This window comes from Magnolia sinica, chromosome 11 (assembly GCF_029962835.1).
Source record: "Magnolia sinica isolate HGM2019 chromosome 11, MsV1, whole genome shotgun sequence".
NCBI lineage: Eukaryota > Viridiplantae > Streptophyta > Magnoliopsida > Magnoliales > Magnoliaceae > Magnolia > Magnolia sinica.
Window position 1 is genome coordinate 43,576,975 of NC_080583.1, and position 72,089 is coordinate 43,649,063.

The following is a 72,089-nucleotide window of genomic DNA, read 5'->3' on the forward strand; positions in this document are numbered from 1 at the left end:
ATCTTCGTATTCCAAGACCATTTGGGCATCCATAATTGGGATCGCAGTCGTCGGTCCTGAATGTTTAGACTATTTCTAACTCATTGGAATGCTAACTAGTCAAGATTCCAAATGGGACCAGAATTGATTAATTCAAAGACTGTTTGATATCGAAAAAGCACATTGGAACTCTTCAGTCGTCCTTTTTCAATATGGATTGTTAATCTTTCCAAATCACGCAATCCAACAGAGATGCCCATAACTCCATCATTTGATGTCTGATTGGATCGATTTTGGTCATCTGAAAGGTAATTTAATGCTCTTTCATTCCTGACAGGAATCGTCATATTCTGAGACCATTTAGGCATCCATAAGTGGGATCTCAGTCGTCGGTCCTGAACTTTTCCTTCATCTCCTTGTCCAATAGTAACCCTCATAACTCTCCCTTCAGATGTCGAATTTAGACTATTTTGAGCTCATTAGAATGGTAACTTGACCTACATCCAAATTGGACTAGAATTGTCTACTTCGGAGACCATTCGATATCCCACAAGTACGTTGGAACTCTTCGATCGTCATTTTTCAATATGGATTGTTAATCTTTCCAAATCATGCGATGCAACGAAGACGCCCATAACTCCATCATTTGATGTCGGATTGGGTCAATTTTTGGTCATCTGAAAGGTACTTTAGTGCTCTTTCATTCCTAACAGGAATTGTCATATTCTGAGACCATTTGGGCATCCGTAAGTGGGATCATAGTCGTCGGTCCTGAATTTTTCCTTCATCCCCTTGTCCAATAGTAACCCTCATAACTCTCTCTTCAGAGGTCAAATTTAGACTATTTTGAGCTCATTGGAATGGTAACTTGATACACTTCCAAATTGGACTAGAATTGACTAGTTCGGAGACCATTCGATATCCCAAAAGCACGTTGGAACTCTTCGATCATCATTTTTAAATATGGATTGTTAATCTTTCCAAATCACGCGATCCAATAGAGACGTCCATAACTCCATCGTTTAATGTCGGATTGGGTTGATTTTTGGTCATCTAAAAGGTACTTTAGTGCTCTTTCCTTCCTGAGAGTTATTGTCGTATTCCGAGACCATTTAGGCATCCATAAGTGGGATCATAGTCGTCAGTCCAGTATGGTTCCTTCATCTCCTTATCCAATAGTAACCCTCATAACCCTCTTCAGAGGTTGAATTTAGACTATTTCAGGTCATTGGAATGGTAACTTGTCAAGCTTCCAAATGGGATCAGAATTGCCTAATTCAAAGACCGTTCGATATCCCAAAAGCATGTTGGAACTCTATGATCGTCATTTTTCAATATGGATTGTTAATCTTTCCAAATCACATGATCCAATGGAGACGCCCATAACTCCATCGTTTAATGTCGGATTGGGTCAATTTTTGGTCATCTGAAAGGTACTTTAGTGCTCTTTCATTCCTGATAGTAATTGTCATTTACTGAGACCATTTGGGCATCCGTAAGTGGGATTGCAGTCGTCGGTTTTGAAATTTTCCTTCATCTCCTTGTCCAATAGTAACCCTCATAACTCTCTCTTAAGATGTCGAATTTAGACTATTTTGAGCTCATTGGAATTGTAACTTGACACACTTCCAAATTGGACTAGAATTGGCTAATTCAAAGACCATTCGATATCCCAAAAGCACATTGGAACTCTTCGATCGTCATTTTTCAGTATGGGTTGTTAGGAAGTCCATGGATCCATCAGTACAGCATTGTACCCTCTACTCTGCATCAATGTTTTAAATACTGTAAAGATGAAATACAATATAAAGTATTGACCGATGCAAAGCCATATGCAGAGGTCGAGTCCTTCTTTGCGGACACCAGTTACTATAAAGGGTTCGCCTAAGAAGAAGGAAAGAATGATGAAAGCAAAGTCCTAAAGGACATTCAAGTAAATATGATTAAAGAAGAAACTGAGAAGGCAGAATCATCAAGGACCACTGAAGCCAAGAAGAAATTCTATTTTGTCCCAAAGCATTTGAGACAACCAGGACAGCTACCACTAACCCTATTGTCACTCGAGCAGTTGAAAATTTTGTAGTCCAATTATACAGTGCCATTATCGTATGTTGAAAGAAACAAGCCATTTTCGGCCACCTCAGGAAAATTTTAGGTCAAGGATAGCGCAAAACACCTGGAACCAATAGAATCTTACGCCGTAGTAGAAGCCAAGGCAGGAGGAGAGACCGAGAATAATGTGTACCACGGTAGGCTGATGCCGCAAAATCTCAAGAAATATAGTCAGGCAAGCAAGAAGATCATGAAAACATAGATTTTGATTACAAAGAACCCACCGGCCTGAATCTTGGGCGAGGAATTCAAATTCCTATCAGGGTTGGTCAGGAAAAATGAATAAAATTTCAAGGACCGCGGGCAGAGTCATCGGTGAAGCACAGTCATCGGAAGAGGATCCCGAGACAATTGAGCTTCCTAAAATGGGTCCACAGCAGGCGTTTAATAAAATGATCATCAAGATACTGAAAAAGATAGTGACAGGAAACAAGCGTGATTGGGATGAAAGGTTACAAGAAACTTTATGGGCATACAGAACTACCCATTGGACAGCAACAAGAGCAACCCCATATTTGTTGGTCTATGGTGTAGAAGTAGTAATCCCGATTGAAATACAAGTAGCGTCACTCAGAATGGTTGTACATCAGTCTATTACAAATGATGAAAATGCAAAATAAGGCTGAAAGAGCTGGATTTTCTTGATGAGAAACGCCTGCAGCCCAACAGTGATTACAATCATATTAAACAAGGATATCGGCTGCCTTTGATAAACGAGTCAAATATTACTCTTTTAAAAAAGGGGATATGGTGCTAATGTTGAAAAGACCTATAGTGGTCACCTGTCGAACAGGGGACAAATTTGAGCCTAAATGAGATGAGCCGTACATAATAAAGGAAGTGTACTCTAATGGAGCATACAGAGTCGTGGATCAAGATAGACAAAGTATCAGTATACCAGTCATTACTCGCTTCATCAAAAGATACCCTCCCTGAAGATGCTACTGTTTTGATCCAAAATTTATCAAAATAATGATTCTATATCAAAAGGGGGCAAGACCACGGCTATGTATGATTAGATGAATGAATAAGGAAGAAATTTACAAGCATATAAAGGCTATGTACCAACAAGTATTGTGAAAAGAAAGTGAACATCGTCATCATCAAGCAAGCTCTACAAAATTCTGTTGAAATTGGTATCGTCACCAAGCTGATATATTATGAACAACATAGATGGATACCGTTGAAGATATTAGCAGAAGTAGTGATGTATTAATCTCAATCAGAGATATCTATCATTCTCACAGCAACAATGATCACACCTACTATTATTATCTAAGGCATTTTAAGGCGGTTTAGCTAAGCCCTAAAAGGGCCAGCTACGCATAAGGCCTATCATTTTCACCATTCGGGCAGCAATGAGGAGCCAGTAGCCCTAAAAGGTTAGTGAAGACCATCATATGCATACCCATGCGGGCAGCCGACGAAGCCAGTGACAAAAAGCCTAAAAGGCCAAAAAGTCCTCAATGGCCAGTCATGTATAAGACCAATGTCGTCTATATAGCTTTCCGGCAGCGTCACGAGGAATGGAGGAAAATTCCCTCCCATGAATGGGCTCGACCTTACAAACGAAGGAAAAGTGGGCTGCAATGTGAGCTCTTTGGCCATGTCCATAGATAGCCAACCATGCGTAAGACCCCCAGATCTTTAGCTTGATTTCAATACTAACTCATGAGCAAGGGGCTTAAACCTACTCATTGATGGACTGGCGGCCCTAGATTTAGTACCCCAAAGGTCACCTTGTGAGCCCCGTGAACTCTAGAGAGTTACTGCGGCCAACCTTGTGCGTAATTCCAACCGAGTTCACGACCCCGGTAGCTTCACTGGACCCCTCTGATGGATCGTGGTTTGTGAACTCACCAGGCTGTAAGAAGTCCAGTGAACTCCTAAGAGTTATAGAGACTATCACGTGAGACCCGACTCCACTACTCAAGAGTTTAAAAAACTGTGTGGGCTTCACTACTCAAGAGCTTAAACTGTGTGTAACTGACTAAATTGAAACTTCATGCCACCAATTAAAACAAAAAGGAATCATATAGGAAATCCCACACTAACAAGCATAAAATGCTAATATTTTATATTAATTCCTTATTAAATATTATGTCAAGATTATTGCATAGATAAATATGTTTGAAATGATTGGTGATATAGAAATGCATAGAAGAATAAAATATCTCAAAATATTATCATGTATTCATATGCTAAGAATCGAAAGAGATTACATGCTTAAAGTTCTTCTACAATTCCTACTATCCCCATATATTTTTACAAGTCCTCCTTTAATTGCATCTGTGCTGTGACATGTTTTGACTTTTCCTCGAGAATGATCTTTGCTTGATCAGGAATGCCAATCAGTTTATCTTCTAAAGATGCGATCATCTCTTCGTTCTTGAGTAGTTCAGACTTCTCATCATTAGCAAATTGAATATTGACTTGTATGTTTTCTTCAATCTCCTTTATGGACGATTCCTTCTCACAATCCTTCAACTCTAGTTGCGAAATCTCCTCTTTCAGAGCAGCAATGCAGTCTTGAATAACTACCCTATCACTGGTATAAGCCTTCAGCTGTTCTTTAAGAACTAATTGTTCCTGGTCAAATTCAGAAATAGTGGAAGCAATGAGAGAAGCCTTTTCCTTAGAAAAAGTCAGCTGCTTCCCATATTCCAAGATCTCAGGAGAAATTGTAACATTTTCTACTGAGGCTAAGGAAATTATTGAATCACAGAACTTGAAAAGAGAATCACGTAGAGTGGAGATGTTGATTTTTGCCATCCTTGCAAAACTTTCAAGAATTTTAATGGCAATATCCAAGTCTAACCATTGTTCAGGGTCTTTGAAGATGCGAACTACCACTGACAGAGAATTCTTCATTAAAAGCATCTTATGCACGGGAATCTTTGCGAATGATAGTAGCTCTGACGCAGTGGCAACAGACTCAGAGCTTGCTCCCCCACTACAAGGAGTTCCTGTTATATAAAGAAGGAAAGAATTTAAAATAATGCTAAAGATTTAGAAGATGTATAGCTCTTAATAAAGCAATCAATGTATATATATACCCGCCACAAAAGTATGACTGGTAGGATGTGGGATTTCCTGGCCTGTAGAAGAACTAGCCCCTAACATGTCAGCAAAAGAGGGTGCTCTGGCCTCTGTACTTGAGTCTCTAGTAGTTAGAGTGGGCAAATCAGTAGCTTCTACTGGAAAGATAATTTCACAGGCTACCACTTTTAATGCTTCCAATGAAACCAGAGAAGCCCTTGGCGAAATCATCAGTGCAATTACAGGAGGATTTATGGGAGGAGTGTCACCCGTCTCGACATTTACAACATGAACACCTTAAATAAAAATATGATGAGGATAATGAGATAACTATCACTAGCTATGCATATAAATAGATGTGAAATTAAACTTTCCTTATTGTACTCTCCATAATCTAAAGGTTCTTCTTCCTCCTCTATTTTTGCAGGAGACTTTGCAGGAATATAAGCACAAGGAAGAGTTTCAAAAGCCACAATAGGGTGTTCTATTTCAACATTTTTCGCAACTACATCTTCCTCTCCACCTACATCAACTTCTCCTTCCTCGAAATCATCATCTTTATTCTCACCACTTTCGTCATCCTCATCATCTTCATATTCCATAGAAGTAGTACCCTTTGATGAAGAAGCTGAACTTTCATCTCCTAAGCTTTCTTCATCTACTCCTTCAATCATAACTTGTTTTCCTTTAGAAGAATCAGTTCAGCTACTTTCTAGTGGAGGTTCCTTGCTAGTTAGGACTGAAGGGGATGTGGATGCCAGTCTACCTCCTTCCTGAGGAACAGATGGTGATGCTTGCAAGCGCACTTGAGATCTGGTCATAAGAGATGATGAACCGGGAGGAGTAGGCTATGAAGGAGGAACTGGTTCATTCTGAGTTGACTCATCTTGAGCTGTCGCAGTTTCTGACAGAATAGGAGAAGATGTTCCTTCAACATCCTCTATGACTCGACCACCGAAGTCACGAGGGACTTGCTCAAATTCTGTCAAGACTCCGTGAGCAATCCAGCCGTCCAAAGTATTATTGGGCTTCTTCTCACGGATCGGATCTTCTAGCGATATCTTTCTACAAATTTCACCGTGATGAGATGTGTGGCTCTTCTCTGAAATGAAGCCAATTCCATTTTCAAATTCTCTGCCCTCAGCCTAGGAGGATGAAGAAAAATGGGTGAATCCACTGGTAAGCAATTATTAACCAAGAATGACTAGTGATCCCACCACCGCATCCAACTATAAGAAGTGCGAACTGTGCAGTCGCAACTGGGAATTATGAAGAAAGAATCAATGCGACCGCCTAGCAATTGATTCCATATCATGGCCCAATTGATAGGACCAGTTCCATAGGAACGCATCCTCTTAGTGACCAATCCGCAATCTTTCGGCACAGCTTGGGCGTAGCCAAATTGGTGAGCAAAGCGACTGAGATAATAGGGCTCTCGCCAAAACTCCGTTCCTTCTCGAAGTGGTAGACTGCAGGAGTGAATAGAGAGAAAGAAAGCTCTTTCTGCTATGGTGAGTTTAGCCTGGTCCACTATGTATGTATCTTTGATATAGCGATGGAGATGAAATTGGAGAAAGTCCACTTGGTCAGTATCCTGAATTTTGTTGGCCACCCAGTCATATGACCTTTTAGCCATAGCCCTTTGTTGGAAGAACCAAAGTGGGAGATGCACAGGATGAACATACACCTTCTCTGGCGCTTCAAAAGTCCAAGGAAAGTAGACTCCCAACCAGCCTGTGATATAGTGCCGTGAAGTGTATGCTGATGAAGCTCCAATGGTAGGGTTCTTAACATGGGTGGCTATTTCTCCAAGGGCTCTGTAAATGGAACACAGCATTGGAGGTGTGATAGAATACTTGTGTCCTTCTGCCAAAGCATTGGCAACGACAAAGAGCATAGGGCGAATAACATCTGCCCATTTGGAGCTTGGAAGTACCACGATGCTCAGCCAATAAGCTAGGAAGGCCTCAAGTTCTCTGAATGAACTGTAATCTGTTCTCTCCTTCATATTGTCATGAAGCTCTGTTAGCTCCTTAGAATGATAATTGTGAAATCTGCAGAGAAAGGTAACGGATTGGTATAAAGAAATCTATAATAAAAGGAAAAAAAGAAAAAGAGGAAAGTTGATTCCTAGACTTGAAAATACTTGAGAGTCTTAGAGAATTGTGCTAGCCACTACAGAGGAGAAAGCTTATGGATGTTTGGAAATTTCCTCATCTCTCTAAAGAGTTCGACGGTGGTCTCAAAGATGGAAGGCTTGCGATCAGGAGAAGATATGAAGGCCAACTCTCTGTTAGATAGGACGAAATCGTCGTAGAACTTTCCTATTAATGGACGACCCACTCTTCGTTGTAGATCCCAAAGTATGATACTCATCTCACCAAATGGCAGGTGGAAAGAGTTGGTAGTGGGTGACCAATACTCAAGGAAACCCTTTAGCATAGTGGGCTCCTTATAGAAGTACTTAGATGTAACTTCTATAGCATCGTACAGTCTGATCTTGGCAAGCGTACTCACATGCCTCTGCAAGATAGCTTCTGTCTAGTTAGAATAATAGTGTCGAGAAGTTAACAAACCCCTGTTCGGAAATCTTTCGGTCCCAAAAGTTGTTCGCAATCTCTGAAGCGCTGCCTGATGGTTTCACAGAAATACGTGGGGAAGAGGTTGTGTAGACTGTGAAAAGGGGTAAGAAAGATCATGGGGTGGACTCCCCAATGCTTTGCTGTGGCTTGTGCACTTGTAATATCCCCTCAAGGATGCGCAGTTCTCTCGTCGCCCACAAGGCAGTGTACATTAGCTTTTCTCCATCTATGTAATCCTTTGGCTAGCAGTCAAGCATGGATTGGTGGCGATGAAGATTGATGGGAATCACAATCATACCCTCTGAGTGAGGATTGTCGAACTTCATGATGCTCTCAATAACTCAGACTAATTCCTACGAACTTTGGAGCTTCTTCTTATTGTGTTCCTTAATCTTCTCTTCGAACTCCTTTGCCTCGTTTTGGCGAGTCTTCTTCGAATAAGAAGCAGGCGGAGTGTCTTCTCGAAGAGGTGGTCTTTGACTGTCTGTATGGATGTGCGTGGTTGTTTTCAACCACTCATCCCAGTCATACTCACGACCATGCTTTGGAGGTAGCTCTAGGTCTCCCATCGCGATGGCCCGATGAATGGGAGATAGCAGTGTTTCAATGCGGTCAGTAAAGTTAAAGGTTAGAAGAACAGGTTCTTTAAAATACACAGGATTGCAGATGGTGGTCTTGGTACGTTTGGTTAGAGGTTGATCTGAAGAAGGAGAGGGGCGGAAAGAAGACGAGTCAGGCAAATCTGGGTGAGAACGTTGTTCAGTAGGAGAGTCTATAGGATGATAGGTTCGTTTAATACGAGTCATGATGGATAGGGAGTTAAGGGCTTGAAGGTAGTTGAAGAAAAGGTTCAAAGAAAAGTTGAGAATTTCCTAAGTTCTGGAAAAGGGGACTAAGTACTGGAAAAATTGTCAAAGTACTTGTTGTGCGGGACCTCGCAATCAAAGTCCTTTGTGCGGGATGGCACAAAGGGTAAAAGGCTTTGCGCGAATAGAGAGATGTTGCACGGATCCGTGCAAGCGAATCCGTTCACTACAGAGGGTAATGTGTAAAATGAAAGAAGGATTGGAGTATTTATACTCCAAGGGCTCGAGTATGGTACATGGGTCTCGGTTGCATGAACCCGCGCAAACCCTGTCATGGTGAAGAAATTGATCCTTTTTCTTTGATTTTGGGGAAACAAAGAAAGGATCAAGGGGGCATCTGTTGAGGCATTAAAAATGAGAAAGGAAGATTGGAAAGAAAGACAATGGAAAGGAAAAAAAGAAGGAAGAAAGAGAAGTGTCTGTAAGGTTGATTGCGCGAGGCCGCGCAAATGATATCTGTTGCGCGGGTCTGCACAAACCAAAGATCAGTTGTGTGGTCGTGCACAACTAGTTTCAGGAGATGATTTTCTTGAACAGTTAAGATTGATACAAGGTGGGTCCCATGGCACCAAGATCGAGGTGCCACACATGCGAGGGCCTATAAATACTCCCTCCCCTCCTTCATTTGGACCGATTGAAGATTTTAGAGAGGAAGCAGAGCAAGGAGGGAGACTGAAGGTGAGAAAGAGAAGGCTTTGGTGGTTTGCACGGACCCACCAAACCATATCAGTTGCGCGGGTCCACGCAACCAGACTGCCCTGCAGTCTGTGAAGCTAAGGAGCTGTTATGCTGCTAAAATGGCCAGGTCTCCAGCTTTCTTCTGTTTAGGCTTTAAGAGGAGGAATCAATAGGAGAGATCTGTGTCAATATGGGGTTATGATTGACCCATTGCCCAAGGACGTCTAATTCTATGTTAGCAAAAATTCGGGACGTTACAATGTTCCCCCCTGAAAAATAATTTCATCCCTGAAATTGGCTAAGGGTAATAAGTAAAGATTTTATTATTTCTTTTGCCTTAGGTCTATTGATTTCAAGTTTATATGCGTGGTAGGGTGTATACTATCTATGCTAGTCTGGCTCACTTTAGTCTACCCTCCCTAAAACTTTTTCACCCTTAAATTGGCTAAGGATCCTATTAAGTTCATATTTAACAAGCACATTTGGGGATACACTAACCTCCGCTCGTTCCCATTGTTAGGCCTATTATTCTTTAGTGATTCGATCAACTTACGTGACTTTGTCTAGTTATAGAGTCCTAATTGTCCCCCTTTAATGCGTCTATTACTAATGTTTCAAGGACAAATATGATCTTACTTAGTAATCTAACTATATGTGTTCCTTGAACTAATGATCCTGGGCTAATGGGGCATGGGCCTACCATGCTTCCGTTGTGTCTATGTGTAGGTAGACGTGTATACCTACTTAACTCGACTGGGTTCATAACTTTTCTACCCCCCTTAAAATTGTTTCTACTCTCAAGGTTCAAGAATCTATGTCTCGATCTGTATGTCGGAACAATGTGTAATTTAGGACCTATCCTTGGCATGAAATGGGAAATGATCTCTCAATACATTGGTCTTCTTTTCATCGATGATGTGTACTATGGCATTGGTACTTATGGTCATAGAAAGGAGCTAAAAATGATGGGTGTTGTGGTTGATTTCAGGGATGGGTGTGAGTTCGTGGCAAGATGCCTAATTCTACCAAAGAGGGACTTTTGCTACGATCTTGACTTACCCTCTTTAATCATGTCCAATTTAATACCGTAAGATAATCTATAGATTATTAGTACATAAAGAATTTAGACAAAATATGTTAACTATCTTTCTAAGTTCATATGCACAATAAGTATGCCAGAATGGTCTGTGATTCGGGACCTAATTCCTAACTGTTTGTTGCTCATTTGAAAAATTTCTTGGGCTTAAAAAAAATATCCCCATTGGTTATATGTTCTTAACACTTCTCAAAGGCGAAGTAATAAACTTTTGGTTGTAAGTGGTCGGGCCATCACGGAAGGAATGTTGTGTAGTGGGTCTAAGCCGGATACATAGACCTTCTGCTTAGCTAGGACAAAAAATTTTATCGTATCAGTTCTTAATCCTAGTTGATCTTGATCTTCTGCTTGATCAGAGTAATGAGTTCATCGGTAACTACCAGGATTGAGAATTAGATTCAAATCACCAATACTTCACTTGTATATAGTTTCTTTACTCCGTGTTCCCAATTGCAATAAGTCCTTGGGAAGGCAATTTTAAGGGGTGTGTTGATTTAACTTAATGTTCAATCTGAGGGATATATAAGTTTTCTCTGAGCATGAATAGTTTCTGATCAAAACAACCTTCTAAGAGCTATTAAAGAAGCCTATAAGCATCTAGGGGATCCAACGAAGGAATGAGGTCTCCCTCCAACCTAATCAAGCCAACTAACTAAGTCTCTCTTTCAATTATCTTTCAATTATCTTAGCATATTCAGTCTTTTACATTCCTTAGTATAACTGGTAGCCTAGTCTTAACTTGGGAGTAGCGGTAATCCAATAGTTGTAATCCAAAGTCTACACTCATACGCTAGGTGATTTAATACCATTTCTAATACAAGAAATTCTTTTATCGCTTAGGGTCAAAAGTTGTCTGATTGGAATTGAGTTGCCCGAACTTGAATATAGCTACGATCGTGCACTTTACATATGCCCATACCAACTAAGGAGGTCCTAAGGTTCACGTTATTAATTTATTGGATTTCCTATACTATCAGATCTTTCAAAATCTTGGAGTACCAACTCTAGGTCCAAAACTTTAAATGTCCCAACATTTGGAGGTTGTGAAGGTTATGGGACACAAAAATGTGAGTTTTGTTCTCAAATGGGTAGGAATAGGGAAGATGGGGAGTAGTATAAGATGGGAGAAAATTGTGGAGGTGGGAGTGAAATGTAGAAGAAAAAGAGGCTTGGTGTGTATGGGAGGAAGATTTGAGAGAGAAATCAAATTTTTGGAGGGGTTTGGAGGGTTTAGAAGCTTGAAGTGTGGGAAAGGAAACAAAAAGGGAGTGAAATAGGATGGCCCCACATGCCGCTGGATCCGCGGGCCGCCGCGGCCCGCCATGATCCCCTGGACTGCGGGCGGTGCCGCTGCCTTGGGATGGTGGCCACCCCCCTCCCAAGGTGCTAGAAACATGCGAGGGACCCCCTGGGTCCCTCAGAATTTTAGGATTTGGACCCCACCGCCCGTATGGTGTATTTTCTTGGTCTGATTCGGGCATATTCACTCCTTTTAATTCATTTTAGGTTTGGGATTTGTCGAATCATAGTTCAAACTCGTCGATTGACGGCTTAAAAAGGAATCAAGATCATTTCACATGATCTCGAATGCGTACAGGTCACATTTCAATTGTCAATCTGGCCCGTCGGTGAAATTTAGGATTCTAATGTGGTTTCTAGATTCCATCGCCCCCTTCCTAAGTCAGAGTGTGTCAGAGTGCATTATGTTACCTATAACCCGGGTCTAGTTTAATCCAAATCATGCTCTGATACCATCTTATAATGCCCTAAATTTCGAGGGTCGAGCAAAGCTCAAATCCCGAGATCCAACGCATCACTTATACAACATAGATAATGATGATTAAATGTTGTCCATATTAGTGCATTTAAATATGAGTGGGATTATACTAAATCAGCATATCATACTTCAGAGTTAATGTAATTAGGCAAGCGGAAGACTAAGATAGATATATAAAGTATATAAGTGTTTCACAACCTCCAGAGTATGAGTATGTTACCAGGCTGAATATATACATATATGGTTTCAAAATTTACAAAATATCAAAGTGTAAATGCCCAACTAATCCAAAAGTCCCTATAATCCCATCGAATCAGCATGGGGTCTACATAGACCTATTTGAGAGCTGAACGTAGGAGAATCCTTCCTTCTCGCCTGTGAATCCCAACTCCTATATATAGCCTTCGCCATCACCTGCATCTAAACCAGAGTCTGGATGGTGTTTTAAAACACCATCCCAGGGTGGGAATAAGTGGCCAACTTAGTGGTACTATAAGACAAAGGTTAACATGTTATCAATTCAATCAAGCAATAATGATAAAGTAATACAACAAGCATTTCTTAACTACTCTTGTTAATGCAGGAATGATATGTAGTAATCATACATGCCTTTGCTTGCACTCCCTCAGTGACTTCATCTTACAATCGCGCCAAACTCCCTAAACATCCACTTCCTCGCCAAAGCACATGCAATGCGGTGCATGGTCGTGTTAGCCAAGTAATTGATTAGGCTTATTCACACAGCAGATTCGAGAAGCTAAGGTACCTCTCTTTTTATCATTAACCTAAGTGAAGGATCCATCCAGGGTCGTCAATCCTAGTCAATCACATACGATAGGCAAGTTATAGGGCAACATCACCCCTAATGAAAAGCAGTGGATAGGCAAGTTCAAAAGTTTATACTCGAGGTCACTCCACCAACGCCCTACCAACTGGAGCGTTATTTTCGAAGGGGGTCTGGATCAGATGGTTCACCCTAACCCACGCTGGGAGCGTAACCAGGCTACGTCGGTGTAGGCCAACAGCTCGAATACAGTGTCCCATACACGACCTTATTTGGCTCACGAGTTCAAGTTGCTCACTGGTCACTACAGGGAGGCTCGTCACCCCAACGTATGCCAACAGCTCGACCACGGTGTCCCATACACCATGCCCAGCCCATGAGTCTTAGCGGATCGTGGTACCATAGTTGAAATGGACTTTTACATTGGTAGTGGTATCTTAGATTCAAGCAGTAGAATCCATACATGGTAAACACACAATAGGCCAAATGGTTTATTAGACAAGTTTGACTGGTATGAGCGTACGCTGAATTAATCGATATGGAGCGCATAAGCACTCCACGTAGCCACTGTCTCGACAATCATCATACGACTCAAATTCACCAAACGTATCAAATGTGGCGAGACTAATTCGACCACTCAAACAAAAATTGTTACCGATTGCCTGGACTACGTAGTAATCCCAATCATACTTAAATGCAACATGTAGAGACATGTGATAATCATATAGGCATTTAACAAACAAGCCAAGTACAATACTCATTTGAGCATTTTATCAACATATTGAACATGCTACCGAACATTTTAATTCATCCATAAATTGAATAGTTGAAATTAAGATTACAAGAAGAAAATTATACATATAGATAGGGTAATTGAGAATTCTATCTCAACACCCTGGTTAAATACAATTCATCAAACAATATCTCATTCAAACATTTTATCAAACACATAGAACATGTTATTATACATATGCATTTTATACATAAATCACGTAGTTAAAATTAAGCCTACATGAAGAAAATTATATATCTAGATAAGGTAGTTAAGAATCCTATCTCAACATCCTTAATCAATACAATTCATCGAACAATATCTCATTCATACATTTTATCAAACACATAGAACATGTTATTATACATATGCATTTTATACATAAATCACGTAGTTAAAATTAAGACTACATGAAGGAAATTATACATCTAGATAAGGTAGTTGAGAATCCTATCTCAACGCCCTTAATAAATACAATTCATCGGACAATTTCTCATTTAGACATTTTATCAAACACTTAAACTACACATTACCACATATATGAACTAAATTAGTTATAGCATATATTATGGCAAATCCTTTCATAAAGGAGTTGTCATACATACAACAATCATGTATTCTAGGTTAATAGTCATGGCAAGCATAAATCATAATTTTATATTCATTCGAACATTTCAACAAACACATGGAATGCATCATATATTCACATAGTTCATACACATGTATAAATTATCAAATACATCGTAACTAAGATCATATGGCAGCAATCAAATTAGACATAAATCATTAGCTGACATTGAAAGCCTTTAAAACCATAACCTAAACGTTTATAGTCCGCACTTTTGTCAGATAACTCGTTTCGAACTCGGTTCGAATCCTACGTTCCCGTATACAGAACAACGGTACCTAAATCACGAAATGGATTAGCTATTTCATTGATTCCTCTATTTGGATTCCTAAAATAAGATTAAGGTTAGGATTTCTTACCCAAATTGAAGTTGGAACGGCTCGTGTAGCGATGGTGGGGAGGAGATTCGGTACGTGGAGTAGTGGGAGTAAATCCCAGCAATGATCTCCCAATGTCACTCTCTTCTCCTCACTCTTTTCTCTCCTTTTCTCTCTTCTCTCTCCTAGGGTTTGGAGAAATTCATATGGGGGAGAGAGTGGTGGGTTTAAGGGCCTTATATAGACTCAAAACTAATGCAAATGGCCCCAAGGCCATTGTATACATGGTTTGTATCCAAAAGGGAGACTATTTTTGACAAACAGGGCCCATAGGGAGGTCCACAACTCACATACATTATAAGGTAAGTTCCCTGACAATGGATCTATATCAGGACTGTGTTTGTGGTGCGATCTGACAAACAGATCAGCCATGAAGGACCTGTATCAGATCGACGGTCGTCGTTCCTTGATCAGGGCCACAAGTATACCGATTGGTGTAGGGAAATTTTCCTAACCCATGGGGGAAGTTTGGTCAGAATCTGACGGTCTGAAGTCTTCAATTTTGCCCGCAAGCGAATGGCCCAATTCACTTAAGTTTCAATATATTTTCTAAAGGTATTCACGATTCTCACACACTCTACTCAAAGCTCAAGTTGTGCAATTTTGGATACTATTTGAGCTCAATTCCCGTGATGTTTGTCAAGTCTAATAAGACTGACATAATCCTATAGTTTCGCGATAATTGGACTTTCGACGCGTGGTCCAGGTCCAATACGAAGTTTCAATGTGCTCCCGAGAGCAACTAGGTTTTGGGATTTGTCCTAGGTTTGTAAGAGACATTGAGTCAATGGTATTAATGATTTTGGGTCTTTCCATTTGTGTAAATAGTGGTTTGAGCTAAATTCACCAATTATTTAGTTTAGTACTTAACTAAATTTTATCCTAATTATGACAGAATAAGGTACTCGGGTAGTTCTATGTCCCTTTTTAGCACTTTTAGTTAGTATATTATTTTAATTATTTTTTTATAGTTCATCGTCAAGTCCACTTTATCTTTACCAAATTTTATTAGATTTCGTGTTGTAGAAAATTTCTAAAAATTCTAGAAGTAGCAGCTATCCGGACTAATAATTTTTGGACAGTTGTCACATCAACCTAAATTTAACAATATTAAAATTTTTATTTTATTTTTTACTTATTTTTATATAAAACTAGACTTATCAAGCTTCAATCTGGCTTTTAAATCACCTAAATCGGAGTTATATTGAGGGATATATGATTTTCTGAAGTTGATCAAAAACTGCAGTGCGGGTCCACCAAAATTCGGTGCACTGGCAGCACACAGCAGTCAGCGCGGTGGCGCCGCGGTCCGCTGGACCGTGGGCGGTGCCACCGCACTCGCCTGGTAGTGGTTCTGCCACTCATTTTCTTGAAATGGGCGTATCTTCCAATCCAGAATGAGTTCTGTAACATGCCATATATGAATTTGGGGTAGGAGAAGTTGATCTATCTAAATAACCTATTTATTTTGTGATATTCCATAATTTTAATGATCAAAAACCTATTTTATTTATATATTTACTATTTATAGTAAATTTTTATTTAAGTATTGTTCTTCATCATTTAAACTTTAGGATTAGTGTCTAATATGAAAGTACTTAGAAAATTTTAAGAATAAGGTGGTGAAAGGTGAGATTTTTGAAGGAAATGGGTTGAAAGGGGATTTGAGGCTTTAAGATTGAGCTCTGAGAAGTCAATATGGGGTTATGATCGACCCATTGCCCAAGGACGTCGGACTCTCAGTTGGCAAAAATCTGGGATGTTACAACTCATCCCAGTCATACTCTCGGCCATGCTTTGGAGGATGTTCCAGGTCTCCCATTGCGATTGCCCGATGAATGGAAGAAGGTAGTGTTTCAATGCAGTTGGTGAAGTTAAAAGTTGGTAGTACAGGTTCTTTAAAATATGAAGGGTTATGGGTAGTGGTCTTAGTACGTTTAGCTGGCGGTTGATCTAAAGAAGATAAGGGCAGAAAGAAAATGGGTTAGGCAGATCTGGGTGAGAAGGCTGTTCAGATGGTGGTTCTACAAGATAAAAAGTTCCCTTGATACGAGCCATGAGAAAAAAAATTGAGAATTTTCCTAAGTCTTGGGGGGATCAAAAAGTAGGAAATTCACTAAGTCCTGGGTTGCACGGACTCGCGCAACCGAGGTCTATTGCGTGAAGTGGCGACTGTTCGCTATAGACAGAAATGTAATGCAAAGTGAGGGAAGGTCGGGGTATTTATACTACATAAGGTTGAGTATAGTAAACGGGTTTTAATTGCATGGACCCGCGCAAACCCTATCATGAGGAAGAAACTGATCCTTTTTCTTTAATTTTGGAGAAACAAAGAAGGATCAAGGGGCATTTGTTGAGACATAAAAAATGATGAAAGGATTGAAGCGAAAGAAGATTGGAAAGTAAGACAATAGAAAGGAAAAAAGAAAGGAGAAAGAGAAGTGTCTTTGAGGTAGTTTGCATGGGTCCGCGCAAACGATATCGGTTGTGCGGGTCCGCGCAACCCAAAGATGAGTTACACAGGTTTGCGCAACTGGTTTCAAGAATTGATTTCCTTGAATGGTTAAGATTGATACAAGGTGGGTCCCATGGCACCAAAATTGAGATGCTACACATGTGAGAGCCTATAAATACCCCCTCTCCCCCTTCATTTGGACCGATTGAAGATTTTGGAGAAGCATAGCAAGGAGGAAGACTGAAGGTAGGAGAGAAAGTTCTGATGGTTTGTGCGGACCCGCGCAAACCATATCGGTTGCATGGGTTTGCGCAACCAGACTGCCCTGCAGTCTATGATGTTAGAAGAGTTGATATGCTATAGAAATGGTCGTCTCCAGATTTCTTCTGTCCAAGCTTCATGAGGAGGAATTAGTAGAAGAGATCTATGTCATATTCCTCTTAAAGTGATGATCAAATCCGAGTCAAAATTTTGCCGGATTTTATATCTGACTTGGACATTTGAACTTTGTCAATTTCCACATTTTGAATTATCTATCTTAAAATTAAGGGATGTTTGAGGATGTAAATGAACTCGGTATTAATCAAATATGATGATTGTCTATAATACTCTCTCTCTGTTATGTTTTAATAAGATAATATCCCAAATCGAATGCATTTGTTTCTTATTCGAAACAAATACCCCATTCGATGTATTCTATAGAATAAATTTCAGCCAGCTTGATGTGCCCCATATTATCTAGAATGTGCTTATCGCAACTTCTGGCCTGCTTCTTGTTCACCTAAGCAACGTAGCAGCATTTCGTTGTGAGATTTTCTATACAGCACCTCGCTGCATAAGACGAATCTGGTTGACCTTTGCTTTATTTGTTGTCTCTACACTAGATCTTCTGGCAGGATATCATAATTAAGATAATCTGTGAAAGCCTGATGCCAATCATCTATTGTTACCTCTAAACACGATACGGGAGGTCTCTCCACAATTTCATCAATGACCTCTGAGGATAGCAAATATCTTCTTTCTTCTATAGTGACTTGGAGAGGGCATTGATTTCGGCAAGACAGAGCTGCTGCCAAGCAGGCCAAAGCGTCTGCTCTCGCATTTTTAGACCGCGATATGTGCTTGATTTCGACATGACAGAACTGCTCTAGCAACTGCTGTGCTTTTCGGCAGTATGGCAAAAGCTCTTGCTTTCGTATCTCAAATTCAGTCGTCAATTAATTTATGACCAATTTAGAGTCTCCGAAGATATGCAGCGTTCTTATCTTCATTTCCTGAGCAATTTCCATTCCGATGATGAGGGCTTTATATTCAGCTTCATCGTTTGTACATGCAGTTGCCAACGTGAAGGAATAAGGTAACAGGTCACCCTGAGGCATTATGAAAATAACTCCTGCCCCCGCTCTTAATGCTTGAGAAGCGCCATCAAAATACATCTGCCATGGGTTTTGCGATTCGGCCAACATAACATGTTCATCGGGAAAATCATCACTGATAGACTCACATTCTGCTACGGGGTGTACTGCAAGGAAGTCCTCCACTACTTGTCCTTTTAACACTTTTGCTGGTTCATACGTGATAGTATATTCCGAAAGTAATAGCATCCATTTGGCCAACCTCCCAGATAACATTGGTCTTGTCATCAAGAACTTGATTGGATCTGCTCTTGAGATCAAAGTTATGTCATGGGAGAGACAATAATGTCTCAATTTCTGTACTACAAATATCAGTGCCAGACATTCTTTCTCAATTGGAGAGTAATTACATTCTGTGCCCATCAAACTTCGGCTTAAATAGTAAAGAGCAGTTTCCTTCCCAGATTCATTCACCTGAGCCAACAAAGCTCCTAAAGAATTTTCAGCTACAGATATATATAAAATCAGTGGCTTCCCTTTTATCAGAGCTGTCAGTACCGGCGGCTGTTTCAACAATTCCTTTATTGAGTCAAATGCATTTTGACAAGCTTGGTCCCACACAAATTCTGTACCTTTCTTCATCAAGTGGGAGAATGGCTGACATCTTCCAACCAGATTTGAAATGAAACGGTGAATATACGCTAGCTTTCCCTGCAAACTTTCAATTCTTTTAATGTCTTTGGTGGCGGCATATTTTGAATGGCTCTAACTATCCCTGGATCGATCTCAATGACCCTGGATCGATCTCAATGACCCTGTGTTGGACCATAAAATCGAAAAAATTGCCTGAAGACACCCCAAATGCACATTTAGCTGGATTCATCTTTAGTTGTTTCTTTCTGAGTCGACGGAAAACAGTGCCAGGTGTTCGCAATGTTCCTGATGATCTCCAGACCTGACTACCAAATCGTCAACATAACACTCAACATGCTTGTGCATCATGTCTTAGAAGATATTTTGCATTGCCCTTTGGTATGTCGCTCCAGCATTTTTAAGACCGAATGGCATAACTTTATAATAATAAATTCCCAGCAACGTTTTGAATGCAGTTGCTTCTTTATCCTCAGGTGCTATTCTAATCTGATTACACCACACATAGCCATCCATGAAGGACATGATAGCATACTGAGTCGTACTGTCAATCAGTAATTCGGTTATCGAGAGAGGAAAATCATCTTTTAGGCAAGCTTCATTCAGCTCTCTAAAGTTAACGCACACCCTGACTTGTCCATTTTTCTTCTTTACTGGAACAATGTTCGATATCCACTTGGCATATTTGACTTCTCTAATAAACTCAACTTTTATCAACTTATTGACCTCTTCTTCTATCAGGGGAACCAAGTCCAGATGAAATCACCTTTGCGCTTGTTTAACTAGCCTTTTCTCTTTAGAAATATTTAATCGATGCATTGCTACGGAAGGCTCCAAACCCGGCATCTCTGTATATTTCCAAGCGAAGAAGTCTTTATTTTCTTTGAGGAGTTGAACGTATTCCTCATACTCCTGTTCAGAAAGACTAGCGCTAACGAATGTGTGCCTTGGCTCTTCCTCTATACCCAGGTTTATCTCTCGCAAACTGTCTATTGTTGGTTGCCCCCATCTTCTATCTACTTTGAGCCATTTTAGGACGTTTAACTATTTCAGGATCCTCTTCCGATAACTGCTTAGTTGTAACCATGTTTACTGATGATTCTGGCCCCAATCCCTGAAATTTTCTTCGCTTTTCCTAACTGACTCCAATAGGAATTTGAACTCCTCTCCCATGATTCAAGCCGGTGGGTTCTTGTAATCAAAACCCATGTTTCTCATGATTTTCCTGCTCGTCGGACTATATTTTTTGAGATCTTGTGGTGTCATTCTACCACGGTACACATTATTCTTGGTCTCTTCTGGTGCCTTTACTTCTACTGAGGCGTAAAATTTAATTGGTTCTGGGTATTTTGCGATAGCCTTGACCTGAAATCTTCCAGGAGCGGCCGAAAATGGTTTATTTCTTTCAACATACGGCAATGACACTGTATAATTAGACTACAAAATTTTCAACTCTTCAAATGATAACAGAGTCAGTGGTGGTTGCCTCGATTGTCCCAGATGTTTTGACATGAAATAGAATTTCTTCTTTGCTTCTGCAGTCCCGGATGATTCTGCCTTTCCTGTCTCTTCTTTTATCACTTTTACCTGAATGTTCTTTAGGACTTCGCTTTCATCATTCTTTCTTTCCTCTTTACCGAACCCTTTATAATAACTGGCATCCACAAAGAAGGACTCGACCTTTGTATACGGCTTCGCGTCGGCTATTACTTTATACTATACTCCATCTTTATAGTATTTGAAGCACTGATGCAAAGTAGAGGGTACAATGTTGTACTGATGTATCCATGGCCTTCCTAGGAGAAGATTGTATGTCGTCATTGCATTTATAACATAGCACACAACATCAGTAGTCAGCTCTCCTATCTCCAGCATCACTGTAATTTTGCCAAACTCACGTTGCCCATCTTGATTGAAGCCCTGTATCATCATTCCACAAGGGCGTAGATCTGAATGACAATAACCTATTTTACCCAACATTGATAGTGGTAAGAGGTTCATCGCAGACCCATTATCTATTATAATCTACTTAACCTTCTTCCCATGGACATGGCCTTCTATCATTAGCGGTGTGTTATGCTCTGCCTCGCAAATCAAATCATCGTCGAAGAAGGAAATGACTGGCAGACAATTTTCTTGCATCGTGCTCCTCGCGTTCTATCTCTGCCAACAAGGTTTCTCTGACACCCTGATTGGACAATGCTTGAACTAAGCTCTGCCGAAATTCCTCTGACAACTTAAGGGCATCATAGACACTTAACCGAGCCAGTATGCCCTTCAAATGACTTACTACATCATAAGTCACCTTTGCGATCTCATTCCTTTTTTCTTTCTCATCATCATCGCTTTGACTTTCAGTGACTTCTTTTCTTATAATCCTTACTTTTTTACTTCGCAGGGCTTGTTATCTTCTTTCCTGATTGCAACGTAATCACTACCACCTTCTTTATCGTCTTATGATCCTCTCTCTCATTTCGCAGCACTTTTCTTGGATTGTAAGCATATTCACCGTCACTATTGTACCCCTTTCCTTTTCTTTTTTAATTACTATTTCACCTCTATCTATCATCCGTTGTATTATACACTTCAATATATAACAATTCTCCGTCGGATGTCCCACCAGGTGATGAGAGCGGCAAAAATCTCTCTCTGGTTCTTGTCACATCTTTAGGGCGCTTGGGTTCTAGTAATTCAATCGTACTGGCTTTTAGCAGTTGGTTCATCATACGAACAACATGTTACCTATTAAACGTGAACCCCTCGTGATAATTGAGCATCCTAGGCCTTTTTCTGCTATATCTATTTCTTGGTTAATTTGAATCTTCTTTCCGTTCAGGCCTCTTATCCCTTGAATCTCTTGTATCTTTGCTTCTCTTTTCATGATTGACGGTATTTACAGCCATCTTACTGGGTACCCTCCTAGCTATCTCATAGTGAAATGCTGACATCTTCCGAGTCATCAGCTCTGGAGCATGAGCCTTAGTGGCCAGGTCACGGAAAGTTCTGATATCAATGTTGGTGAGTCTAAACACGATTCTCGTTTCCATGGAGTTCAGACACATCTTGACCTGTTCCTTTTCTTTCAGCAACTACCTACATGAAGCTCCCAATGTCTTCCATCTATCTATAAACTTTTCTACCAGTTCTCCTTCTCTCTACCGCATAGAAGCCAATTCCGTAATACTGACATCTCGTTCTGAAGAGAAGAAGTTGGACATAAAAGCATCCTACATTTGTTCCCAAGTACGTATCGACCCTGGGGCCAAGCTGGAATACCATCGGAATGCTTTGTTCGTTAGGGATGACCCGAATAATAGCAAGCAATATTGCGGTATCGTAAAAAAGTTCCCCCATGCTAGTGATGAAGTGCATTAAGTGTTCCTCTGGCAATCCTTCCCCATTAAACTTCTAAAAATCTGGATGTTTGAAATTGGCTGGAAATGGGATATCCTCTACCTCTCTTGGATATAGTATTCGGTATCTGAAACGGTCAGATTTTCATGCCCTCTCTCTACTCTGACAACTTCTTTGATGACTTGTCTCACCTCATCTTGTGTCATGGTTCTTGTTGCTGGGACAAACCCCAGTGATCCTACCCCCTATGGTTGAAAACCTTCTGGTTGGTTTTCTTGTCCATCCATTGTTCCCATCATCGGGGGAGCCGCTATCTGAGCTACATTGTGTGCAAGGGTCGCTAAGGCTTCTCTGAGATTTCTGCACTCTTCCATTAGTGTTCTTTATGCTTCTTCCATCTCATTCATGCGATCCTCTATAGTGGGCATATTGTCCTAATTTGCCCTAGCCATATGTACTGCAGCTTCTCCACTCTTTGACGAAGCTGTAGTTGGAGTAGGGCGGGAATATGTCGACGTAATAGGACTTGTGAAGAGAGGAGAGGATGGAGTTTCATTCGATTGGGGTGACACAGACCTCGGTGAATTTGCTAATAATGCCTTGCCTTTCTGTTCTTTCGTCCATCTGACCCTTGGGGCGACCAGAGCCAGAAAATCGCACGACAATAGCTGCGAAACTGCTCACTTGGGATATATCGCAGGAGGAGCGAGTTCAAGATTCCTTCTAGCTGCATTACGCATTATAGGCCCTCTAACTCTTGGCGAAGGCAGATTCGTCCTAGGGCATATTACATTCAGTATTCTCGTCCTATGAGACATTACGACGATCCAACCCTTATTATCTCCTTCCAGCGGTTGTGGCAAAGCGGATACAACCCCGGTTGTCGCTTGAGTCAGGTTGTGTTTGCTTGTAGGAAGTTGAGCCATGCATTCCAGGGGTTGGTTCGGTGCATATTCTATCGTGAATCCAGTAGAGTGAAACAGAAGCTCACTTTCCTTACAAAAGTTGTCATTGGTTGTAATTTGTAGTTGGATTCAGAAACCTTTAATCATAAAGTATAGATATAATTAGTGTTTGAAGAATCAAATAATCTATCTTAGAGATGAAGGGAAGGATGTTTCCACTGAGAGTCGCAATTTTGGCGTCAGAAAGATGCCAAACTATGATGAAAGTTCTATGATTGTCTCAATAAGATAAAAATCTCCAGCAGAGTCGCCATTTTGTTTCGAACAAGAAACAAATGCATTTGATTTGGGATATTATCTTATTCAAGTCTAACAGAGAGAGTATTAAAGACAATCATCATATTTTATTTCAACTGAGTTCATTTACATCCTCAAACATCCCTTGATTCTAAGATAGATTATTTAGAATGCAGAAATTGACAATTGACAAAGTTCAAATGACCAAGTCAGATATCAAATTCGGCACCACTTCCACTCACAATTTGATCATCTCTTTAGGAGGAATGTGACACAAATCTCTTCTATTGATTTCCCTTCTTGAAGCTTGGAAAGAAGAAATCTGGAGACTTGGCCATTCCATTAGCATACCAACTCTTTAACTTCACAGACTGCAGAACAGTCTGGTTGCGCGGGCCCGCACAACCGATATGGTTTGCATGGGTCCGCATAAACCATCGGAACATCCTCTCTCCTACCTTCACTCTTCCTCCTTGTTCTGCCTCTTCTCCAAAATCTTCAATCTATCCAAAAGAAGGGGGGAGAGGGTATTTATAGGCCCTTGCACATGTGGCACCTCAAACTTGACACTGTGGGACCCACCTTTACAGGCTTTGGACCTTTTTATAGAGAATCAATCCTGAAATCAGTTGTGCGAGCTTGGGCAACTGATATTTCAGTTGTGCGGCCTCGCGCAACAAATATCGTTTGCGCGGACCCACACAAACCACCCTAAAGTCATTTTTTTCTTCTCCTTTTTCTATTTTCTTTCTACTTTTCAATCTTCCTTTGCTTCAATCTTTTCTTCATTTTATTATGCTTCAACAGATAACCCAAAAGCATGTTGGAACTCTTCAATCGTCAGTTTTAATATGGATTGTTAATCTTTCCAAATCGTGCTATTCAATGGAGACACCCATAACTCTATCGTTTAATGTCGGATTGGGTCAATTTCTAGTCATCTGAATGGTACTTAAGCGTCGTTGCATTCCTGAATGGAATCATCATATTCCGAGACCATTTGGGCATCCGTAAGTGGGATCGCAGTCGTCGATCTTGAATGTTTCATTCATCTCCTTGTCCAATAGTAACCCTCATTACTCTCCCTTCAAAGGTCGAATTTAGTCTATTTCTGGTCATTGCAATGGTAACTTGTCAAGCTTCCAAATGGGACCAAAATTGCCTAATTAAGAGACCGTTCAATATCCCAAAAGCACGTTGGAACTCTTCGATCGTAATTTTTCTATATGGATTGTTAATCTTTCAAAATTGCGCGATCCAACGTAGATGCACATAACTCTATCGTTTAATGTCGGATTGGGTCGATATTTGGTCATCTGAATGGTACTTTAGTGCTTCTTCATTCCTGACTAGAATCGTCGTATTCTGAGACCATTTGCACATCCGTAAGTGGGATCGCAGTCGTCGGTCCTGTATGGTTCCTTCATCTCCTTGTCCAATAGTAAGCCTCATAACTCTCTTCATAGGTCAAACTTAGAATACTTTAGGTCATTGGAATGGTAACTTGTCAAGCTTCCAAATGGGACCAGAATTACCTAATTCAGAGACCGTTTGATATCCCCCAAGCACGTTGGAAATCTTTGATCGTCATTTTTTAATATGGATTGATAATCTTTCCAAATTAGGAAATCCCAAAAGCATAATGGGATCATCATATCGCAATCGTCGGTCCAGAATTTAGACTACTTTGAGCTCATTAGAATGGTAACTTGACAAGCTTCCAAATTGACCACAATTAGCTTATTTGGAGACCGTTCTATATCCCAAAAGCACGTTGGATCTCTTCGATCGTCATTTTTCAATATGGATTGTTAATCTTTCCAAATCACGCGATCCAATGGAGACGCCCATAACTCCATCGTTTGATGTCGGATTAGGTCAATTTTTGGTAATTTGAAAGGTACTTTAGTCCTTTTCCATTCCTGACTGGAATCGCCATATTCTGAGACCATTTGGGCATCCATAAGTGGGATCGCATTCGTTGGTCCAGAATGTTTCCTTCATCTACTTATCCGATAGTAACCCTCTCTTCAGAGTTAGATTTAGACTATTTCCAGCTTATTGGAATGATAACTTGTCAAGCTTCCAAATGGTACCAAATTTGCCTAATTCAGAGAAGGTTCGATATCCCAAAAGCACGTTGGAAGTCTTCGATCGTCATTTTTCAATATGGATTATTAATCTTTACAAATCGCGTGATCCAACGTAGTTACCCATAACTCCATCATTTGATGTCAGATTAGGTCGATTTTTGGTCTTTGGTCAAATAAAAGGTACTTTAGTGCTCTTGCATTCCTGACTGGAATCATCGTATTTCGAGACCATTTGGGCATCCGTAAGTGGGATCACAGTCGTTGGTCCTAAATGTTTCCTTCATCTCCTTGTCCAATGGTAACCCACATAACTCTCTCTTCAAAAGCTGAATTTAGACTATTTTGAGCTCATTGAATTGTAACTTGACAATATTACAAATTGGACGAGAATTGGCTAATTCGGAGACCGTTCGATATCCTTAAAGCACGTTGGAACTCTTCGATCGTCATTTTTCAATATGGATTGTTAATCTTTCCAAATCGAGCGATCCAACGAAGACGCCCATAACTCCATAGTTTGTTGTCGGATTGGTCGATTTTTGGTAATCTGAAATGTACTTTAGTGCTCTTTCATTCCTGACTGGAATCGTCATATTCCGTGACCATTCGGGCATCCTTAAGTGGGATCGCAATCGTCGGTCCTAAATGTTTCCTTCATCTCCTTGTCCAATAGTAACCCTCATAACTCTCCCTTCAGAGTTCGAATTTAGACTATTTCTAGCTCATTGGAATGGTAACTTGTCAAGGTTCCAAATGTGACCAGAATTGCTTAATTCAGAGACCATTCGATAACCCAAAAGCGTGTTGGAACTCTTCAATCCTCATTTTACAATATGAATTATAAATCTTTCCAAATTGCGCTATCCAAGAGAGATGCTCATAACTCCATCGTTTAATGTCAAATTACGTCGATTTTTGGTCATCTAAATGGTACTTTAGTGCTCTTTCATTCCTGACTAGAATCGTCGTATTCCGAGACCATTTGGACATCCGTAAGTGGGATCGCAGTTGTCAGTCTTGAATGTTTCATTCATCTCCTTGTCCAATAGTAACCCTCATTACTCTCTCTTCAGAGGTCGAATTTAGACTATGTCAGGTCATTGGAATGGTAACTTGTCAAGCTTCCAAATGGGACCAGAATTGCCAAATTCAGAAACCGTTCGATATCCCAAAAGCACGTTGGAACTCCTCGATCGTCATTTTTCTATATTGATTTTTAATCTTTCCAAATCGTGAGATCCAACAAAGATGCACATAAGCCATCATTTTATGTCAGATAGGGTCGATTTTTGGTCATCTGAAAGGTCTTTAGTGCTCTTTCATTCCTAACTGGAATTGTCGCATTCTGAGACTATTTGGGCATCTGTAAGTAGGATCGTAATCATCGGTCTAGAATGTTTCCTTAATCTCCTTGTCCAATAGTATCCCACATAATTGTCTCTTCAAAGGTTGAATTTAGACTATTTTGAGCTCATTAGAATGGTAACTTGACAAGATAATAAATTGGACTAGAATTGACTAATTCGGAGACCATTCGATATCCCAAAAGCACGTTGGAACTCTTTGATCGTCATTTTCAATATGGATTGTTAATCTTTCCAATTCACACGATCAAATGAAGACGCCCATTACTTCATCATTTGATGTCGGATTGATCAATTTTTGGTAATCTGAAAGGTACTTTAGTACTCTTTCATTCCTGACTAGAATCGTCGTATTTCGAGACCATTTGGGCATCCTTAAGTGGGATCACAGTCGTCGGTCCTAAATGTTTCCTTCATCTCCTTGTCTGATAGTAACCCTCACAACTCTCTCCTCAGAGTTTGAATTTAGACTATTTCCAGCTCATTGGAATGGTAACTTGTCAAGCTTCCAAATGGGACCTAAATTGCCAAATTCAGAGACCGTTCGATATCTCAAAAGCACATTGGAAATCTTCGACCATCATTTTTCAATATGGATTGTTATCTTTCCAAATCATGCTATCCAATGGAGACACCCATAACTCCATCATTTAATGTCAGGTTGGGTCGATTTTTGTTCATCTAAAAGGTACTTTAGTGCTCTTTCATTCCTGACTGGAATCGTCGTATTTCGAGACCATTTGGGCATCTGTAAGAGGGATCGCAGTCGTTGGTCTTGAATGTTTCATTCATCTCCTTTCCAATAATAACCCTCATTACTCTCTCTTAAAAGGTCAAATTTAGACTATTTCAGGTCATTGGAATGGTAACTTGTCAAGCTTCCAAATGGGACCAGAATTGCCTAATTCAAAGACCGTTCAATATCCCAAAAGCATGTTGGAACTCTTCGATTGTAATTTTTCTATATGGATTATTAATCTTTCAAAATCACGCGATCCAACAGAGACGAACATAACTCTATTATTTGATGTCAGATTGGGTCAATTTTTGGTCATCTGAAACGTACTTTAGTGCTTTTTCATTCCTGACTAGAATCGACGTATTCCGAGACCCTTTGCGCATCCGTAAGTGGGATCACAGTCGTCGGTCCTGTATGGTTCCTTCATCTCCTTGTCCAATAGTAAGCCTCATAACTCTCTTCATAGTTCGAATTTAGACTATGTTAGGTCATTGGAATGGTAACTTGTCAAACTTCCAAAAGGGACCAGAATTGCCTAGTTCAGAGACCGTTCGATGTCCCCAAAGCACGTTGGAAATCTTCAATCGTCATTTTTTAATATGGATTGATAATCTTTCAAATCAGGATATCGCAAAAGCATAATGGGATCATCATATTGCATTCATCGGTCCTGCATTTAGACTACTTTGAGCTCATTGGAATGGTAACTTGACAAGCTTCCAAATTGGACCAAAATTGGCTAATTCGAAGACCGTTCAATATACTAAAAGCACATTAGAACACTTCGATCATCATTTCTCAATATCTACTGTTAATCTTTCCAAATCACGTGATCCAATGCAGATGCCCATAACTCCATCGTTTCGCATCGGATTGGGTCGATTTTTGGTCATCTGAAAGGTACTTTTAAACTCTTTCATTCTTGACTAGAATCATCATATTCTGAGACCATTTGGGGATTCGTAAGTGGGATCGCAGTCGTCGGTCCTGAATTTTTCTTCATCTCCTCGTCCAATAGTAACCCATACAACTCTCTCTTCAAAGGTCAAATTTAGACTATTTTGAGCTCATTGGAATGGTAACTAGACAAGACTACAAATTAGACCAGAATTGGCTAATTCAGAGACCGTTCGATATCCTAAAAGCACGTTGGAACTCTTCGATTGTCAATTTTCAATATGGATTGAATCTTTCCAAATCACGCGAACCAATGGAGACGCCCATAACTCCATTGTTTGTTGTCGGATTTGTCAATTTTTGGTAATCTGAAAGGTACTTTAGTGCTCTTTCATTCCTGACTGGAATCATCGTATTCTGTGACCATTAGGGCATCCTTAAGTGGGATCACAATTGTCGGTCCTGAATGTTTCCTTCATCTCCTTGTCCAATAGTAACCCGCATAACTCTCCCTTTAAAGTTCGAATTTAACATATTTCCAACTCATTGGAATGGTGACTTGTCAAGCTTCCAAATGGGACCTGAATTGCCTAATTCAAAGACCATTCGATATCCCAAAAGCACGTTGGAACTCTTCGATCGTCATTTTTTAATATGGATTGTTGATCTTTCTAAATCGAGTGATCCAATGGAGATGCCCATAACTCCATCATTTGATGTCGGATTAGGTCGATTCTTGGTCATCTGAAAGGTACTTTAGTGCTCTTTCATTCCTGACTGGAATCATCGTATTCCAAGACCATTTGCACTTCCGTAAGTGAGATCGCAGTCATCGGTCTTGAATGTTTCATTCATCTCCTTGTCCAATTGTAACCGCCATTACTCTCTCTTCAAAGGTCAAATTTAGACTATTTAAGGTCATTGGAATGGTAACTTGTCAAGCTTCCAAATGGGCCAGAGTTGTCAAATTCAGAGACCGTTCGATATACCAAAAGAACATTTGAACTCTTTGATCATCATTTTTCTATATGGACTGTTAATATTTCTAAATCGCGCGATGCAACGAATACGGACATAACTACATCGTTTGATGTTAGATTGAGTCAATTTTTAGTCATCTGAAAGGTACTTTAGTGCTCTTTCATTCATGACTGGAATCGTTGTATTCCGAGACCACTAGGGCATCCGTAAGTGGGATCGCAGTCGTCGATCTTGAATGTTGCCTTCACCTTCTTATCCAATAGTAACCCTCATTACTCTCTCTTTAGAGGTCGAATTTAGACTCTTTCCGGTCATTAGAATGGTAACTTGTCAAGCTTCCAAATGGGACCAAAATTACATAATTCAGAGACCGTTCGATATCCCAAAAGCACGTTGGAACTCTTCGATCGTCATTTTTCAATATGGATGGTTAATCTTTCCAAATCGAGTGATCAAACGGAGATGACCATTGCTTTATCATTTGATGATGGATTGATTGATTTTTGGTAATCTGAAAGGTACTTTAGTGCTCTTTCATTCCTAACTAGAACCGTCGTATTCCGAGACCATAAAGGCATCTGTAAGTTGGATCGTAGTCGTCGATCCTGAACGTATCCTTCATCTCCTTGTCCAATAGTAACCCACATAACTCTCTCATCAAAGGTCAAATTTAAACTATTTTGAAGTCATTGGAATGGTAACTTGACAAGATTACAAATTGGACAAGAATTGGCTAATTGGGAGACCGTTCAATATCCTAAAAGCATGTTGGAAACTCTTCGATCATCATTTTTCAATATGGATTGTTAATCTTTCTAATTCACGTGATCAAATGGAGACGCCCATTACTACATCATTTGATGTTAAAGTGATTGATTTTTGGTAATCTGAAAGGTACTTTAGTGCTCTTTCATTCCTGACTGGAATCGTCGTATTTCGAGACTATTTAGGCATCCTTAAGTGGGATCGCAGTCGTCGGTCCTGAATGTTTCCTTCATCTCCTTGTCTAATGGTAACCCTCATAACTCTCTTCAGAGTTCAAATTTAGACTATTTCTAGCTCATTGGAATGGTAACTTGTCAAGCTTCAAAATGGGACCAGAATTGCCTAATTCAGAGACCGTTTGATATCCCAAAAGCACGTTGGACCTCTTCGATCGTCATTTTTCAATATAGATTGTTAATCTTTCCAATTCACATGATCCAATGTAGATGCCCATAACTCCATCATTTGATATCGGATTGGGTTGATTTTTGGTCATCTGAAAGGTACTTTAGTGCTCTTTCATTCCTGACTGGAATCGTTGTATTCCGAGACCATTTGCGGATACATAAGTGGGATCAAGTCGTCGGTCCTGTATGGTTCCTTCATCTCCTTGTCTAATATTAAGCCTCAAAACTCTCTTCAGAGGTCAAATTTAGACTATTTTCGATCATTGGAATGGTAACTTGTCAAGCTTCCAAGTGGGACTAGAATTGCCTAATTCAAAGACCATTCGATGTCCCAAAAGCACGTTGGCAATCTTCAATCGTCATTTTTTACTATGGATTGTTAATCTTTCCAAATCACGTGATCCAACAGAAACGCCCATAACTCAATCCTTTGATGTCGGATTGGGTCGATTTTTGGTCATCTGAAAGGTACTTTAATGCTCTTTCATTCTTGACAGGAATTGTCGTATTCCGAGACCATTTGGGCATCCGTAAGTAGGATAGCAGTCGTCGGTCCTGAATTTTTTCTTCAACTCCTTGTCTAACAGTAATCCTCATAAGCCTCTCTTCAAAGGTCAAATTTAGACTATTTTGAGCTCATTACAATGGTAACTTGACAAGCTTCCAAATTGAACCAGAATTGGCTAATTCGGTGACCGTTCGATGTCCTAAAAGCACAATGGAACACTTCGATCATCACTTTTCAATATCGATTGTTAATCTTTCCAAATCATGTGATCCAATAGAGACTCGCATAACTCCATCGTATGAGTCAGATTGGGTCGATTTTTAGTCATTTGAAAGGTACTTTAATACTCTTTCATTCTTAACTGGAATCATCGTATTCGGAGACCCTTTGGGCACCTGTAAGTGGGATCGCAGTCGTCGATCATAAATTTTTCCTTCATCTCCTTGTCCAATAGTAACCCTCATAACTCTCGCTTCAATGGTCGAATTTACCCTATTTTGAGCCCATTGGAATGGTAACTTGACAAGCATCTAAATTTGACCAGAATTGGCTTATTCGGAGACTGTTCGGTATCCCAAAAGCATGTTGGAACTCTTCGATTGTCATTTTCCAATATGGATTGTTAATCTTTCCAAATCACGCGATCCAACGAAGAAGTCCATAACTCCATCGTTTGATATCGGATTGGGTCAATTTTTGGTAATCTCAAAGGCACTTTAGTCCTCTTTCATTCCTAACTGGAATCGTCGTATTCCGAGACCATTTGGGCATCTATAAGTGGGATCACATTCGTAGTCCTGAATGTTTCCTTCATCTACTTATCCAATTGTAACCCTCATTACTCTCTCTTCAGATGTTAAATTTAGACTATTTCAAGTCATTGGAATGGTAACTTATTAAGCTTCCAAATGGGACCAGAATTTCCTAATTCAGAGACTTCGATATCCCAAAAGCACGTTGGAACTCTTCGATCGTCATTTTTCTATATGGAATGTTAATCTTTTCAAATTGCGCGATCCATCGAAGACGCACATAACTCCATCATTTAATGTTGGATTGAGTCAATTTTTGGTCATCTGAAAGGTACTTTAGTGCTCTTTCGTTCCTAACTGGAATTGTCGTATTCCAAGACCATTTGGGCTTCCATAAGTGGGATCGCAGTCGTCGGTCTTAAATGTTTCATTCATGTCCTTGTCCAATAGTAACACTCATTACCGTCTTTTCAGAGGTCGAATTTAAACTATTTTAGGTCATTGGAATGGTAACTTGTCAAGCTTCCAAATGGGACCAGAATTGGCTAATTCAGAGACCGTTCGATATCCCAAAAGCACGTTGGAACTCTTCGATCGTCATTTTCTATATGGATTGTTAATCTTTCCAAATCGCACAATCTAACGAAGACACACATAACTCCATCGTTTGATGTCAGATTGGGTCATTTTTTAGTCATCTAAAAGGTACTTTAGTGTTCTTTCATTCCTAAATGGAATCATCGTATTTTGAGACCATTTGGGCATCCGTAAGTGGGATCACAGTCGTCGGACCTAAATGTTTCCTTCATCTCCTTGTCCAATAGTAACCCACATAACTATCTCTTCAAAGGTCGAATTTAGACTATTCTGAGCTCATTGGAATGGTAACTCGACAAGATTACAAATTGGACCAGAATTGGCTAATTCAGAGACCATTTGATATCTTAAAAGCACGTTGGAACTCTTTGATCGTCATTTTTCAATACGGATTGTTAATTTTCCAATTCGTGCAATCAAACGAAGACGCCCATTACTTCATCGTTTGATGTCAGCTTGATGGATTTTTGGTAATCTGAAAGGTACTTTAGTGCTCTTTCATTCTTGACTGGAATCGTCGCATTCCGTGACCATTTGGGCATCCTTACGTGGGATCAATGTCTTCGGTCGTGAATGTTCCCTTCATCTCCTTATCCGATAGTAACCCTCATAACTTTATCTTCAGAGTTTGAATTTAGAATATTTCTATCTCATTGGAATGGTAAATTTTCAAGCTTCCAATTGGGACCGAAATTGCCTAATTCAGAGACCGTTTGATATCCCAAAAGCACGTTGGAACTCTTCGATCTTCACTTTTCAATATGGATTTTTAATCTTTCCAAATCATGCGATCCAATGTAGACGCCCATAACTCCATCATTTGATGTCGGATTGGGTGAATTTTTGGTCATCTGAAAGGTACTTTAGTGCTCTTTTATTCCTGACTAGAATCGTCATATTCCGAGACCATATGCGCATCCGTAAGTGGGATTGCAGTCATCGGTCCCGTATGGTTCCTTCATCTCCTTGTCTAATAGTAAACCTCATAACTCTCTTCAGAGGTTGAATTTAGGCTATTTTAGGTCATTGGAATGGTAACTTGTCAAGCTTTCAAATGGGACCAGATTGCCTAATTCAGAGACCGTTCGATGTCCCAAAAGCACATTGGAAATCTTCAATCGTCATTTTTTAATTTGGAATGTTAATCTTTCCAAATCGCGTAATCCAATGGAGACGCCCATAACTCCATCATTTGATGTCGGATTGGGCCAATTTTTGGTCATCTGAAAGGTACTTTAATGCTCTTTCATTCCTGACTGGAATCGTCATATTCCGAGACCATTTGGGCATCCGTAAGTGGGATCGCAGTCGTCGATCCTGAATTTTTCCTTCATCTCCTTGTCTAATAGTAACCCTCATAACTCTCTTCAGAGGTCAAATTTAAACTATTTTGTGCTCGTTGGAATGGTAACTTGACAAGCTTTCAAATTGGACTAGATTTGTCTAATTTGGAGACTGTTCGATATCCTAAAAGCACATTGGGACACTTCGATCATCATTTTTCAATATGGATTGTTAATCTTTCCAAATCACGCGATCCAATGGAGACGCCCATAACTCCATCGTTTGATGTTGGATTGGGTCGATTTTTGGTCATCTGAAAGGTACTTTAATGTTCTTTCATTCCTGACTAGAATCGTCATATTCCAAGACCATTTGGGCATCCGTAAGTGGGATCGCAATCGTTGGTCCTAAATTTTTCCTTCATCTCCTTGTCCAATAGTAACCCTCATAACTCTATCTTCAGTGCTCAAATTTAGACTGTTTTGAGCTCATTGAAATGATAACTTGACATCCTTCCAAATTGGACCAAAATTGGCTTATTTGGAGACCGTTCGATATCCCAAAAGCACGTTGGAACTCTTCTATCGTCATTTTTCAATAGGGATTGTCAATCTTTCCAAATCGGGCGATCCATCGGAGACCCCCATAACGCCATCATTTGATATCAGATTGGGTTAATTTTTGGTAATCTGAAAGGTACTTTAGTCCTCTTTCATTCCTGATTGGAATCATCATATTTCGAGACCATTTCGGCATCCATAAGTGGGATCGCATTCGTCAGTCCTGAATGTTTCCTTCATCTACTTGTCCGATAGTAACCTGTATAACTCTATAACGCCCCGAAAATCGGGGGTCGAGTAGAAGCTCAATTCCCGAGTTTCAACGCATCATTTATGCAACATAGATAATGATTTATAAATGTTGTCCATATTAGTGCATTAAACATGAGTGGGATTATACTAAAACAGAATATCATACTCTAGAGATAATTAAGTTAAGTAAGCGGAAGACTGAGATAGGTGTATAATGTATAGAAGTGTTTCTCAATCTCCAGAGTATGAGTGTGTTACTAGGCTGAATATATACATGTGTTTATCCAAAATTTATAAAATACAAAAAATGTAAATGTCTAACTAATCCTTATAGTCCCTGTAATCCCATCGATCAGTACATGGTCTATATAGACCCGCCCAATAGTTAAACGTAGGAGAATTCTTTCTCCTCGTCTATGAAATCTCAATCAGGAGTGTAGACATCATCACCACTTACCTCTATAATAGAGCCTGGTTGGTGTTTTAAAACACCGTCCCAGAGTGGGAGTGAGTGATCAACTCAGTGGTACTATAAGGCAAAGGTTAACATGGTATCAATTCAGTCAAGTAGTAATGATAAACCAATACAACAAACATTCCTTAACTACTCTGGTTAATGCAAAGATGATATGTGGTAATGATGCATGCCCTCACTTGCACTCCCTTAGCAACACTATCTCACGATCGCACATGCTACTCCCACTGTGCCTTCATCGCCTAAGCACACGCAGTGCGGTGCATGATCGTGTTAGCCGAGTACTTGATTAGGCCTATTCATACAGTATATTCGAGAATCTAAGGTACCTCCCTTTATACTACTTACCTAAACGATGATCCATGTAGGGTCGTCAATCCTAGTTAATCACATACGATAGGCAAGTTATAGGGCAACATCACCCCTAATTTAAAAGTAGTGGATAGGCAAGTTCACGAGTTTACACTCGAGGTCACTATGGGAGGCTCGTCACCATCCGCGTAGGCCTATTTTATACTCGAGGCCACTACGAGAGGCTCGTCACCTGATCATAGGCCGACATCTCGAATATAGTGTCCCATACCACCGTATTCGGCTCTCGAGTTTAGGTTGCTCATTGGTCACTACGGGGAAGCTCGTCACCCCAGCGTAGGCCGACAACTCAACCACGGTGTCCCATACCACTATGCCCAGCTCATGAGTCTTAGCCGATCATGGTACTAAGGTTAAACGGGTTTTACATTGGTAAGTGGTACCTTAGATTCAAGCATTAGCGTCCATACATGGTAAATATACATTAAGCCAATCAAGTTACTAGACGAGTTTGATTGGTACGAGCACATGTTAAATTAATTGACATGGAGAGCATATGCATTCCTCATGGCCGGACCACTACCGATAATCACCATATGACTCGAATTCATCGAACATATCCGCTGTGGCGAAACTAGTTCGACCACTTGATCGAAAACTATTACCGATTGCCTGGAATACGTATTAGTCCCAATCATACTCAAATACAATAGGCATTCATATGTGATATTCAGAACAGCATTTAACAACTAATTTAAATACAATTCTCATTCGGGCATTTTAACAACCATATTACACATGTTATCATACATAGGCGTTTCATCCATAAATCACGTAGTTGCAAGATAGGTTATATGAAGGAAACTGTAACTATAGATAAGGTAATTGAGAATCTTATCTCAATACCCTCATTAAATATATTTCAACAAGCAATTTCTCATTCAGACATTTTATCAAACACTTAGACTACACATTTCAACATACATGTAATAAATTAGTTATAACATATATTATGGCAAATCCTTTCACAAAGGAGTTGTCATACATACAACAAACATGAATTCTAGATCAAAAGTCATGGCAAGCATAAATCATAATTTCTTATTCATTCAAACATTTCAACAAACACATGGAATGCATTTAGTATACAACCTAGTTTACACATACATGATATATCGAAAAAGTCATAACTAAGATCATATGATAACGATCAAGTCAGACATAAATCGTTACTAACATTAAAAACCTTTAAAACCATAACCTAAATGTTTATAGTCCGTACCTTTTGTCGGTACGCTCATTATGAACTCGGTTCGTACACCATGTCTTTATCTACGGCACAACAGCTACCTAAACATTGAAATAGATTAGCTATTTCACCAGTTTCTCTATTTGGATTCCTAAAACAGATTAGGGTTAGGATTTATTATCCAAAAATGGAGTTGAAACGATTTGAGTAGCTAGACATAAAGGCAATTCGATGAGTGGAGTAACAGAACAAGAGTACTGCAGCAAACCCCAAAGGGAAACCTTTTATCTCCACTCCTTTCTTCTCTTTTCTCTCTTCTCTCCTAGGGTTAGAGAAAATTCGTATGGAATAAGAGAGGGGTGGGTTAAGGGCATTATATAGGCCCAGAAGTGATGTAAATGGCCCCAGGGCCATGGTATACTTAAGTTATAGCCAAAAGGCGCCTGTTTCGTGTCAACGAAGCTCATCTGGAGGTCCATTGCTTGCAGACGATCTGAAGAAAGTTCCCTGACAATAGATCTATACCAGATTAAGATTTCAGTCCGATTAGACTAGTGGATTGATTGTGGAGGACCTGTTTCAATTCAACAGTATCGTCACTCGATCAGGGCCACAAGTAAACCAATGAGTGCAGGGAAATTTCCCTGATTCAAGGGTGTAGTTGGGTCAGAATCTGACAGTTTGAAACCTTAAATTTGGCCAGCAAGCGAACGGCCCAATTCACTTAAGTTTGAGTTCATTTTCTAAAGATATTCGCGTTTCTCACACACTTCGCTCCAGGCTCAAGTTGTACATTTTTGGATACTATTTAGACTTGATTCCCGTCATGGTTGTCAAGCCCAGTAAGGTGGTCATAATTGTATGATTTCGCGGCAGTCAGACTTTCGATACGCAACCCAGGTCCGATACGGAGTTTCAATGTGCTCCCGCGAGCAACTGGGTTTTAAGATTGCTCCTAAGTTTTTAGGTAATGTTGAACTAGCGATTCTAATGGTTTTGGGTCTTGCGGTTCGTACAGATAGTGGTTCAAGTTAATCCACTGATTAAATTAATATAATACTTAATTAAACTTCACCTAAATTCTAAAGAATTCGGTCCTCAGTGATTTCTGCCTAAGGTGGTACTCGGGTCTTTATATGAATTTTTTCGAGACGTTACAAACTCTCTCTTCAGAGTTAGAATTTAGACTATTTCCATCTCATTGGAATGGTAACTTGTTGATCTTCTAAATGGGACCAGAATTGCCTAATTCAGAGAACGTTCGATATCCCAAAAGCACGTTGGAACTCTTCGATCGTCATTTTTCAATATGGATTGTTAATCTTTAAAAATCACGCGATCCAATGTAGACGCCCATAACTCCAACGTTTGATGTTACATTGGGTCAATTTTTGGTCATCTGAAAGGTACTTTAGTGCTCTATTATTCCTATCTGGAATCATCGAATTTCGAGAACATTTGGGCATCCGTAAGTGGGATCGCAGTCGTCGGTCCTGAATGTTTCCTTCATCACCTTGTCCAATAGTAACCCACATAACTCTCTCTTCAAAGGTCGAATTTAGACTTTTTTGAGCTCATTGGAATGGTAACTTGACAAGATTACATATTGGACCAGAATTGGCTAATTCGGAGACCGTTCGATATCCGAAAAGCACGTTGGAACTCTTCGATTGTCATTTTTCAATATGGATTGTTAATTTTTCCAAATCGCGCGATCCAATGGAGACGCCAATAACACCATCATTTGTTGTCGGATTGGTCAATTTTTGGTAATCTGAAAGGTACTTTAGTGCTCTTTCATTCTTGACTGGAATTGTCGTATTCCGTGACCATTCGGGCATCCTTAAGTGGGATCGCAGTCATTGGTCCTGAATGTATCCTTCATCTCCTTGTCAGATAGTAACCCTCATAACTCTCCCTTTAGAGTTTGAATTTAGACTATTTCCAGCTCATTGAAATGGTAACTTGTCAAGCATCCAAATGGGACTTGAATTGCCTAATTCAAAGACCGTTTGATATCCCAAAAGCACATTGGAACTCTTCGACCGTCATTTTTCAATATAGATTGTTAATCTTTCCAAATCACGCTATCCAATAGAGACGCCCATAACTCCATCGTTTAATGTCGGATTGGGTCAATTTTTTGTCATCTGAAGGGTACTTTAGTGCTCTTTCATTCCTAACTGGAATCATCATATTCCGAGACCATTTAGGCATCCGTAAGTGGGATCGCAGTCATCGGTCTTGAATGCTTCATTCATCTCCTTGTCCAATTGTAACCCTCATTACTCTCTCTTCAGAGGTCAAATTTAGACTATTTCAGGTCATTGGAATGGTAACTTGTCAAGCTTCCAAATGGGACCAGAATTGCCTAAGTCAAAGACCGTTCGATATCCCAAAAGCACGTTGGAACTCTTCGATCGTCATTTTTCTATATGGATTGTTAAACTTTCCAAATCGCACGATCCAACGAAGACGCACATAATGAGGTATGTGTTATACCTAAACCATCCATCCACTCGGCGGGCTCGTCTTAAGGCTTGAGCTGAAAAATAAGATAGATCTAAAGATCAAGTGGACCACACTGCAAAAAGCAGTGGGATTGAACGTCTACCATTGAAACTCTTTTAGGGTCAAGAATATTCGATCCAAACCATACCTAACCCGATCCGACTCAATTTTTCTAACCGAGTTGGACTCGGTTCGAGTTAGGCCAGCAATATAACGGATCGGATCGAGTCAGAGGACCCAGACTCGGTCCCAGATCGGGTCGAGTTCAGGTCAGTTACTGAAAACTTCGAACCGAGTCGAGTTGGGCCCAATCTGGTCCGACTCAACTCAATGCCCACCTCTACTCGCAAGTGGTGCACTATATATATACATACATAGATACATACATACATACATATATATATATATATATATATATATATATATATATATATATATGAGAGAGAGAGAGAGATGCTTACACACAACTAGTTGGACTATTCAAATTGGTCCAACTAGTTGTGCATTAAATATAAAAAAAACTTCTTTTTATTCCTATGTAATACAGTAGGAATAAGTGTCACATATCCAATCTATTTATCAAATAAGACATACTAAATTAATTTTATCAGTAAAAAATTGGTAAAGGATTCTAATTACTTTAGCTACACATGCAAGTTGAATATGGAATGTTAGAATGAATTTCTAACCACCCAAATTTCTTGTAGGAGAATATCTTACTATTAATTACAAAAAATATATATATTTTTATATATATTTCGTATGCTTATATGCTTATAAGGGACCCTAAATGTTTAATTGACCGGATTTGTTACCCATATAATAGATAACCATGGTAAATCATAAGTGTACAACTTCTCTAAATATTCCATTTACTTTTAAAACAAGCTTCCTCAGTCTCTTTTTTTTTCTCTCTCTCTCTCTCTTCATTTAATCCCTCCGTCTTTTATTAATGCTCTCTCCCCTATATTATTGGAAACGAAGCACAAAGCATCCGGTTGCAACTGGAAGCTAAATGGGGCCCACCGCGATGTTTGTTATAAATCTATCCCGCCCATTAGTTTTGCTAGATCTTATTAGGAAATTGACCCAAGAATGATATAGATCCAAAACTCTAGTGGGCCATGCGACAAGAAAAGGTGAGGATTGAACTTCCACCGTTGAAATATTCATGTGGCAACAAAAGTTTTGGATCTTAATTTAAAATAAAAATAATAATAATAATAATAATAATAATAATAATAATAATAATAATAATAATAAATCAGTTCAACTCAGTAGGAATGACCTCATAAACGACACGGATGAAAATTATACATCAGTGTCTGTATGACCTCGTGAACATGTTGGATGGAAAATAAACATCATTGTAGGAATGTTTGATGGTGGGCATTCCTGTGTTGTGGTCCACTTGAGATTTGAATCTGCTTTATTTTTAGTAAGTTGCACTAAAATAACATGTAAAAACTGATGGAACAGCCTGGATATACAGCATATATATATATATATATATATATATATACACACACACACACACACCATGGTGGGCCATATGGTTTGAGAAACACTCGCCGCCTGTGCTGCTCGGGTAACACCTAATCCACTTCTCATTGTTACCGAGAAAAATTAACAATTTTATGGAAACAATAATGGTTTGACGGCGGTACACCCCCTTTCAATTTTTGAAATGGCCCACCGTGATGTGTTCAATAGATCTACTCCGAACATTAGATGTGTAATGCCATGTTGGGTTAAAAGCTAAAAAAAATAATCAAGCTAATCAATGATTTAAGTGGGTCATACCAATTGAAACAGTTGGAAGAGACATCCAACCTTAATTTTTACAACGCCCACCGTAATGAGAATGTAAAATCTATTCCAACCATTAGCTGCCACACTAATGTTAGGCATCTTACCCAAAAATCAGTCTCATAAATAATTCAAGTGGGCCACATCAAAAGAAAGAGTTTGGAAGGTAAGCTTTCTTTCCTTCCAATTGTGTGGTTCACGTAAACCAGGGATAGGGCTAGTCTTTTTGCACCGGTTGTAACATGCAGTGACTCACCAAATGATTGGGTGGATTTCACAGCAATGCTACAATGAGGCCCACCCAAACAAACTCACTTCTTTCCATCAACCACGTGGAAAGATTTATTAACATTAACTGCACATTAAATGACACAGCTAGTTTTACCAATTTCAATTGTGCAACTAGTGTGTGAGCATATCTCTCTCTCTCTCTCTCTCTCTCTCTCTCTCTCTCTCTCTCTCTCTCTCTCTCTCTCTCTCTCTCTCTCTCTCTATATATATATATATATATATATATATATATATATATATATATATAGTCATGCTCACCTGCGCACGCACGTGCGCACCTTTGTACGCGTGTCCTGGGTGTCTAATCTGAACGGTCCATGTGATGCGGAATCCCATGAAACCCCAAGGGACAAATTTTCACCCTGATCTAAAATTCTGGTGGGCCATAGCAAAGAGAATTGCAAATCAAGGGAGGAAACTGCTTTCATTTTTCATGGCACACCAAAGTTTTGGATCAAAGTAACACTTGGGCCCAGGGGTTTCACGAGGTGCTGCTTCACGTATGATGGGTTCTCAAAAAAGTTCACACCAGTTCCGTGCGAACTAGTGCGCTGGTGAGCATTTCCCTAGATATATATATATATATATATATATATCACAGCAGTGTCACACAAAAACGGAAGAAAGAAAGCAGGAAAGAAAACCAGAGAAAAGAGGAAATTTAGAAAGCTCACAGTTGCTTGCTATTCAAGCACTCTCTTGGACTAAACATTGAATTCGCTATTCGAATTTCTGCTTACAAAAGAAAACTAAGCTCGGAACGGAACTATTACAAAGCGGATTTACAAAACAGGGGGAAAGAAACTGTGGGCGCACAGTAACTGGATTTATATTTGTTTTATAAAATATAATTTGTGTGTTTGACGTTGTCTATATTAGTTGTGTATTTTACAAATCTTTTCGGAATAGATCAATCCCTTATTCTATATTTCGCTTTAAGTTAAAAGAGGTTCGAGGCTTCCTTGTCGTAATACCCTCTAGTCATTAGCCAGTTGTGCGTACGACTGTTTCAGGGAATTCTGTTATTAACAAGCCACTCTTTTAATTAAAAGTTAAAATATGGAACCAGGAAGAAAATCTCTTTCCAAAAGGTCTGCTAAATATACAAAATTAAACAGATCTAGTAGCTCTGCTTCTATTAGCCAAAATACTATTACCCCTTCCAAAAGTTTAAAATCTAAAATAACCAGATGGTTTTCTACCCAAAGCAATTTTGATTCAGAATCTACAAAAACAAGCAATACAATAGAATCTACTAGCATTGGCAAGACAGCCTTTGCTAAGACGATGTCTATTAAAAATCTTGAAGAAATTTGATACTCAGATATCGAACAATCACTCCAAAATTGGAATTTACCACAAGTTCCTACTAATGAGATATATATTGAAGGGTCTTTCCAAAATGATGAGTCACTTGAATCTGACTTCATCATCAAAACTGTAGAATAAACAATTCCTATATCTCACCAAAATGAAAATTTGTCTTTACTCTCTATTAGAGAAATAATCCAAAACTCTTCAAAATATAATTACCTTCATTTAGGGTTTGTTCAAGTTGCTGTGAAACCATTAACTCGATTGGGTTTACAGACTTCTTGCCTGGTGACTTTAAGAGATAAAAGACACCTTGCCTTTAATGATTCCTTAATTGGAATGGTTGAAGCTACCCTTACTGATGGACCTGCATATTTTATATGCATCCCAAATTATGCTGTATCCTTAACAGTTAAGCATTTATCAAGATTTCTAAGATTAGGAATCTATACGCAAGGATTCAATATGCTCCCAGGAAGTGAAAATATTACGATAACCTATCGAATATATTATAAATTAATGAAAACAAATGCTCCAGGAACAGCCTATGAAGATAGGGTTAAAGGTTTAACCACTCTTTTTATGGCCAATCTTAACCACAATATTGTGGTTCCCAAAAGAATCAAATGGGATGAAATCAATATTGCTAAATGGCATATTGAAGATGCCCATGAAAAACTTTCAAAAGAAACTACTGAACCAGACATTATACAAATAAATAATGATGGTTCTGTCGATATTCTCTTTTCCAAGTATTCTAAAGAAGCTTGTACTTCTTCCCAAAATACTTCTTCCCCTAAACAAAACTTTATCCCAAAAACTATCCCTACTCATGTTTTTAGTCCTCGATATCAAGAAGATGAGTATAATCCTACGGAAAGTGATTTTATACCAAGTATAAATGTCATTTCCGCTCAATCTAACAAATCATTTGCTATAGATACTGAATATCTAAAGCATGATTTCCAAAGACATCCTTTAACTAAATGGTATTTTAAAAATATACCTGAAATAGTTAAAAAGGATCTTAAAGAAAAATGGTATCTTCACATGGAAACAGTGAAAGAAAATATTCCTTTCTTTACATGGTTTAAACTAAATAATGAAAAAATTCCAAATACCTCAAAGGAAATTCTTATGCTCCAAAATCTCACACGAAAATGGGAATCTCAAGCAGGGAATCAACTAAACCAAACTTTTCCTCCATTCCAATCAATCAAAATATCTGGTACTATAGCATCTCCCATAAAAATAGGAGAAAAGTTTCCTTCGGATAGACCAGTTACTCCAAAAGATTTAGCCCCCATAGTTGAACAAAACAACTATACTAACACGTTTCTTCATACTCTTGGTGAACAAATGAATTTGAATAAAATACCATTCTCTCCAGCATCTTCTTCATATCCGATAGAGCAAAGAAAAACCTCTGCTTTCTTCTTACCCAAAGAAGCTGCCAAGCCAGCATTTCCTAATCTAAATTCACATTCAGATTTTATATCTGAATTAGCCAAAGAACTTGAGAAAGCAAAAAATCCTTCTGTCAATGTTCTTTCTCAAGAATTTCAAGAATCTTCTGAAATAAACAATCAACTCCAAAAAATTCATCTGGATTCTACCTCTGAATCTGATAATGAAAAAAGCGATTCAGAATCTGATTCTTTTACAGATCCTGAAATTGAGCAAATAAAAAATCAATTTATTGAAGCAAGAAATCTTCCCAAATTTCAAAGTATTGTTAAACCTACTAAACAATATTACCAAAGACCTACTCCTGCTGATCTTCAGATAGAAGAACAACAAACATTCTCTAGACTCCATTTCGATGGAAACCATCTTTATGAATGGAATCTAGATGGTATGACTGAATACCAAATTCTTCAACTCTGCAACCAAATGCTAATTTTCCAAAATGCATGTTTAATTTACCATCATATGATTGCTAATATTGCTAGTGCTATTATGCAAGGTTTTACTGGCCAGTTATATGGATGGTGGAATTCCTTTCTTTCCCAAAATCAAAGAGATGAGATTCTTTCGGCGGTTAAAATGGATGCTCAAGGAAATCCAATCCTTGATGATAAAGGAAATCCAATTGATGACCAAGTCATTAGTCTCCTTGTCAATATAATTCAACATTTTGTAGGATCTACAGATGATGTTTCTGAGAAGAACAAAGAACAATTAATGAATCTTAGGTGTAAAACCCTAACTGATTTCCGTTGGTATAAAGATGTTTTTCTCTCCAAATTATACAAAATTACTTCCTGTAATGATGTTATATGGAAAGAAAAATTTATCTTAGGTCTTCCTCCTTTGTTCTCAAAAAAGGTAAAAGCTAAACTAAAAGACTTAAATTTCGGTATACTAAATTATAACCGGTACACTTTTGGTGAATTAATTCAAACAATTTGCCAAGTCGGTTTAGGAATTTGTACCGAAATGAAACTCCAAAAGCAATTAAAGAGAGAACAATCTAATGGCCGCAAAGAATTAGGTACGTTTTGTTACCAATTCGGTTATGATCCCATTGTTTCTCCCTCTACTCGAAAACATTTTAAATCAAAAGTCAATTATCCTCCTAAACATATTAAGAGAAGAAATAGAGATAATTTTCAAAAAACCTTCTCAAAACCAAAATCCAAGTATTCAAAATAAAGAAGAAATCCTTCTTCTTCCAAATGTTATAAATGTGGCCTTCCTGGTCATTATGCCAATAAATGTTTTAAGAATACTCCAAAGCGTAGAGTCAGGGAAATTGCTGCTGATCTCCCCTCTGATTTACCTGCCAAAGATGAGACTCGGCCATGTAAATGCAAATTCTCTGAAGAAGAATCGAATTATTCTTCTTCTACTTCTTCCAAACTAAAAGTCATGGTTATCCCTGCCAAAGATCAATTGATTCTTGAACTTATTAATCAAGTCCATGATCCTGAAGAAAAAACCAAATATATTAAACAAGCCCTTGATCAAGCTTTAACAACAGAAGTCCATAAAGAAAATTCTAGAGACAAATCAATGCCTTTCCAAAAAATTGTTGCTAATACATCTATGCATGATGTATATCAGCGCCTTCAAAACCATCGTAACATTTTCCTCACTCAGATTAATTTGCAAGATCTTTATAAGGAAATAAATATCCTTAAAACAGAAGTTTCTACTCTCAAAAAGCAAGTAGAACTCTTGCAATCTATTTCTCCTGATGACAAACTTAATGATCAAATTGAAAATTATATTAATCCAAATATTGTCAATTCCTTGACTATTTACCAATTCCAAAAATGGCATACTCCTATTACCATCACAAATCTAAATTTTAAAAAAGACGTTATTGCCTTAATAGATACTGGAGCAGATGTAAATTGTCTTAGAGAAGGATTGATTCCTACTCAATTTTGTGAAAAGACAAATTACACAATCTATACCGCTAATAGCCAAGAATCTCATATTGAATATAAATTACCAAATGTTCATATTTGCAAAAATGGAGTGTGTATTCCACTCACTTTCATTATTGTTAAAAACCTGCAACAAGATGCCATTCTTGGTACTCCTTTCATTCTGAAAATACAACCCTTTACTACCACCAATAAAGGAATCCAAACAAGAATAAATTCAATAGATTTATTCTTTGAATTCATTAAACCACCTCAACATGGTTTAATATCTGAAGTTGTTAATTGTGTTTCTAATAAGGAGACCCAGATTCATTTCCTAAGAACTGAAATTTTCCATCTTCAAATCCAAAAACAACTTCTACACCCAAATTTCCAAAACCAATTATCAAAATTCTAAAAAACATTAGAACATCTTTGTTCTGAGGTTCTAAATGCCTTTTGGCATCGAAAAACTCATTTAGTTACTCTACCGTATATAGAGAACTTTAATGAAATTCACATTCCTACAAAAGCTCGCCCTTCTCAAATGGATGCACGGCTTCTTAAACTCTGTGATGAAGAAATAAATTCTCTTCTTCATAAAGGTCTCATAACTCCCTCAAAATTCCAATGGAATTGTGCTGCTTTTTATGTTGAAAAAGCTCCTGAAATTGAAAGAGGAGCTCCTAGGCTTGTTATAAATTATAAACCTTTAAATCAAGTTTTAAAAACAATCAGATATCCAATTCCAAACAAAAAAGACTTATTAAATCGGTTGCATAAAGCCAATCTGTTTTCAAAATTTGATCTCAAGTCAGGATTTTGGCAAATCCAAATTCATCCTAGAGATAGATACAAAACAGCATTTACTGTTCCATTCGGACATTTCGAATGGACTGTAATGCCTTTTGGTCTAAAAAATGCTCCTTCTGAATTCCAAAATATTATGAATGATATCTTTCATCCTTATAAAGATTTCATTCTCCATACATATATGACTTACTCATCTATTCTCAAAATATAAATCAACATTGGAAACACTTAGAAATCTTTAAATCTGCTATTAAAAGAAATGGTCTTGTTCTTTCTTTAAGAAAGATTAAGCTCTTTCAAACAGAGATTCAATTTCTAGGCTTCAAAATCTCAAAAAATACAATCAGACCAATCCAAAGAGTCATTGATTTTGTAGATAAATTTCCTGACAAAATTAATGACAAAAAACAACTCCAAAGATTTCTTGGATGTTTAAATTATATATCTGAATTTTATAAAGATTTAGCCAAAGACAGAGCTCTTTTACAAAATCTTTTAACAAAAAAATCAAAAACTATTTGGTCAGAAGACCATACAAATGCTCTCAAAAATATCAAATTGAAAGTCAGACATATTCCTTGTCTCAATCTTTCAAACCCTGATTTTCCAAAAATCATCCAGACTGATGCTTCAGACATTGGTTATGGCGGTATTCTTTTACAAAAAGATCCAAAAGAAAAAGAACAACTTGTTTGTTTTACTTCTGGTGCTTGGAATCCAACTCAACAAAATTATTCTACTATTAAAAAAGAAATTTTGTCAATGGTTTCTTGTATCCAAAAATTCCAAAGCGACATTTTAAACCAAAAATTTATTCTTCGTGTAGATTGCCAAGCTGCCAAAGAAGTTTTGAAAAAGGATGTGAAAACCTAGCTTCAAAATAAATATTTGCAAGATGGCAAGCTATTTTATCAATTTTTGATTTTGATATCGAGTTTATCCTGGGAAAAAAGAATTCTTTGCCTGATTTTTTATCTCGCGAATTTTTACAGGGAAAACTGAATCGAGATCTATCCCCTACATCCAAAAATGCCACAAAAATTCAAAAACAAGGGAAAAGAAATAATGGAACTCGAAATTAAGAATTCCTTCTTTCCTCTTCTCCAGACTCCTCTCCAGATCGGAGAACAGAAAAAACCTTCAATCCAAATTGTCCCAAAAGACCCATTTCAAACAATCCAAATTCCTCCAAAAACAGCGTTCGTTCCAAATACCCAAAATCTAGAAGAATACAAACCAAAGGGAAAACATAGGGTGTTAGCCCTAGATCCAGAATTCTCCAAACTTCTAGAAGAACTTCTCATTCCAAAACTTTTTCTTCCAAATAATTATTTTAAACCAAGACAGCCAAATTTCTCCAGAAACTTCTATGAAGCCATTCTGATCCAAACCAAAAGTGTAATTTTTGAGCATCGCACTAACCAAAACCAAAAAGAAATTTCATTTTCCAAAATGAAAATCATCAATATCATTCTCCAAACAGAATGGGAAAATTCTCTTTCCCAATACCAAAATATCCATAGTCCTGATGGAAAATCTCATTCCTTTTCATATTGGGATTATATAGTTGCATGGAAATATGCTCTTTTATTCCAAAATTCTGAAAATTACCATTCATGGTTTTTAAACTTTTTAAGACCATATACCAAATCTATTCCATTATGGTTTTATACTCAATGGTGGATTTTATTTAGTGGCCATTCAAAGATCCTGCCAGAAAATTTGTTTTCTCATTTTTCAAATCTTAAGAAAGCTCAAAAGCCTGAATATCCAGACTTTTTTCTGATGCAATACTATGCCAAACACGGGATTCCATGGATTCTTCGATGGAAGTATAAGGTTTTACCCTCTGAATATCAAAATGCCAAAGTTTTATTCCAATCCACATACATCAAGTAGTGGAATAAATTTGATTGCTCCATTGTTCTAGATACAACAAAGAAGTAGCCTTCTAAAAAATTGCCCAAATCCTTCAAAGAAGCTATCATTGCCTCTCCTCCTGAAGAAACTGCCAAATTGAAGTAAGAGCTGCTTGCACTAAAAGCTGCATTCATTGCTTTTCAAGATCAAGCGTCCAACCGTCAAGGATCCACTTATGTGGAATCTGAAGAATCTTCAACAGCTGCTCCTGATATTGATCTTCATCCAGATGACCAAGAAGTGTTCTTCTGAAATCTTTAAAAAATTCAAGATGCGATTTCTTTCAAATTCAAGCCAAAACAAAGCTAAATTGAAGCCAAATGCAAGCACCGACAGTCAGAGCCGAAGCCAAGCTGTCTCCACTACCTGCCAAAAGACACAACATCAAAAAACTCTAAAAAGTCTACTGTAGTGAATCTACTGTAAAGGCACGCCAAATCACTGGCGAATCTATTGTAGAAGCACGCCAAATCACTGTAGTACTTTTACTATTCACTTTTCAGAATAGTAAAACCATACAGTGCCAAATCCAATTACTGTGCGCCCACAGTTTCTTTCCCCCTGTTTTGTAAATTCGCTTTGTAATAGTTTCATTCCAAACTCTATATAAGGAGCTTAGTTTTCTTTTGTAAGCAGGAATTCGAATAGCGAATTCAATGTTTAGTCCAAGAGAGTGCTTAAATAGCAAGCAACTGTGAGCTTTCTAAATTTCCTCTTTTCTCTGGTTTTCTTTCTTGCTTTCTTTCTTCCGTTTTTGTGTGACACTGCTGTGTAATACTGCTGGCAAGACACTTTCACCAGGACTGTCTTGCCAGCAGTATTACAAAGCAGTGTCACACAAAAACGGAAGAAAGAAAGCAAGAAAGAAAACCAGAGAAAAGAGGAAATTTAGAAAGCTCACAGTTGCTTGCTATTCAAGCACTCTCTTGGACTAAACATTGAATTCGCTATTCGAATTCCTGCATACAAAAGAAAACTAAGCTCCTTATATAGAGTTCGGAACGGAACTATTACAAAGTGGATTTACAAAACAGGGGGAAAGAAACTGTGGGCGCACAGTAACTGGATTTGGCACTGTATGGTTTTACTATTCTGGAAAGTGAATAATAAAAGTACTACAGTGATTTGGCGTGCCTCTACAGTAGATTCGCTACAGTAGACTTTTTGGAGTTTTTTGATGTCGTGTCTTTTGGCAGGTAGTGGAGACAGCTTGGCTTCGGCTCCGACTGTCGATGCTTGCATTTGGCTTCAATTTAGCTTGAATTTGAAAGAAATTGCATCTTGGATTTCTTAAAGATTTTAGAAGAACACTTCTTGGTCATCTGGATGAAGATCAATATCAGGAGCAGCTGTTGAAGATTCTTCAGATTCCACATAAGTAGATCCTTGACGGCTGGACACTTGATCTTGAAAAGCAATGAATGCAGCTTTTAGTGCAAGCAGCTCTTGCTTCAATTTGGCAGTTTCTTCAGGAGGAGAGGCAATGATAGCTTCTTTGAAGGATTTGGGCAATTTTTTGGAAGGCTGCTTCTTTGTTGCGTCTAGAACAATGGAGCAATCAAATTTATTCCACCACTTAATGTATGTGGATTGGAATAAAACTTTGGCAATATTCAGAGGGTAAAACCTCATACTTCCATCGAAGAATCCATGGAATCCCGTGTGTGGCATAGAATTGCATCAGAAAAAAGTCTGGATATTCAGGCTTTTGAGCTTTCTCAAGATTTGAAAAATGAGAAATCAAATTTTCTGGCAAGATCTTTGAATGGCCACCAAATAAAATCCATCATTGAGTATAAAACCATAATGGAATAGATTTGGTATATGGTCTTGAAAAATTTAAAAACCATGAATGGCTATTTTCAGAATTTTGGAATGAAAGAGCATATTTCCATGCAACCATATAATCCCAATATGAAAAGGAATGAGATTTTCCATCAGGACTATGGATATTTTGGTATTGGGAAAGAGAATTTCTCCATTGTTTGAAGAATGATATTGATGATTTTCATTTTAGAAAATGAAATTTCTTTTTGGTTTTGGTTAGTGCGATGCTCAAAAATTGTACTTTTGGTTTGGATCAGAATTGTCACGCCCCAAACCCGGGGACGGACAGCTTCCGTGATGCCCCTAATTCGGTACTCGACTTCCATACACCAAGTCCCGAGTTCGGCGCACCACAAGGAAGATTTTAAACTGATTTTTTTTTTATACATAGTAATACCTGAGCATGAAGATCCATGATCAAACTACCAAGCAACACTCTCCATCATAATTCCCGATGGTTATAAGTATAATGCTTTACAAAAGATACGTAACGTCAACATTGCCAAATCGAAGAATAGATGCAATGCATCGAGAAAGCTAAGTCTTCCAAGATACTCCAACCCTGAAAAAAATAGGAAATAGGAGGCTTAGGCAAAAAGCCTAGTGAGTACACACGTGTGTGCAGTATGTCCTACACGCAGGCAAGATAAATATGCTACAAGGAAATCATACCACAGCCACAACCATATTACATGCATCCGTAATCACATCATCATCATCATATTGTCATGCCATAATTATACAATATCGGAAATACTGACAAGTCCATGAGTCATACAATATCAGAGTACGCAATATAAATCAGTATGTAAATGAGGAGTTATAAAGAGTCAAATATCAGATGTCGATGATGCGATGCAATATGTGGTGCGAATGAAATGACTGTGCTGGAGTGAAGTCGGGATGGTAGTACGTAGTATCGCGACTATGGGGTCTATCACAAGGGACTTCTATCCAAAATAGTCTCATACCTAATTTGGATAGTCAGACTCAATGTAGTAAACTCCTGATCTCAGGTTAGTCGCACGCCCCAACCGAAATCCTGGCCATTGCGAAGGTACACACAACAAATAGTTATGCACCACCAGCCCGAGTGAATAGTGAATAAATGAATGAATGAGTATGCAACTCCTGCTCAATAAGTCCACATATCAGTACCGTACATCTCTGGGATCATCACCAGGGTCTAGTACACTCTATGTCAGCTTACCGCCCCTATTTGAGTGCACAACTGGGTAAGTTGAAGAGACCTCACTATCCACCTGCCAATATCGGGCCTGACTCATCAATAGCAGACCCATTTCTCAAGCTGGTCAAACTCAACCTAGATATTACCCCCTCACTCAGGCAAGTAAGGTTATAACCCCTTACAACCGACCACCATACAGTGGGAGATGCGGCCCTCATGTGCTCATGTATATCCACTCGGTCTAGACGTTGGGCGTCTCTTAACCTCGGAGGTTTAGGGATTTTCACATAGGGACATCTATGGCGCCCGTAAACCAGAACCAAATATTTTCGGTGTCCCATCTCGGCCATCCACGATATGCTGTGGAGGCTACGGCCCTAATGTCGCTAGGGCACACAATGCAAGATGCATGAGTCATACAATCCAGTCATGCATCAATCCTATGCATACTGCGTGCTCAAGTGAGATAACCTCCGCCTATCGGGGAGTCTCATTACAATCTGCCTAACGACATATGCAATGGTCAACCACATCTCATAACAAACATGCAGATGATGCGTATGAGTATGTATAATGATGTTATGCTGTCACATACTCATAATCAGTATCAATAACCGGCCTCAACAATCGGCTTCGACAATGTAGACATTTAACCAACATTGTCCCCAAGGAATGGCCCACATAAATATCAATACATACATCATGGTGAAATCACACCACATCGGTACTCAGATACATCGCTTCGGGTCTCACACAAGGGCCGCACATTCATCCCATTGGGCCTCACTCATGGGCCGCATATACATCACATTGGGTCGTATCATATGTGCACTACACATCGCAATGGGCCTTGGCTCATGGGCCATGAATACACCACATCAGGCTGCACGGCCCATGGGCTTCAAATACTCAAGAGGTGAGCCCTACACATAGGCCTCAAATGCATCACAATGAGCCACAACCCATGGGCCTAAAATATATCTCAATGAGCCACACCCATGAGTCTCAAATACATCACATTGGGCTTCGCCCATGGGCCTCGAATACATTGCAAGTGGCCTCAAATCTATTTCACAGGTAGACCACATACCTGAGCTTAATACACATCATTATGGGCCGAAAATACATCACAATGAGCTTCATCATATGGACCGAAAATATATCTCAATGGGCCTTGCCCATAGGCCACGAATACATGGCTACACCAATTATGATAAGTCTTATACTACAACCACTTCACACGTCACATAGATAATGACTCATATTCGGTGTCACCTGGTTAAGGGCCGAGAGCCACATTTCATCATACCATTTATAGTTTAAAGATCACATTGTATAAAAATTCAGGATCTTGATAGCATTAGCTTGGGTAATATAACCCTGAATCATATTCGGTTTAGTGTACAACTTGGTCATGTGTGATTCAAGTGGTGGTATCTATGTCGATAAGTACAAACCTACGTTGTTGAATGGTCATCAATGCCACTTGATTTCGTAAGGTTAGGTGGCCTTGTACGTACTTCATATTCACACAGTTAGATGACTACATATACTACATGTTCTCCACCATTGCCTATGATTAGGTGGCTATACATACATAAAAATACCCATATGATCAATGGGCCAAACAGGTAATATCACACCCTCACACCACTAGAGTTTATATATTTGTTATAATTAAACATGTTTTTAAGGGTTTAAACACAAGTATCATGATCCTATTACTTGGGGCCACACTCTAACCAAAGTGTCAAGTGATCAAGGGATGTCCACAATCAGCCCATTTAAAGGATTAATCATCATTACTTCGAAAATTATAATACCAGTTCGTCATACATTCCACACATGGAAATTACAAACTCTTATCGAAGAGGCCCAATGGTTAGCCCAAACAAGGCTATCACTGATGGGCCCACATGGCGTTCACTCAAAATGGGCCTTAACATTCTTGGGCTCACATATCAATGGAATTCATAATGGGTCCTATGCAATAGAGTCCATGGGGATTTCCCATGAGGTTGAGTTGTGTGTGACCCACCTACGACTTAGGTCTGCTTTGATTTTAGTCCAAGTCCTAAAATGATATGAGGAAGTGGATGGTCTGCATGGATTAAATAGATACACCATGATGGCCTTAGGTTGGATTCAATAGTTAAGTCCTTATTCTCACAGCCTTGTATTGTGTGGTCCAATTCAGGTTGATTGACTGATCTTTGGGACAATGCCCTAGAGGGGATCCGGTACATGGGCTAGATGGGTTGAATATTTAATGCATCATCAGGATGACCCATAATAAATTTTTTGTGATGAGAGTTCAATTTACATTATTTCATAATGAACGGCTATCTAATCATTGGATGGGCCTGAGTCTTGGTAACATACCGTCAAAGGAGTTGATAAAATAAATAAACGATGAGGATCTTGAATATAAATCATGTCATAACCATGGTGGATTAAGTGGCATAACACCTATATCAAAGTGGGCCATACCACACACAAGTTGAGAGGGTTACCCTCTCTTAAATATTCATTATTATTTGTTGGGCCCGCAGAGGTATGGTTCATAAATCCAACCCATCCATTATGTGTGTCCCACTTGGTTGAGGGGTCAGACCAAGTTTCAGATACATCCAAATTTCAGGTGGACCTAACACATGATTTTACATGCTCGAGCTTCGAGTTGTACGAATGGTTCAAGGAGATCAAAGTTACATGTGTGCTACAGTGATGTATTTATTATACCTACACCGTTCATTTATTTTTAGAGATCATTTTAGAAAATTATCCAAAAATGAATCATAACCAAAAATTATCTGGACCTCTCCTCAATTAGCAATTAGGATAATGATTTCACCGTTAAACCATTCATCGGGCCCACCATAACACTTATTTCCCACCCAATCTGTTCATAAGGTCACAAAGACCTGAATTAAGGGGAAAAACAAATTTCATACTGCTCCAAAATTTCTGACCCAAAAAGGGTTCCAATGGTTTACGTTCAATCCCTGCCACTTTTGTAGTGTGGACCACTTGATAGTTAGATCTATCTTATTTTAATTTTTTTTATTTTTTCTTCTCAAGCCTTAAGACAAACTTGCCAAATGGATGGACGGTTTGGATATAACACATACCTCATGATCAGATTGATCCAAATCTTTTTTTTTATAATTATTATTTATTATTAATTTTTTTTTTTATGGTGTGGGCCGCCTGAGTTCTGTGTATGGCTGAAATTTGGAGGTGACCCATTTTTAAATGGGACCCATCAAATGCAGGGTGCTGATGTTCGTCATACATCAAGGTGGGGCCTATGGTGGGGCCCACCTCCTTCCAGCGTCAGTGGAGACGCTGGCAGCAGCAGCGTCACCGCCGTTGTTTTATATATGGGGCCCACAACAGGACAATCCAGTCCATCTGTTGTGTGTGTCCCACTTGATGGAGGGGACAGTCCAAGTTTCAGATGCATCCAAATTTCAGGTGGGGCCCAGCAAGTGCTTTTACATGTTTTAGCCATGTCTGCACATTATTTTAGACGGTGTGGGCCACCTAAGTTCTTTGTACGGTTGATTTTTGGCATGACCCCTTTTTAAGAGGGGACCCATCAAATTCACGGTGCTGATGTTCGACATACATCAAGGTAGGGCCTGTGGTGGGGCTCACTTCTTTCCAGCGTCAACTGAGACGCTGCTTGCTGCAGCGACGCTGGCAGTTTTTTTCATATTTAGGGCCCATAACAGGACGATCTAGTCCGTCTATTACGTGTGTCCCACTAAGTTAAGGGGTCATTCCAAGTTTCAAATACATCAAAATTTCAGGTGGGCCCCCCAGAAAGTACTTCTATATGTTTTAGCATGTTTTCACATGAGTTTTGATGGTGTGGCCTACCAGAGAAATATATTGGCTTCATTTTTTGGCTCAACGCCTAAAATGATCTGAAAAATTGAATGGACGGCGTGGATTTAATACATACATAATGGGTGGGACCTGTTGGGGACCCACAGCCCCTGCCCCTTTAAATCAAATGAATGGGACGCTGCTACCAGCAAGCAGCGTCTCTCTCTCTTCTTCTTTTTTTTTTTATATACACGTGTAGGTGTGTGTGAGTTTGGCCAGCTCAATGGGCCAATGGTTGGATGACTTGGATGCCATACAAACATTTTGGTGGGTCCTACTATCAGTGGGTCCCACATGAACTCTATAATAAATTGATTTTTATATGTTTTCTCCTATGCATCCACGCCATTAATAGCATCATCATCATTATTGCAATTATCTTCACCATCAATCATACTATCTTCACCATTCACACCATTAATCACATCATCATTAACATCATCTCCACCATACATAAACACAACAAAAATAAAATAAGAATAAGTAGGGTGGGTGTACTCACCTTGATGAATTAGATGGATGGTTAAGATGTATGGAAGGGATGGAATTGATGGTTGAGATGGATGAAAGGTATGAGATTGATGGAGTTGATGGCCCACCAAGATCACTCCTCTCTCTCTCTCTCTCTCTCTCTCTCTCTCTTATGGAAAAATGGTGAAATGCTAAGGGATGAAGGGGTATTTATAAAGAAATGGATAAAATTTTGGTTAAGTTAAGCTATTGTGATTAATATTAGCTTAGGATAGGATTATGGTACTTAATTCATGCTTTGCAATTAATGGTGGATTAAAGGAGCATGGGATGGCATGGTGTGGTGATGTCATGCATAGTATATGGCATGGAGAAAGGTTGACTTTTATGCACATGAGAGAGAAGAGGTATGGGTATGTGACATCACACACATGGGTAGAGATTCTCTCACCCATGTGTGGCATGTACATGTGTGCTTGACATGTGTTGTGCACATGTGTGGAATAAAATACATGGTGCCATGCGCACATGATACACTTATTATTCTTCACGGCGTATCTCACTAACGGAGTATCATACCGACACACGGTGGTACCTCCACGATCGCGGCGATGGGGCGATCGATATGAGATAGGTTTCAAGGTCTTGGGGTTCCGGTCAGTTGGGTGTGTACTATGAATGATCAATCCATGTCTAGCTAAGGGCTTCAATCATTATAAGCATGGAAAATAGTACCGAATGGACCAGGTGTTACTTGGAACGAACGCTGTTTTTGGAGGAGTTTGGATTGTTTGAAATGGGTCTTTTGGGACAATTTGGATTGAAGGTTTTTTCTGTTCTCCGATCTGGAGAGGAGTCTGGAGAAGAGGAAAGAAGGAATTCTTGATTTTGAGTTCCATTATTTCTTTTCCCTTGTTTTTGGATTTTTGTGGCATTTTTAGATGTAGGGGATAGATCTCGATTCAGTTTTCCCTGTAAAAATTCGCGAGATAAAAAATCAGGCAAAGAATTCTTTTTTCTCGGGATAAACTCGATATCAAAATCAAAAATTGATAAAATGGCTTGCCATCTTGCAAATATTTATTTTGAAGCTAGGTTTTTCACATCCTTTTTCAAAACTTCTTTGGCAGCTTGGCAATCTACACGAAGAATAAATTTTTGGTTTAAAATGTCGCTTTGGAATTTTTAGATACAAGAAACCATTGACAAAATTTCTTTTTTAATAGTAGAATAATTTTGTTGAGTTAGATTCCAAGCACCGGAAGTAAAACAAACAAATTGTTCTTTTTCTTTTGGATCTTTTTGTAAAAGAATACCGCCATAACCAATGTCTGAAGCATCAGTCTGGATGATTTTTGGAAAATCAGGGTTTGAAAGATTGAGACAAGGAAGATGTCTGACTTTCAATTTGATATTTTTGAGAGCATTTATATGGTCTTCTGACCAAATAGTTTTTGATTTTTTGGTTAAAAGATTTTGTAAAAGAGCTCTGTCTTTGGCTAAATCTTTATAAAATTCAGATATATAATTTAAACATCCAAGAAATCTTTGGAGTTGTTTTTTGTCAGTAATTTTGTCAAGAAATTTATCTGCAAAATCAATGACTCTTTGGATTGGTCTGATTGTATTTTTTGAGATTTTGAAGCCTAGAAATTGAATCTCTGTTTGAAAGAGCTTAATCTTTCTTAAAGAAAGAACAACACAATTTCTTTCAATAACAGATTTAAAGATTTCTAATGTTGATTTATATTTTGTGAATAGATGAATAAGTCATCTATGTATGAGAGAATGAAATCTTTATAAGGATGAAAGATATCATTCATAATATTTTGGAATTCAGAAGGAGCATTTTTTAGACCAAAAGACATTACAGTCCATTCGAAATGTCCGAATGGAACAGTAAATGCTGTTTTGTATCTATCTCTAGGATGAATTTGGATTTGCCAAAATCCTAACTTGAGATCAAATTTTGAAAACAGATTGGCTTTATGCAACCGATTTAATAAGTCTTTTTTGTTTGGAATTGGATATCTGATTGTTTTTAAAACTTGATTCAAAGGTTTATAATTTACAACAAGCCTAGGAGCTCCTCTTTTAATTTCAGGAGCTTTTTCAACATAAAAAGTGGCACAACTCCATTGGAATTTTGAGGGAGTTATGAGACCTTTATGAAGAAGAGAATTTATTTCTTCATCACAAAGTTTAAGAAGCTATGCATCCATTTGAGAAGGGCGAGCTTTTGTAGGACTGTGAATTTCATTAAAGTTCTCTATATATGGTAGAGTAACTAAATGAGTTTTTCAATGCCAAAAGGCATTTGGAACCTCAGAACAAAGATGTTCTAATGTTTTTTGAAATTTTGATAATTGGTTTTGGAAATTTGGGTGTAAAAGTTGTTTTTGGATTTGAAGATGGAAAATTTCAGTTCTTAGGAAATGAATCTGGGTCTCCTTATTGGAAACACAATTAACAACTTCAGATATTAAACTATATTGAGGTGGTTTAATGAATTCAAAGAATAAATCTATTGAATTTATTCTTGTTTGGATTCCTTTATTGGTGGTAGTAAAGGGTTGTATTTTCAGAATGAAAGGAGTACCAAGAATGGCATCTTGTTGCAGGTTTTTAACAATAATGAAAGTGAGTGGAATACACACTCCATTTTTGTAAATATGAACATTTGGTAATTTATATTCAATATGAGATTCTTGGCTATTAGCGGTATAGATTGTGTAATTTGTCTTTTCACAAAATTGAGTAGGAATCAATCCTTCTCTAAGACAATTTACATCTGCTCCAGTATTCATTAAGGCATTAACGTCTTTTTTAAAATTTAGATTTGCGATGGTAATAGGAGTATGCCATTTTTGGAATTGGTAAATAGTCAAGGAATTGACAATATTTGGATTAATATAATTTTCAATTTGATCATTAAGTTCTTCATCAGGAGAAATAGATTGCAAGAGTTCTACTTGCTTTTTGAGAGTAGAAACTTCTGTTTTAAGGATATTTATTTCCTTATAAAGATCTTGCAAATTAATCTGAGTGAGGGAAATGTTACGTTGGTTTTGAAGGCGCTGATATATATCATGCATAGATGTATTAGCAACAATTTTTTGGAAAGGCATTGATTTGTCTCTAGAATTTTCTTTATGGACTTCTGTTGTTAAAGCTTGATCAAGGGCTTGTTTAATATATTTGGTTTTTTCTTCAGGATCGTAGACTTGATTAATAAGTTCAAGAATCAATTGATCTTTGGCAGTGATAACCATGACTTTTAGTTTGGAAGAAGTAGAAGAAGAATAATTCGATTCTTCTTCAGAGAATTTGCATTTACATGGCTGAGTCTCATCTTTGGCAGGAGAATCAGAGGGGAGATCAGCAGCAATTTCCCTGACTCTACGCTTTGGAGTATTCTTAAAACATTTATTGGCATAATGACCAGGAAGGCCACATTTATAACATTTGGACGAAGAAGGATTTCTTCTTTGTTTTGAATACTTGGATTTTGGTTTTGAGAAGGTTTTTTAAAAATTATCTCTATTTCTTCTCTTAATATGTTTAGGAGGATAATTGACTTTTGATTTAAAATGTTTTCGAGTAGAGGGAGAAACAATGGGATCATAACCGAATTGGTAACAAAACGTACCTAATTCTTTGCGGCCATTAGATTGTTCTCTCTTTAATTGCTTTTGGAGTTTCATTTCGGTACAAATTCCTAAACCGACTTGGCAAATTGTTTGAATTAATTCACCAAAAGTGTACCAGTTATAATTTAGTATACCGAAATTTAAGTCTTTTAGTTTAGCTTTTACCTTTTTTGAGAACAAATGAGGAAGACCTAAGATAAATTTAGCAATCGTATGATGGTAAATTAAACATGCATTTTAGTAAATTAGCATTTGGTTGCAGAGTTGAAGAATTTGGTATTCAGTCATACCATCTAGATTCCATTCATAAAGATGGTTTCCATCGAAATGGAGTCTAGAGAATGTTTGTTGTTCTTCTATCTGAAGATCAACAGGAGTAGGTCTTTAATAATATTGTTTAGTAGGTTTAACAATACTTTGAATTTGGAGAAGATTTCTTGCTTCGATAAATTGATTTTTTATTTGCTCAATTTCAGGATCTGTAAAAGAATCAGATTCTGAATCGCTTTTTTCATTATCAGATTCAGAATTAGAATCCAGATGAATTTTTTGGCGTTGATTGTTTATTTCAGAAGATTCTTGAAATTCTTGAGAAAGAACATTGACAAAAGGATTTTTTGCTTTCTCAAGTTCTTTGGCTAATTCAGATATAAAATCTAAACGTGAATTTGGATTAGGAAATGCTAGCTTGGCAGCTTCTTTGGGTAAGAAGAAAGCAGAGGTTTTTCTTTGCTCTATCGGTTATGAAGAAGATGCTGGAGAGAATGGTATTTTATTCAAATTCATTTGTTCACCAAGAGTATGAAGAAACGTATTAGTTGTTTTCTTCAATTATGGGGACCAAATCTTTTGGAGTAACTGGTCTATCCGAAGGAAACTTTTCTCCTATTTTTATGGGAGATGCTATAGTACCAGATATTTTGATTGATTGGAATGGACTAAACATTGAATTCGCTATTCGAATTCCTGCTTGAGATTCCCATTTTCCTGTGAGATTTTGGAGCATAAGAATTTCCTTTGAGGTATTTGGAATTTTTTCATTATTTAGTTTAAACCATGTAAAGAAAGGAATAGTTTCTTTCACTGTTTCCATGTGAAGATACCATTTTTCTTTAAGATCATTTTTAACTATTTCAGGTATATTTTTAAAATACCATTTAGTTAAAGGATGTCTTTGAAAATCATGCTTTAGATATTCAGTATCTATAGCAAATGATTTGTTAGATTGAGCGGAAATGACATTTATACTTGGTATAAAATCACTTTCCGTAGGATTATACTCATCTTCTTGATATCGAGGACTAAAAACATGAGTAGGGATAGTTTTTGGGATAAAGTTTTGTTTAGGAGAAGAAGTATTTTGGGAAGAAGTACAAGCTTCTTTAGAATACTTGGAAAAGAGAATATCGACAGAACCATCATTATTTATTTGTATAATGTCTGGTTCAGTAGTTTCTTTTGGAAGTTTTTCATGAGCATCTTCAATATGCCATTTAGCAATATTGATTTCATCCCATTTGATTCTTTTGGGAACCACAATATTGTGGTTAAGATTGGCCATAAAAAGAGTGGTTAAACCTTTAACCCTGTCTTCATAGGCTATTCCTGGAGTATTTGTTTTCATTAATTTATAATATATTCGATAGGTTATCGTAATATTTTCACTTCCTGGGAGCATATTGAATCCTTGGGTATAGATTCCTAATCTTAGAAATCTTGATAAATGCTTATCTGTTAAGGATACAGCATAATTTGGGATGCATATAAAATATGCAGGTCCATCAGTAAGGGTAGCTTCAACTATTCCAATTAAGGAATCATTAAAGGCAAGGTGTCTTTTATCTCTTAAAGTCACCAGGCAAGAAGTCTGTAAACCCAATCGAGTTAATGGTTTCACAGCAACTTGAACAAACCCTAAATGAAGGTAATTATATTTGGAAAAGTTTTGTATTATTTCTCTAACAGAGACTAAAGACAAATCTTCATTTTGGTGAGATATAGGAATTGTTTGTTTTACAGTTTTGATGATGAAGTCAGATTCAAGTGACTCATCATTTTGGAAAGACCCTTCAATATATATCTTATTAGTAGAAACTTGTAGTAAATTCCAATTTTGGAGTGATTGTTCGATATCTGAGTATCGAATTTCTTCAAGATTTTTAATAGACATTGCCTTAGCAAAGGCTGTCTTGCCAATGCTAGTAGATTCTATTGTATTGCTTATTTTTGCAGATTCTGAATCAAAATTGCTTTGGGTAGAAAACCATCTGGTTATTTTGGATTTTAAACTTTTGGAAGGGGTAATAGTATTTTGGCTAATAGAAGCAGAGCCACTAGATCTGTCTAATTTTGTATATTTAGCAGACCTTTCGGAAAGAGATTTTATTCCTAGTTCCATATTTTAACTTTTAATTAAAAGAGTGGCTTGTCAATAATAAAATTCCCTGAAACAGTCATACGCACGACTAGAGGGTATTACGACAAGGAAGCCTCGAACCTCTTTTAACTTAAAGGGAAATATAGAATAAGGGATTGATCTATTCCGAAAAGATTTGTAAAATACACAACTAATATAGACAACGTCAAACACACAAATTATATTTTATAAAACAAATATAAATACAATTGCTTACAAGATTAGCTCTGATACCAGGACCGTCTTTCATATATATATATATATATATGAAATTGTATTATGAGGTGACCTCACGGAACTTCTCATGAGGTTGAGCTGTGTGGGCCCCACCACGATGTGTGTTGAACATCTACCCCATCAGTCAGATGCACCACTTGAAGGTTGGCCACAAGTTTAAAAATCAAGTTAGTTCATTACTATTGTGGACCACACCACATGTAGGAGTTGACAAGGGTTATCCTCCCATTAAAACATTTATAATCATTTGTTGTGCTCACCCAGATGTGGTTCACAAATCTAGCCCATCTATTGTATGTGTCCCACTTGGATGAGGGGTTAGACCAAGTGTCAGCTGTTGGCCCCACAAAGTGTTTTTATATGTTTTAAACATGTCTTCACAAGGTTTTATATGGTATGGCCTACCTAATTATGTATACGCTGTTTTTATATATATATCCCATAACCTGAAGGGGACCCATCAAACCGTATTGATGTTAGACACAAACTAGATCCGAAGACACGTGGGTACCTAATGGATATCCAACTCGATGAGGCAGGGTTTATGTCTTCATTATGTTGAAATCTCTACTAGTAAATTTTATAAATTTCCCTCTAATTTCCCTCTGACAAAACTAACCCCGGTTTATGACTCTTAGAAGTTACTTCAGATTTCCACGGAACATGTAAAAAGAAATGTCACTGCTGTTGTAGTACACATTTCTCAACCAATACCATAAAGAATAAGATAACTAGCATCACAGTACAAATTGCCAAAAAAAAAAAAAAAAAACAGTAACAGACTGGGCCCTAGATTTTATTTGAAACTAGAAATAAAGCAAACAAGTTTATAGTAAGAGCTTTGCTTAGCCCACACGTGTACAAAAGTTAGCTAATGAACATGCCACCACATATATCAGTGTAGTGGACGGGTGCAATATCCAATCCATCCATCCGAAGGGTACCACTATGTAGATTCCATTTCCCAATAATCAAATTAGTCAATTATTAGGTGGGGCACAATGAACTAAATTCCATTTCCCAATAATCAAATTGGTCCAATTATTAGGTGGGGCACAACGAACTAAAAAATGTATCCCCCCGCAAGCCATTTTGTCATGGATATTTTTGTATGTCCGGATGTGTTTTCCTATTTTTTATTTTATTTTATTTTTTTTTGTATGCCGGTGCAAATTGGTTTAGAGTACTTGGAAGGTTTTAACTAATTACTATGATTTCCCCCCTTAGGACCCTGGACCAAAAACAGGCTGGTCCACACGTCTGGTGGACCACGTGTATGATACAGATGAATAAGGAAAAAAAAAAAAGAGTTCCACGTTTTGCATTAAGAGGGAATGATAGTGACATGGATGAGCGGCCCATATCTTCCACTTGTTTGCAGCTTGCATATTTTCTTAAATCAGTCTTCGTGCAAGTAGCATTAGCTTTGAATTTTCAAAAAAGAAAAGTGGAGCACACCAAGAAACAATTGGTAGAGAGACATCCACCTTTGACTTTTACAGGGTTCACTACCATGATTGTATGAAATCCTCTCCATCAATCAGACATTACACCAAAATTTTGGCTTACAACCTAAATATCAGGCCCAACCATGATTCAGGTGGACCATAACAAGGTAAACAAGTAGGAGGGCAAGGGTTTCCCTATACACTATTTCTTATTGTGGTCCACTTGAATCATGAATGAGGGTGATGGTTATCCCGACCCCTCTGCTACCAAGCATTACAATTGGTCCCACCATGAGGATCAACTAGTGTAAACATCATCCTATCCACTCAATAAGTGACCCACACCGTAGAAAACAAACATATAGCAATTGATAAATAGCAAGATAAAAGTTTGGCTACTTGATAAGTGGATAGGAATGATTTTCATGACAAATGTTTCCCACTATGGGTTCAGTCTCTTGAATGGCTTGGAGGTCAAGCTCACTATAGTTCAGTCTATTGAATGGCTTGCAGGTCCCATTCACTAAATAAATTAGAAGTTATCGTTACTGTGGTCCAACAGGTTAGACTTGCACCTTCAAAAATGAATTTGATCATGATAACATTGATTTTGACGGGGCCCATAGTAGTAATGTATATGTGAGACTAGGCTGACTTGTAATTAAGGTGGGGGCACACCAACAGAAAGAGTTGGGAGGGATGTCCACCCTTAATTTTTATAGAACTCACCATGATGATTATATAAAATCCACTCCAGCCAATAGATGCCAGACCAAAACTTAACGGAGACCCAAAATTCATGCAAATATATAATTTAGGTGGGCCACGTCAAAAGAAACAGTTTGTAAGGTGAAGGTTGCCATGTATGAAATAATTATGGTCTACCCACCCAGGCTCAGTATCATTGGGCCTAGAGTCAATGAAAGCGGACCAATGACTTCCTGTTGGAAGATACAATATGAAGTGGGGCACAACTTTGGTGGACCATATCTTTAAGGGTGGACAATCCTATCCAATTGGTGCAACTTTTGATTCAGGTGCGTCGCCCATGCTAGGTCTAAGGTGCGCAAATCAGCCCCATCCGTGATTCAGGTGGACCATACAATTTGAAACAGTGTACGAGGCAATGCACACCCTCTTCCTTTTGTGTGGCCTACTAGAATCACTGATAGGCCCCTTGGCCTAAATTTTGGTTTGGAATCTAATTGTTAGAGTGGTTTTTATATAATCATCATGGTGGGCCCATAAAAATCAAGGGGATGTCTTTATTCCAACTATTTCCTTTGGTGTGGCCCACCTAAATCACATGTCAGCCTGATTTTTTTGACCTTGGTACTAATGTGATGAGATTACATGCCTAATTGTCCGAGTGGATCTCACACACACATCCAGGAGGGCCCCATAAAAAATCAAGGGTGGGCGGAAAGTGTTTTTAACAAGTCCAACCAGTGAGTTATGGTCCACACATTGGATTACTTTCAACCTATTAATCTAATGCAACATCCCCACCCTTCCAAATAGGTTGGCCCCACAGCAAGGATAATCCTATTGAAAAATCTGCCCCATCTAATCATGCAGTTGGCCAGACCATCAAAAACAACTTTTACTACTGATAAATAGCAAGATACAAGTGAGGTCCAATAAATTTGTAAATGCCACTGATTTTTGCATGAAGAATCATATGGTGATTACAGCCTATTTGGAGGGCCCCTTGGGATTTTTATTTTTTTAAAAAAAAAAAAATCAACCTAACTTGTGATTTATGGTGGGCTACACCAAAGGAAACAGTTGGGATAGAGACGTCCACGCTTGTTATGTATAAAAACCACTACAAATCCAAAAAAAAAAAAGAGGCATGGGGCACAAAAAAATAAGACCTATCTGGGATTTCGGTGGGCCACATAAAGGGAAGGGTAAGGATTGCTTGTACACTGTTTCCAATCATTTGATTTTGTACCTTGGATTTTACAGAGCACATGCCGGCCTTTCATTAGGGCTGTCAACGGGTAAGGCTCAAGGCAGGCACATTTAAAATTTTGAATAAGTCTAACCGTCAAGCCTGGTCCAACAGTTGAAAATCCAGCCGAAGCCAACCCCAGGCCTTGCTCGTTTACAGCACTACCTTTGATCATCAAACTAACTAGCACTACCTTCAATCATCAAACTGCCTGTGGACCCCACATGAGCCTAGCACTACCTTCAATCATCAAACTGCATGTGGACCCCACACGAGATTAAGTGGCTTTGCCTAGATTGCCTGTGGCACCCTGTTGTAGAAAGTTCCCTGCACGAAGCTAGGTGGGGCCCACCGTGGTGTTTATAAGAATTCATCTAGACTGATTATCCATTTTCTAGATCATGTTAAGAAATGAACCAAAACGAGGCAGATTCAAAACTCTAAGTGGGCTACATGATAGGAAACTGCGGGGATTGAATATGCACCATTGAAATATTCATGGGGCGTTAAAACATTCGCAAGGCCACAAAAGTTTTGGATTGGACTAATATATTTTTATGTTTTCAGTTCATCCCAATAGCAATGACCTTATGAACGATTTGGATGGGCACATAAGGTCATTGCTATTAAAAACTTTTTGTGAGGCCACAAAAGTTTTGGATATGTGTTTTCTCTTCATCCAGGTGTGACTTTATCAACGAGTTGTTCGCAGGTAAACTTTACAGGAGCCTTAGTAAGATTTTAATCGACCATTGTTTCCTGTGATGTGTTCCTAGTCTTCTTGGCCCTCGGTAAGGGTATACCAACTACATCTCTAGTTTCGGGTCTCAGCCAAGCCATGCCCATCAGCATCCACCAGTGGTGTGGGTTGGGGTGTCAACCGACTAGGGCTGGGCCGCCAAGCTCTTTTCAAGCCAAGGGCCTCGTTGTTAAACGAAGGCCCGAGCCCCACCAACTTCATACGTGTATATGGGATCTCAAAATGAGTGATTTTGATTTATGACCCTTTTATATCGGGTTGAGTTTTGGACCTATACCTGACCCATTAAAATTTGGGTCCGGTCTAGGTTGGGTTGAAATCAAAAGCAGCCGACCCATTTACTGGGTTGATACTAGCCTTCGACCCAAATATGATCTGTTTATCACATGGATCCTGTTAGGGTGGGTTGGTAGGGTTGTCAATGGTACCTGATGAACCAGACCCGATTTTAACAAGTTCAAGTTCAATAAATTGGACCCATTAAGAAATCTTTGGGTCTAGACAATGGACTTACTAATACTTTTCTTTATTTTGTTTCGGATTTTGAGGCGGGTCATCTAGCCCAACTCATTAATAACCTATGTGAGTGGGTAGGGTTCAAGTCAAGCCTGACCCATTTAAGTAAATGGCCATGTCTAGCCAGAACCCAGCCTGCTACTCAATAGAATAGTCTGAATCTACCTCAAAAGCAAGTTGGGTCAGTTGACTCGAAGGCCAGCCCAACCTAGGGTAAATCTTGCCTAGGCCCGTCAGCGGGTCTAGTTACAAGTCCAAGCCCAACTCATTCAGGTTGGGAACTCGAAACCCACAGGCCAATCTGGCCTCTTCATTGCCCTAATATAAGGTTAGTAAGCAAAGTTCAAAAGAAATGCTTTCCTTATCTTCATGGATTATTTCATACCTCGTTGTCTTCATGCTCTTCAGTAACGCCACACTAGAAAAAAGAAAAGAAAAGAAAAGAAAGTTAAGTATGCAATAATAAGAACAAGAACATATGTTGGTAACTTGGCAAGTTGGCATGTAGTGCATTAACAAAGAAAAAAAAATGCCCTCATTATTGTATTTTGACTTAGCAACTCCAACTGACTCATTTGGTCCTGATTCCAGATGAAACTTGGATGAGTGACTTCGGTAAGTCATCAATCCCTGGTCCCCATCCCTCGTCAATCAAAAGTAAAAATCACATCTAGTAGTAAAAATGAACATATGTTACCATTATTCCCTTGGATGAAAGCATCGCCATGTTTATTTTTCAGCCGTCCATTGACATATTCTTTAGTTTGCTCATATATCCCATACCGACAAGCTAGAATACTTGCACAATGATAAAGCACACCAAAAGGACCACTCTTGGCAAGTGATACCAAGAACATACATTGGTAATTTGGCAAGCTAGGATGTTTCTGACGTAGAGAACTGCATCAACAGAGAAATAGTAGGCTCCCCCAGGGTGTTTGGGTTTACCTAGTGAATCTGACCCAATTTTAATGGGTATAGGCCTCGTTTATTGGGCAGATTACTAAATTAGGTCAGGTTCATGTCTCACATTTTCGAAGCAATCAAAAATCATGTCTAATTGGGTTCTTGATATGCAAATTATCAAAGTGGCACAAAACATTGTTACTATTTTGAAAAAATTTTAAACATTCCTGAGCCCTCCAGATTTGTACAGTGAGACAATCGCATGTTAGTGAAATAAGGAGTGCATATGGTTAGGTTGGGTCAGGTTTAGGGGCGCCCATACCCGACCCATTTAAGAATCTAGTTGTTGTTTAACAACTAGACCCAAACAATATATATATATATATATATATATATATATATATATATATATATATATATATATATATATATATATATATATATATATATATATATATATCATGTTTATCTTTATTCATTGTCAGCCAGTCACTTTGAGAATACAAGTTTAGATTGGAATTGAAGGAGCAAAGACTTTGATGTATTGATTTTATTTCAGAGTATATAGTCTTATGGTATTCTTCTTATCAATTTATTTCTTAATTGTTCAAAATTTTCTAGTGTTTGATTCTAGCACAAAATCCTTAAAATTTGTCTATTTTAAATGATGCTAGCTCCCTTGATTGGGGGTTTCAAAAAGTGAGAAAAAGAAGAAGAAGAAGAGAATTTACACTTTAAATGCAAAATTTACATCTATTTTTGTGATGAAGCATGGGCATAATTTTGTTTTCAGGTTTACACTTTAAATGCAAAAGATTTACAAAAGAAAGAAAGAAAAAAAAAAAAAAAAAAAAAAGCAGAGAGATAACAAAGTGAAAATGATTAGAAAATGCAGTCCATAAAAATATAAGATGATCCACACAGCAACTCATCCTGAAACATACATATTTCAAAGGGACATCGATTTGTTCCCTAGTGAAACCAAGTCAACTTGGTTTTGGCGAGTTCTAAAGCCTTGTTTGGTGTAGCACATATGTAATTTTCACTATTTATTTAAATGTCTTAGAAGCCAACACCAATTAGTTGGAATAAGGCTTAGAAGATGGTGATTTAGATGTCTCAGAAGTGGCAAACAAACTTAAGAACTGAGAAGCATAAACAGTTGGAAATCAAAGGTAGAAACCAAAAGCTGAAATTTTAAATGAATTACCTGCTATGCAAGAGTGTGACTATTGGCAATGCCTCTAGATTTCAAATCATCCATTCTTAAACTGATACAATCTTCCAACTAATCTCTACAAGGATCCCCTGCATCATCAACATAAATTACCATAGCACCATGCAGCTCGGCATTTGTCATCAACAACCTAGTGCTCAGCCCCTATGTTGTCTGGAAGAATCCATCGGTCTGCAACAAAGAAAAGGACATAACATGAATATAAGTTGAAGAAAGCATTTGATTCATGTAAGAAGTAGGCCCGACCATGAGTATCCTAGTGTAAAAAAACAGACCAACCCCACACTCATCACAAGGAATGAAATTTCAATTTGGTCAATTCTTGGCACACTGAAGTATCTTATAACTGTGAAATCGAACAAATAACTAAATCCAAGGGTCATAAATCACGAACACTAAGTATCTTATAATTCTCAATCAAAGATGGCCGTCAAAATCACTTCGAATTCATAAGAATTTCCAGAAAAAATTCAAAAAATTTCACAAATTTTGCTCAAGACTGAGAAAACACTGATTAGGTAACCTAATCTCCCATCCCCAACCTAAAATCTACATTGTCCTCAATGTAAAAGATATAAACATGCAATGCACATGAGGCAACAAAAGTGAAGGAGAAGTGATGGAAAGATAGTACCTGACGCCGGAGTTAAGCGGCTTTTTTCCCAAAGAGATTTCAGTGTGAAGGCGGGTCAGAGGTTTGGGTGAATGGTCTTCACCATAGGTTTGCTCCCTATAGGTGAGGGTTCGATTCCCCTCCTTGGCTTCACCCGATACACATGGATGTGGGTGATTGCGTGTATCCGCAGGGATTAGTCTTACTTCAAAAAAGAGGTGGGGACACCCTGTGTCTTCAAAAAAAAAGTGTTAAGCAGGCCAATTAGGGTTGATAACAGACCAACCCATATGATAACATTACTAAGGAAGAACCAAATGATAACACAATCAATTCCGAATAACTTGTTTTTTCAGTTCCTAATCTTTTAAGTTGGCTCTAACAATATCCCATTTTGATCACTTCCACTCATGGAAATTCACAAGCACCTGAAATATCCAGGCCACAGTTGCAAGAAATCAACATACTATAGAGATAAGAAGCACAAAAGAACACGATACCAGCAGCAATTCAAAAATCTTAAAAGAACATCAAAAGGGAAAAAAGATTATGAAACTAAAATAAATATGGAAGAATTTAACTGAATAATTTTCTTTGACATGAAAATTTCATTCTATAATAAAATGGATTAGATTGGATGAAGAAGTCAATGATTTATAAATAACACAAGATCCATGGTGACTGCCATTTTCAGTGAATGCAAAAGAACAAGTATTGAATGCAACCATCAAATATTTGTTTGACTAAAAATTCTGAAATCATTACAAACAAATACCACTAGTGGTGAAACAAAATGGTTTACAAAACAACCTCAAATTAACCATGCAACAATACCATGTATGACACAATTGCCTTTTGATATCAGTAAAAATCGCATTGAATATTTCTTTCATATAGCTAGAAAATGGATAATTAACAACTTACATAGCTACAAAGCAATATGCAAATGAATATGAAATGCAAGAAACAAAACCATTTTCGAAGGAAGACATAACCTTAAGCCACCATTTAAGTTGGACCAATGAAGTAAGAGAGTAAAAGACAACTGCAACGGGATGTTGACTTAGCGGATGGGTACACAAGAAATAACTTGATAATTTTAATGGGGCAATGCGATCATGAATAAGTTCAACAAGAACGTGTATGCTGGTGGGCATGCTTTGTAAAGAAGATCTAGGATGTTGACTTAGCGGATGGGTACACAAGAAATAACTTGATAATTTTAATGGGGCAATGCGATCATGAATGAGTTCAACAAGAACGTGTATGCTAGTGGGCATGCTTTGTAAAGAAGATCTATGTTCAAATAGCATGTGAGATTGGAACCCTAGCACGATTAACATGATGAGGTGTACCAGCAGATCCTGCACAAGGAGAACAACAATGGAGACCCTGGCAAAGATAGTTGACCCTCTGATGCCTAAGGCAAACAGGGAATCTGGATGCCCTCCTTAGACGAAAAGCTCCCTTACTTGGTAAACAGTTGTCATCCGAGATCCTCGACGCAGTTCTTGGAACAACTTTAGCGATAAGATCAACAGGTCGGAATCTCAGGGGAGAGGTGGCATCAGATAGCCGAGTTCGACCAGACAATGCCGACCTTGAGGCCAAAGGTCTGAGGCCGTCCCAAGGTGGATGTCGGTCGGGTCACAATTGAGGTCGACCTCAATACGTATTGGCCACCGTAGTAGTCCATCGGTTGGTCAAATATTTGGATCACTAGAAATGGGCCAAATCATATGAATTTGGATTGTTGTAAAAAGAACCATGATTGTTTGAATTGCCTATCGAACTGAAGAGGGTCCTACAAAATTATCGAGGTGGATAACAGAGAACCAACCTTAAATATTATGAATAGATGATGAATAGATGGATCTAATTTAACATGTGCATTGGGATGGGTCATGGAAAGAGGCGTCAATCATATGATGAGTTTAGATCACTAACAGCAGCACTAATCATATGATGCATTTGGATCGCTGAATGGGCCGAAT